Source organism: Urocitellus parryii, chromosome 1 (assembly GCF_045843805.1).
Source record: "Urocitellus parryii isolate mUroPar1 chromosome 1, mUroPar1.hap1, whole genome shotgun sequence".
Taxonomy (NCBI): Eukaryota; Metazoa; Chordata; class Mammalia; order Rodentia; family Sciuridae; genus Urocitellus; species Urocitellus parryii.
The window spans coordinates 174,518,022-174,590,110 of record NC_135531.1 but is presented as its reverse complement, the minus strand read 5'-3'; the positions used below and the strand labels follow the sequence as shown (position 1 = coordinate 174,590,110).

Sequence of the window (72,089 nt, the reverse complement as noted above, 5' to 3'; positions counted from 1 at the left end):
TGATATGGAGTCTAGTAGGAAAGCTAGAAACCTTGGAATAGATGCCATCCACTTCTGGTTGGGAAGTTGGGCAGATACCTGTGGAACACATGGGCTGGAATCAGTTTCTTGGCAAGTTTAAATATTAATCTGAAGAGATTAGATTTCAGGACAGCATCTGTGCCCTTCATCTCAGCTGCCAAGGGCTTAACCAGTAGCTAGCATATTTATTTCTAGGAAAAATCCAGAAGTATAATTAAAGTTGGAAAAGAACTATTCAAGTTTGGTGTGATAAATGCAAGATATACAGAATAGGAATTTAAATGAACGGCAAGAAAAAGAAGTAGCAAATTCATAGAGGAGACTCATTTGTTCATTGAACAAATATTTATTTAGTGCCTCTATGTGTAAGGCACGTGGTAGGCACTGAGGATAGAGAACAACACTCTTCCTAAAAAACCTGTTAGTGTTCTGAATAATTGAAGAAGAATCAATACCTTGAAGTAGATGGTTTAATTATTTAGTCCTTAAGAGTAGAATTTCAGCCAGGCGCGATGGCACATGCCTGTAATCCCAGTAGCTAGGGAGGCTGAGACAGGAGGATGGGGAGTCCAAAGCCAGCCTCAGCAACATTGAGGCACTGAGCAACTCAGTGAAACCCTGTCTCTAAATAAAACACAAAACAGGGCTGGGGATGTGGTTCAGTGGTTGAGTGCCCCTGAGTTCAATCCCCAATACCTCCCCCCCAGCAAAAAAAAAAAAAAATGTAGAGTTTCAGATGAGGCCATAGTTCAGGAGAAAAGGAGAAGATATTTTTTGTCACAGTTGGTTTTCCTATCATCATAGATAATTCCATGTGTACTAACGTGTAAAGCCAAAGCCAAAAAGTGAATGGATCCCCTTCAAACTCTGTCTCCCTCTCTCCTCTCTATCTCTCTGTCTCTGTCTCTACTCTCCTCATATTTAGGGTCTTTAAAAGACTGTAGAAGGACAAGAAAGAAGTGACAGCCAAAATTCTGGAAAGTTGAGAATATTAGCACCAACATATTAATTGTAGGCTAGCTTTGTGGAGCAGGGGTCTTCTTAAGAAATATTGTCAGATAGCATGTGTCACACATTTGATTCCTCTTTAAATGTGATTCAGGTTCCACAAACACACAACACACAACAAATGTGTGTGATGGGAAGGTAACAGCAATGATTTTAGATTGAGTAGCTTGGGGAAAACCTCTCTTAGGAAATAATGTTGACATGCATCAGTAATAGTGTGGGGAAAAGAATGGCAAATGCAAAGGACCTATGACAGGAAAGGCTAGAATGATGGAGCAAAAGCAAAAAGGTATGTGGCTAAAATGAAAAGTCAGTAGTGTGATGCCTCCAGCTTTGTTGGTTTCACTCAAGTTTGCTTTGGCTACCTGGGGGTTTCTGTAGTTTCATACAAATTTTAAAATTGTTTTTTAAATTTCTGTGAAAAATGACCTTGGCATTTTGACAGGTATTTTATTGAATCTGTATATTGTTTTAGTTATTGTGAATGTTTTAACAATATTCATTCTTCCATTCCATGAACATAGGATGTCTTTCCATTTATTTGTGTTTTTCTCATTTTTTTTTCATGGATGTTTCATTGTTTTCAGTGTACAAGTCTTTAGCCTCCTCAGCTAAATTCATTTCTAATTTTTTTTGGTAGCTATTTTAAGTAGAGTTTTTTCTTGACATCTTTTTTTGGTGTTTGCTGCTTTTGATACTTATGTTTTAGTGTATGCCAACTCTACAGATTTTTATACATTGATTTTGTACCTTGCAAATTTACTAAATTTGTTTAGTAATTATTTTTAGTGTCTATAGTATTTTTTTTTGTTTTGTTTTGGTTTTGGTACCAGGGATTGAACCTAGGGACTCTTTACCACTGAGCCATATCCCTAGCATTTTTTAATATTTTATTTTGAGACAGGGTCTTGCTAAGTTGCTTAGGGCCTTGCTAAGTTGCTGAGGCTGGCTTTGAACTTGCGGTCCTCCTGCCTCAGCCTCCTGAGCCACTGGAATTATAGGCATGCACCACCATGCCCAGCTATAGTATTCTTTATAGCATTTTTCTTCAGACCTATTGCCTTGTTTTTACTTGTCATTTTGTGACATATTTCAAGCTCCTCATCTCTTCCTATCTCTGTGCCTTTATGAGCTTCTATGTTAAGATAGAGTCTTATGTTAAGATACAGGTCTTTCATCCCTAATTTAAGTCACTAAGCATCAATTATTTAGCACGTGTTATGTGGTTAACATTATATTAAGCTAGAGGAAGACAAAAAGAAGTAGATATGAAATTTCCTACTGTATCATCTCTTAAAAAACAATATTTCCATTTATGAAATTACTAGGTTATAGCTCCAGGATAAACATAGACAAATGTGAAATCAGATGTAAATGCTCAAGGAATTGAGAGAGGGAAAGGATGGAAGGAAGGAAGGAAGGAAGAAAGGCAGGCAGACAGGCAGGTACTGTAGGGTCACAATTAGCCTCTGGCTCTGTGTTGAGCATAGAGTTACTCTTTACTAGAACTTTTGGTGTAACCTGGTCACCAAAAGTTTTTAAAATTCCCCATATAATTCTATGGTGGCCCTTAGATTGAGAATCATTGTACTAAAACCTGAGAAACATTACTGTAAGCAAAACCAGCTGCTCATTTTTATTTTCATTTTTCTGACATTGGCTAACCTGTTTCAGTTTGTAATTTTGGTATGTTTATATTGACCTCAAGCATTTAACTTTAAATGAGTTCCTAGTAAGTGAATTCCTCCAGAGAGGATTTAGTTTATTGTTCAGTAAATCTGTGAATACTGTAATTCCAGTCATGGACCAAGGTATCTCAGCCTTGGCCCTATTGATAGTGGATAATGCTTTGTTGTGGGAACTGTCTTATGTATTGTAGGATGTTTGCATCCTCCACTCCTCACTACTGCTAGATATTAGTAGCACCTTCCTTTCTTGTTATGGCAACCACATGTCTCCAGATATAGCTAAATGTCCTCTGAGAACTACCACATTAGTCTGAGCTCCTCGGAGACAAAGGTGATTTCTGATTTACTTATTGTATGTCACGCACTGTATCTGGTACACAGTAGGTACTTGATAAAGAACTAATGAAACACAACATGAAATTTCTAACTTGCTTACTATGCCTACTGTATTTTCAGTGATTTGTATCCACTAGAAATTGTCCCAGGGATTGAATGAAGATGGATTGGATTGGCCCATGTAATATTTGTAATGAAACTGCATTTCAGTTAAAGTTCAAAGACCCAGTTGACCAATTATAAAGCATAAATATATCAGTATGCCATGCAACTAGCTTTAGAGAGTTTATTCTTTCCATTTAAGGAAAAAGATAATTGACAGTTGTAAGTCTGGCAGGGAAGGTGGTGGGATGATAGCAACTGACATCCTATAAGTGAAAACTCATGTGGGTATTCAAAGGAGCTGGCCTTAGTGCCACTGGTGGAATGATTGTCTTGCTCTGTGAAGAATGTTGAGGGCTCAGTCATGCTAAACTATCAGAGACCCTGTCTGAGCTGCAACTAATTCACAATATGAAAAATAATATTTTAATTGGTTTATTTTTGTCAGACAAGGGAGTTGTGAAACTTTTTTCTCTAAAATTACAAATTTTAGGAAAAAATTAAAAATTCTATCTTGACATGGTGTGGGATGTTATCTTGTGATAGGCCCTTGTGGGAGTGGGGCAGGAGTAGCAAGGGACACATGGGAACTTTGGTCTTTCACTTGGGTTTTGTTGTGATTTAAATTTGGTATCCTCCAAAAGCTCATGTGTGAGAAAATGCAAGAAGGTTTGGAGGAGAAATAATTGGGTTATAGCTTTAGCCTAATCAGTGAGTTAATCCCTGATGGTATTAACTGAAGTGGTAGGGTGTGGCTAGAGGAAATGGGAATTGGGGCGTGGTTTGGGTATATATTTATACCTGGCAAGTGGTGTCTCTCTCTGCTTCTTGATCACCATGATGTGGGCTGCTTCCCTCTGCCACGATAATGTTCAGCCTCACCTTGAGCCCTGAGGAATGGATCCCGTCTTCTATGGAATAAGTCCTCTGAAACTGTGAGCCCTCAAATAAACTTTTCCTCCTCTATAGTTGTTCTAGCCAGATCCTTTAGTCACAACAGCGAGAAAGCTGACTAAAACATGTTTGCTATGAACCTAAAACAGCTCTAAAAATAAAATATTTGAAAAAATATTATCTTAACATTTGCTAAATATTAATGCTAAGCTTGGTGGACTCTAAATGTACTTTTCCAGTTTTTCTATTTCATATGTCCTTCTCTTATAGTTAGTGACCTCAAAAAATTATATTAATTCAGTGATAACAGCTGCTCCAAGAATATAATAATGAGGCAAATTTCTGGTAGGAGGAGAAGCTGAAGTTAAAGTCATTCTAAAATGAGGACTCTCTGAGAGATTTTTGTTGCCTGGTCTTCTGACCACTCACAGATTTCTAATTTTGAAAGTACTTATTTTATTTTATTATTATTATTTTAAATATACATGACAGTAGAGAGTATTTTGACATACTATATACAAATGGAGTATAACTTATTCTAATTAGAATCCTATTCTTGTGGTTCTACATGATACGGAGTTTCACATCACTGGTGGTATATTCATATAGGAACATAGGAAAGATATATCCAACTTATGCTGTCTGTCCTATTCCCATCCTTCTCCCATCCCTTCATTCCCCTTTGTCTAGTCTAGTGAACTTCTATTCTTCCCTCCCTCCCTTATTTTGTATTAGCATCTTCATATTAGAGAGAACATTTGACCTTTGGTTTTTGGGGATTGGCTTATTTCACGTAGCATGATAGGATCCAGAGCCATCCATTTATCAGCAAAAGTCATGAAATCATTCCTTTTTATGGCAGAGTAATATTCCATTGTGTATATATGCCACATTTTCTTTATCCATTCATCTGTTGAAGGGCACCTAGTTTTCCATAGCTTAGCTGTTATGAACTGAGCAGCTATAAACTTTGATGTGGCTACTTCACTATATTATACTGGTTTTAAGTCTTTTGGGCATATGCTGAGGAGGGGGATAACATTTGGGTCAAATGGTGTTTCCATTCCAAGTTTTCTGAGCAATCTCCATACTGCTTTCCAGAGTTGTTGCACCAATTTGCAGTCCCACTAGCAATGTATGAGTGTACCTTTCCCCCTACATCCTTGTCAATACTTATTGTTGCTTGTATTCTTGATAATTGTCATTTGGACTGGAGCAAGATGGAACATTTTTTTAAATGTATTTGTTGACCATTCTTATTTCTCCTTCTGTGAAATGCCTGTTCAGTTCTTTGCCCATTTACTGATGGGGTTATTTTGTGTGTGTGTGTGTGTGTGTGTGTGTGTGTGTTAATTTTTTTGAGATATATATATATATCCTAGAGATTAATGCTCTATCTGAGGTGCAGTTCTCACTGATTTTCTCCCATTCTGTAGGCTCTCTCTTCATGCTCTTGATTGTTTCCTTTGCTGTGAAGATACCATTGATTCTTGATTTTTATTTCTTGTGCTTTGGAAGTTGGTGCCTAAGCTGACATAATGGAAAGTTGGGCCTACAATTTCTTCTAGTAGTCACAGGGTCTTTTGTCTGATGTTTAGGTCCTTGATCCACTTTCCAAGTTGAGTTTTGTGCAGGATGAGGGATAGAGGTTCAATTTCATTCTGCTATATATGGATTTGCAGTTTTCCCAGCACCATTTGTTGAAGAGGCTATCTTTCCTCCAATGTATGTTTATGGCATCTTTGTCTAGAATGAGAGAACTGTATTTATGTGGGTTTGTCTCTGTGTCTTTTATTCTGTACCATTGGTCTTCATGTCTGTTTTGGTGCCAATACCATGCTGGTTTTGTTATTATAGCTCTGTAGTATAATTTTATATCTTAATTGAATTCAAATACCTTGAAAGCACAATAAAGAGCACTTTAGATGGAAAAGCAATACGTAGGTCTTTTAGATTTTGCAACATTTACTTTTTAAAATATAGCTTGGGCTGGAGTTGTGGCTCAGTGGTAGGGTGCCTGCCTAGCATGCGTGAAGCACTGGGTTCGATTCTCAGCACCACATATAAGCAATTAAATAAATAAAGGTCCATCAATAACTAATAAAAAATTTATAGCTTATTCATATAATAATATCCACATATACAATAGCTAACTGTTTTAAAAAGAAAAAGGAAAAGGAAACCCAGTGGTATAAAGGTATTCCTTAGGGGCCAAGTTGAAGATATTTTCAAATCTCCTACATTTTATAAGTCAAGGCAGTTTTTTGGTTGGCATATCCCATCATTATTTAGTTCTCAACTAATTTCATTTTGAGTGTGCAGCAGCCACTCTTATTCTATTATTCTACTGCCTCCTTCCTGGTATAGTTGACCACCTATTTTCTCTGTAATATTCTGTAATGGTATTAAAGTGGCATATACAGTAGAATTTGATGACACTGTTCTATACTTATTTTTTTGTTCCTATGTTTCTAGATCCTCAACAAGTTTTACTTACTCAATAAATGTGTTCACATTGCTGGTACTCTTTAAAGCAGTACAGATACAGATTGTCTGAGATGATATTTAATAGTCTCCATGTTAATTCCACATTCTGTTCATTAGTTAATACCATTTTTAAAATCTATCTCAATCTGTCCACTTCTATAACTTCCTCTCAAGTCTAAGACATTGTGAATGAACTTGATTATTACCATGTCTTTTGATGAGTTTCAGGGTCAAAATCAGTTCCTTGAACTTTCCTGAAGGAAAGTTCTCTCAACATTTTCAGATTTCTATGGTACTCTGACCACAGAAGCAAGCCCCCTTCAGCAAAATCACTTCCTAGGAAGCATTCTCACATGGTTTGAGTGAGGAAGAGAGGTGAGATGGTTTTTTTCTTGTACTTGTCAACACTCTTGAGAGTAAAACAGGCAAATAAGTGGTCAGAAGTCTACATAGAGAACTGAAAGGTCAAGTATAAAATCTACCTTTTTCCTTAGAGTTCCTAGGATTATTTTGTTCAGTCTTTTATGAAGGTACTAGTTTTACCAAAGGGGAGAGGGGCTTTTCCATGGCTCCAAACCACAAATCTGCCTCTACCTGACAATTGGTTTTCACAAATCCACTGGGACCTGGACAAATAGAATTTCTGTGACATGCACTACAAAGCAAGAACAGCTAATAGTAAGGGCAAAATTTAGGTGCCCTCCATCAGCCTGGATTTGCTCAAGCTTTCAAGTGGGTACACATTCATAGTAGTAGTTATACTTTACTTTCACTGGTTATACTCCAACTGGCATGCACACATGATATTGGATCTTGTCCCTCAAAAAATTTCCTATCCTTCTTTAATTATTTCTGGAGTCCCTAGATACTCCTCAACTGTACTCACATATAAGCTTTCTCTCTTTTTTAACAATTATTTCATTAAGTTTTGTTCTTAAGTTTAAAATCACAAAATATAAAATTAACCATTACACGATGGGCACTTTGGTGACATTTAGTACATTCATAATGTTGTGAAACTGCCACTTCCATCTAATTCCAAAACATTTTTGTCATTTCTAAAAGGAAACCTCATTCCCACTAAGCAGTTCCCACCTCATCCCCTGCCCATGCTCCCTTTCTGCATTAACTGGAAGTCACTAAATTATGTTGTTTATATGGATTTACCTATCCTGGATATTTTATGTAAATAGAATTATAGAATATGTGACTTTTTTTATGTCTGGCTTCAACTTAGCCTAATGTTTTTGAGATACACCCACATTGTAGTATACATCAGTACTTCATTCCTTTGTGTAATATTCTTGAATAATATTTCATTATATATTCGTACCTCAATTTGTTGATTTGTTCATTGATTACTGGACATTTGGGTTGCTTTCCTCCTCAATTTCTTACAGGATTTTCAAAGGAAGTACTCCTTTCTTTGTTACTAGTCTTCAGTATGAATCATTTTCCAAAAAATCTCAATCTTCATGTACTATCGGGTATCAGTTTGCCAACCATTTAGACTCAAGCTAGAATTCCATCCCTGTCGAGATGACAAAGTTCACAAGACAGTCTAACAGATTCGCAAAGCGGCACATCTTGATTTGAGATAACTGAACTATGGCTAATGCATGTGTATTTGTTTATGTATGCATACTGTTTATGGTGAAAATATGTCCATAAATTTGACATATTTCTCTACAAAAGGTGGAGCCTAATCTCCCTCCTGTTGTATGTGGACTAAGTGACTTACTTCTTACAAATTTAATATGGAGAAAGTGATGGCGTGACTTTTGAGGCTAGGTTATAAGGACACTGTGGCTTCTTCTCTGCTCTCCCTCCTATACTTTTGGTCCTGGGAGAAGGCAGAAAGCTGCCATGTCCTGAGGATACTCAAGAAGTCTGTGGAGGCCCTGATGGTGTAGCTCAGTGGTAGAACCCATCTTAGCATATGGTTGGTCTGAGCTTTTATCACTAGCACCAAAAACAAAACACAAAGAACAAAAAAGCCTCTTGTAGAAAGGCCTACATGGAGAGCTGCTAAGGCCCTGAGGCCTCTTGCCAACAATCAGCAAGGAACTAGTCCTTCTGCTGATAGCCATGTGAGCATTCTCTTTGAATTGGATCCTAAAACATCAGTCAAGTCTTCAGATGACAGCAGCCCCAGTATTCTTTGACTTCAACCTCATAAAGAGACCTTGAGCAAGAACCACTACACTAAGCCCCAAATTCCTGACCCACGAAAATTATGAAATAGTATTTTTTAAGCCATTATGTTTCAGAGCCCAATCTCTCTACTATTGTATGTGGGCTAGACTTGGTGACTTACTTTTAATAAATACAATGAGGAAAGTGATGGTGTGATTTCTGAGGCTAGGTCAAAAGAGACATTGTGATTTCCTTTTTGCTCTCCCTCTTATACTTCTTATTCTGGGAGAAGCCAGTAAGCTGCCACTGTCATGACAATACTCAAGAAGACTGTGGAGAGGCTGGGGGCGTACCTCAGCAAACACATTCTCAGGATACACTTCAGAGAAAATTTCTCATAGAAATATAGAATCAGGGTGTTTTTTTTGTTTTGTTTTGTTATGCTTGAGTGCTATACCACTGAGCTACATTCCAAGCCCTTTTAACTTATGTATTTATTTGAGACAGGGTCTCATTAAGTTGCTGAGCCTGGCTTTAAACTTGCAATCCTTCTGCCTCAGCCTGTCAAGTCTGGATTATAGGTATGCACCACCATACCTGGTTTAGTATATGTTCTTGAATGAATGGGACTTTGTAGGACACAAGCAGAAAATCATGTTTTTGTTTCCCAACTTTCCCCCTAAACACTTACTTGCCCTATTTGTTCTTTATAGTCCTGAGATGAAAGAGTAGGCCTGTTGCTTTGCTTTACTGGGTACTTTAAATATCAGAAAGTCCATTTTAGTCTTATGGTCTTACAACACTTCTTCCATTAAACTTCACCTCTCTGCCAGCTTAGGTCTTTTTCAGGCCTGAAAACCTGCAGTTGAACTTAGCTCACTTTCTTTTTTTTTTTTTTTTAAACTGGGGATTGAACCCAGGGGTGATTTGCTACTGAGCCACATCCCCAGTCATGTTTATGTTTTGAAACATACCTTCACTAAATTTCTGAGGGTCTCACTAAACTGCTGAGGCTGACCATGAATTTGAGATTTTCCTACTTCAGCCTCCTGAGTTGCTCGGATAATAAGCATACGTGGCTTGATTTCTTTATTCCTAGTCTTCTATTTCCTTTCCCCCATTCACTAGGCTACGTCTGTTACTTCCATGGGTAGGAAACAAAGTAGAGGAAGGAAGCCACGTAAGGAGGAGAAAAGTATTACTTGATGGACTGGTCTGATTGTGATCTGGCTTTCGTGCCTTCTGGGAATGGTAGTTGTATGCCAGAATCTTCCTGTACCGACTCACAAACACTGGTTGTTAAATTATCAGGAATTTTACAAGGTGGTCGTTAAATCACTAAAAATTAAATTACATGTAAACTTATAATTAGATAAATATATTAAACACAAAGGTAGTAAGTATTTATTACCTCCCAGTTATTTAACTATTGTATACTTTACCATTATCTGTATTCTTGCGCTTACTTATATTTTTTATGTATGCATGATAGAAATACTCTATTATGGTGTCCTACTGTACATCTTTTTTCCAACTCCATGTTCAGTGATGTCATATTGGTAATTTGGAGTAGGCCTTGGTGGGAGTTGGGAACCATGAAATCACACCACAGAAATCAGACATACTAAAAATTTGGGCTTTATACCTGGAGATCTGGTTGTTAAAACCTTTTTTTTCTTTAAAGCATAGAATTCTTTTTATTTTTCAGTTTTTGGCAGACACAACATCTTTGATTGTATGTGGTGTTGAGGATCCAACCCAGGCCGGACGCATGCCAGGCGAGCGCACTACCTCTTGAGCCACATCCCCAGCCCTTGTTAAAACCTTTACCAGAGGGCTGGGGATGTGGCTCAAGTGGTAGGACGCTCGCCTGGCATGCGTGCGGCCTGGGTTCGATCCTCAGCACCACATACAATCAAAGATGTTGTGTCTGCCGAAAACTAAAAAATAAATATTAAAATTCTCTCTCTCTAAAAAAAAAAAAAAAAAACATAAAAAAATTAAAAAAAACCTTTACCAGAATACTGAATAACAACCTATGTTCTAATGAATACTTCTGCTGAGAGATATGTTATATTCCAATGCAGACCTATTTCTGCTGGGAAATGTAGGTCTTGCTTCCCTGACCACTTACAAATTTTTCAAGTAGTTCTCTATTAGAAGTATTATATCTCTGTAGGCATCCCTTGAATAAAATCCATGTGAAGAAATCCAATATGGCTTCTTTCCATGGGATCCATTTCTGTCCTATAAGAAAGTCATCTTGAGGGGCTGGGGATGTGGCTCAAGCGGTAGCGCGCTCGTCTGGCATGCGTGTGGCCTGGGTTCAATCCTCAGCACCACATACCAACAAAGATGTTGTGTCCGCCGAGAACTAAAAAATAAATATTAAAAAAAAAAAGTCATCTTGATTTGTTCTGCTTGAAGTATACTGATCATTCCCATCAGTATTCCCTTTCCTTATTTTGCTGTCAAAGCAGCAAGCTTCCTATAGGCTCCCAGATCCTGTCACACTCAGACTCAGATATTAGATTTGTTTTTTGTTTATTCAGGCATGTCTATTGGTTGTAAGGATTTTAAACTATATTCAGAATTTTGAGGCTTTTCTCAATAAAAGGTGGAGCCTAATCTCTCTGCTATTGTATGTGGGCTAGACTTGGTGACTTACTTTTAATAAATACAATATGGGGAAAGTGATGGTGTGATTTCTGAGGCTAGGTCAAAAGAGACACTGTGATTTCCTTTTTGCTCTTCCTCTTATACTTCTTATTCTGGGAGAAGCCAGCAAGCTGCCATGTTGTGGCAATACTGAAGAAGACTGTGGAGGGACTGGGGATGTACCTCAGCAAACACATACTCAGCATACACTTCAGAGAATATAAGCCAATATCTTTGAATATTCTTTTGAGGTGGCTATTCAGGTCACCAGATGACTGTTTTAAAAAAAATCCTCTCTTCCATCTTTTCAAATCCCTTTATAGATTCCTAGTTTACATATACAGCCTGGACATGAATGTTGTCCTGATAACACTGGGTTGAAACACCTCCTTTATTAATCTCACCTGGATTTTATAACACCCCACCTTAGACCATGACTATCTTTGCCATCTATTGTTTTTTTCTTTGTTTTGGGGGTGGGGGAGGTCTGCTCAAATGAGGAATAGTCACATACAACAACTTGCTACATATATGGCTGGTTAGTTACTTTTGTTTAGATGTTCTTTTTTGAGAAGCAAATCTAGGCTGTACATTTGTCACATGGGGTTGGGAAGGGTTCCAGGGACTATCCAGCTCAGGCAGGGTTTTTCACTTAGCAACTAGAAGATAAGAGCTCAGGTGTTGATTGATGCAAATGAGAAAACAGAGACACGGTTGTCCTGGGCAAGCATTATCAGATATCAGGATTAGAGTACATGGGAGGTAAGTGAACAAGTTAGAAGCTGAGGAGGAATAGAACATGCTGGGAAATAGGTGTGGCTGTAAATGAGCTCCTTAGTACTATGTTCTTCTTTGCTCACATGGGCCTCTCAGCTGAAGAGAACTTAGCTGTTTTCAGGCAAAAGGTAGACATGGGGCAATTATATGTGCCTTTTACTTTCTTACCCAATTTCTTACCACTATGCCTTCAATATTAAGATATAAAAGAACGTGATTCTCCAGTGACCATTTTCAAAACACCCACCAATTTGGTGTCCTGCATGATACAGAGTGCTAAGAGGATATTATGAAAGGCATTTAGATTCAGTATCTCCTAGCTTAGCAAATACTTGGCCTAATTACATGATCTGTTTTATCTATAACACAATTTGAGGGCAGGCCCCATGGGTACTCCTACAACACTACACTAGTAGACATTGGGCAGATAACTAATAATATCTGGTTTATTTTATTTCTCTTTAGCTGGGGGTATAGGTTAGTAGTAGAGTATTTGTCCAAAAGTGTTTTTCTTATCTAAAATCCCTCAGCTTTCTGACTGCAATATGAATTAAAAGTCTGAACTCTCTTGCTTAGTTTCCATTTCTCTAAAACTCACCTAACCTGTCTTATTTCTCATTACTTCACTACATATATAACTGTTCTCTGTCAAACCAGTTTTATAACCTATCTCTGGATACACCTTTTTCTCTTGGTCACAAATTTTTTTTTTTTAACCAAGAAAAAAAAATTTCCTCTCCTGTATTTAAATCAAGGTCAGATTCCACTTCTTTTCTGAAATTTTTCCTGTCTATACCTACAGAAAGAGATTATGTCCTCAGAACTCTGGTTCATGCACTCAAAACATGACAATGAGTCAACAGGGGAATCAATGCCTATTCTATGGAAATTTTATTTAAATATCTGCTGCTATCTTGCCCTTCCAACTTGCCCTCTAAGTCTATAGAGTTTAATTGCATATTATAACACTAAACTTAACCTTAGTTATCTCAGAACCTCCCAAGTTTATGATTTGTACCATAGCATATGATTTACTCCATAAAATGAAGTTTCAAATTTAAAAGAAGTCTTTTACACATGTATTTTTTAAAATTGTGAACCTCAATCCATTTAACCATGTCTTAGAAGCAAATCAAGTCAACAAATATTTATCAAACCAACTATGTTTCCAGCATTCGGGTAGGTGTTGCAGAGAATAAGACATATGTTTTATTCTTGCAAGAGACCAAATATGCAAACAATGGATCAACCACATATAAAAATAGAACTCTGACCTACGACCTGTGCACTAACCAGTTCATTTACAACCTATTATAACCTATTATAACAGGACTTGGTACCTGAATCTTTTTCTTTAGTCCACTATAGTTTTTACATTGCTCTGCTTGCCTTTGAGTTACTCCCAAACATTACATTGCTCTGCTTGCCTTTGAGTTACTCCCAAACACAAGTGATGGTGGCTGTCTGTATTGGCAAACTGCAGATCCAAGTCATCCTTTGGTATCCCTAGAATTGGTCTGAAGAACCCCTGGATTCCAAATTTTAAGGATCCTCAAGACCCCATATATAAAATTGTGCAGTACTTGCATAAAACCTACATATGTCCTCCCATATACTTGAAATAACTGCTAGATTATTTATAATACCTAATACAAATTAAATGCTACGTAAGTAGTTATGTTTATTCAGGGAATAATTACAAGAAAAAGTCTTTATGTTATGTGTTCAGTACAGATGTGACTTTTTTCTTGATACTTTCCATCTATGGTTGGTTGAATCCATGAACATGGAACCCACAAATACAGACTGATTGTACATATTCTTTGCTTATTCTCATTTGGATGTTCATTTATTTCCATACTTAGAATTCACATAATTATTATAGTTGGTTCCAACTATTAACTTAGAGACCCCAAAGATTCAGGATGTAGTCATTTGCAATTTTACAAGGGCTTGAATTTAAATCATCGTCTTATTTAAGAGTGGTATACTAGTTAATGACTAACCTGTATACACACACATATTGATTTTTTCTATTCATTTATTGTGGCATATGTACTTTACTAGGGAAGCTACATTCTCTAGACTGCATTTCAGGTTGTTGTTTTTAATGTGTCAGATTTATAATATGATGAATTTTAAGAGACAATAGGGATTTCAAAAGGACCTGAGGAATGATTAACTTTGAAGAGTAAAAAGAAAATTAATCAAAATAAAAGATAAGGTCTTTTATGAGAACAGTAAAACTGTTACCAATCTAAAAGAAATGGAGATTTGGGAAAGGAATTAGATACAATGAAAAGGGCAAGAGACAATAGGATGTTCAAGTTCAAAAAATATTGACTGCCAATTCTATAAAAGAAAGTTATAGATGCTGTGTACATACACACATATATGTATATGTACCTATACCTATACATATATGTATGTATATGTACATACACACATATACAGTGGAGAATAAAAGTCCTTACTCTTGTAGAACCCAGTTCAATACTAGCCTGGGAAACTAGCCAGACAGTAGAGTGCTTGTCTAGCATGTTCAAGAACCTGAATTGGATCCCCAGTTCTTGGGGGGCGAGGGGTGGGGAGAGTTGACTTTATCAGATCAGACAGCAATTTCAAGAACAAAATTTGAAGTAACTGAGGACTTAGGCTTTGTGAGAGAAATGAGAAAAATGTCATGTTGGTACCACAACACAGAAACCAGACCAGAGTCTATTTTAATAGAATACTTCCATGGAACTTCCTTTAAGGAACCCAGGGAAAAAACATTAATACAAGAATTAAAATAAGTTTTGAAACTACTTGAAATCAGTCTGCCTAGAAATATTTTATCCAACATACAAATATTGGTATCACTGACCTTTAGCAGATACTTTGGAAATACATGGCAATAATGGTAACTTACACACAAAATACTATTGCTTGCATTATTTGAAGTAAGAAGCCCATATTTATAGACGGAGACACTGAGGCACAATAGAATGTTGATAATCTTCAAGATTACATAACAACCTGTGTTCATATTAAGAATTAGAACCCAGTTTTTAGGATTCTTAGATCCTGAGAGATATTCCTAACACTATTATTTTTTCAGATTATACATCATACATGTAGCATAAAAAATTCTTATGCATATTATGAGCCTGTTATCCTAAAGAATGTTAAGAAAAATAATCTAATTTTGGAATACTTTGATTAATGCCTGCAAACAAATTTTCCCAATAATTTCAAGTAGATGATTATAGTTTTTCTACTCTGCAAAATAAATTTCTGAATGATTTATTAGAGGTGCTTCATGCTTTTAATTAGAAACTGTTTAAACCAACACAAAACTTGATATTTGTCACTAGAGCATGCATATAATTATACATACCAGAGTATGCTACATACATAGAGTATGTATATAATTTCATACACGAACAATAAGATTTATTTGCTCTACATTATCTGATTAAAATGTTAAAAATGCACTTGTAGTAGACATTTTCGGTTAAATTACAGAACACTTAAGTCTAGTTTTTGTTTTCTAAATACAAATCAGGATGCTGGCCAAGCCTCCTTTCTTACTGGATATTTAAGGTATTTTAAAAAACTTTAATAAGACTAACATTTGTGAAGTCCTTACTATGCATCATGAGGTTAATCCTTTACGTTTGTAAACACGTGTGATATTGTGCACGGTCGCGCGAGCGCGCACACACACACTCTCTCGGTCTCCAGTTTTTAGACGAGGGCCAGGATAATAAGGAGCTTGCCCAAGGGCACACCTTGAAACTCCAGGAGTTAGGATCTCGTTCACATACAAAAAGCTCCAAAAATCCAAAGTAACCCCAAGCCATCTTTGCTTCTGTCTTCTCCAGAAAGGATATTTTAAGTTTCCTGCCCTCTTAAGAAAAAGAGCTGCCAGGGCGGGCTTAAACCCTCAGTCATTTCCTAAACCCTTCACACTTCCCCAGCCACCGGCCCCGGCTCCCACCTTCTACCCTCCTGTCTCCTCCCTTCACTGGCGTGCCTTCTTGCTGGGTTCCCTATTGCTGGCAGAACTCCACACCCGGCCGCCAAGTCACCGTGGAGATGCGCCCCGCCGTTGTCCGTCGTCGCGCCGACGTGACGTAACCTGTGCGCCACCGCCATCGCCGGGGGCGGGGCCGCTGGGCTGGCCAGCCGGGGGCGGGGCCGGGGCCAGGCCAAGCTCCGGGCCTCCGCAGCCATCGCTGCACAGCCTACGCTGTCCCTTAGCTTTTCTCACTCCCCGCCCGCTTGGGCCGAGTGGAGTTGAGTGGCATCAACGGCCTCGCCCTGAGGGGCACGGCTGCTTCAGAGGCTCTGCCTCCTGCGGGGCGCGATGTCTGGCGCCGAGACGACCCTCTGAGTCTGAGGCCGCGGCCGTGGCGCTAGGCGGCGGCAGGGCCGGGCCCGGTCCGCTCATGGTGCCGCCAGGACGCCATCGCGGGGCAGGAAGGCCAGGTAAGCAGGCAGGGAAAGGCCCGAAGTCACCTGGGGCCAATGCCGGAACCCAGTGCTCTCGAACTGCCCCGCCTCCGGGCCGCAGTGGCAGCGGTCTCTGGGGACCGGGAGCGCCGGAGGCTGATGGGCGTCCGAGCAGGGTCTAGACTGGCAATAGGGGAAGCTGCTGGTGATCGACGCCTCAGATTGACCAAGCTCCCTGAGGAGGCGTCACCCGCTACCCACCAACTCCGAAAGAGGAGGATTCCTTTTAACAGCTGTTTCCCCACCCTCCTCGTAAATCGCTGTGGCGATCCGAAATAACTAGATGTAGTGACAGGGTAGGTGGGGGACCATGGGGCTCCTTTTCCTTTACCATGGGCGCTGAGCGGAAAGGTTCCTGCAAGACCCACAGCAAATCACTTCCTCTTAAATAACCACATTTCGCTGGAGATCAGGGACAGAAGAAACACTTAGGTAAGGGCACGTGTCTACACACTGTCTCTGGGGTAGATTCCTCTGGAGGGAGAAGCCAGTGGGAGTTCTGTTATCTGTGAAACTCTCAGAATCTATTTTTCAGTAGTTAACTATTCTTAAATATTTCTTTCCCACTATGTCATACACTAATCTGAGTATTAATTTGAACTGTAAAATGGATTACATGAAAGTCTAGAGAAAAGTATCGTTTGTATTTTAACACATTTTTGGTATTTTTCTTTCCTTTTCTTTCAATTTGAAGGTGAGTAAAAAGGTGATGATTCTTGATTTGTCAGTGTTTTCATAAGCAATTTGTGGTTTTTAGGTGCCCTGAGTTCTTCACCTCCTTTTAGACTGAGAGCAGCCAAGTTTTCCGGATTTGCTTTTGAGAAACTAAGAGAGGCCATTAAAACCAGGTAAATTCTACACTTTTTGTATGCTGTATCACTTTCATACTGAACATTAGTTAACAAATGTTAGATATTTCTATTACATTCCTTTTCTCATTTTTTAAATATGGTTTCTTTTGGAAGTCATTTTTTCTTCTTTTTTGGAAGTCATTTCTAATTAGATGTGTATTTTCAAAAAAACAGATTGCAAATGGTGTGTGTATTTATCATGAACCGAATGAATTCCCAGAACAGTGGTTTTACTCAGCGAAGGCGAATGGCTCTTGGGATTGTTATTCTCCTGCTTGTTGATGTGATATGGGTTGCTTCCTCGGAACTTACTTCGGTATGTACCTTTTCTCCAGGAATGATGTTATAGTAAAAGTGTTAATGTTAAAAAAAAAAAAAAAAAAGTATTTCTAGGCATTACTAGTTCATGCTCATTAAAACAGTATTTTAAATATCGAATTATTATGTTTTCTTTAATACTGGATTAGTGTCATTTCAAGTTAAAACTGAAAGCGTGTTCTTTGTTGTCTTACACAGTTTTCTTGTGTAATGTAGGGAGGGTTACATAAAAGGAGAGAATATATATATTTTAATATATGCAGGTGATTTTGTTGTTTTTTTTTTTTCCCTTCCAAATTCAACTTCTTTCTCTATTAAATAACTGTTCAGGATACAAAGCAATCTTTCAGCATTTAATAGAAAGTAAGACCACTTTTAGGCTGGGGTGTAACTCAGGGGTAGAGCACTTGCTTAGCATGTTTGGGGCCCTGGATTCAATTCCTAGCATCACAATTGCATGTGCGTACATGCACGTGCGCACGCACATACACACACACACACACACAATTTTGGACAAATGAATAAAAGTGATCAGACTTTTCGTGTACAGGTCACTTATGTGCATGCCTGGGTACATTTACATTAACATATTTGCTGATACAAACATTATATGAAGGAATAGTATTCAATGATTGCCTTCAGTTAAATTTTGTGTTTATTGTTGGCCTGTTGTTGGTTGTAATGTATTGTGAGTTCACAAGCTAGTTTTTCTTTCTACTTGTAAACATAATTCTGTCTGGTTAATAATCCCTATAAAAAAGACTGCAACTTTTTATTTTTAGAGTAAACTCCATTTCAACTCACATCAAGTATAAAAGAGGAAATGAGTATTTATAAAATGAATTTAAATGTCAAAAGGGGCACATCTTCTCACATCATAACTAAAAGTGAATAGTTGACCCTGGCATTCTATCCTGTGAATAAATAATTTTTAGCCTTTCCGGAATCAGGCTTAGGAATACAACAGGCCATTTGTTTTTCACTTTAAAACTTTTCTATAATCTTCTTTTAGATTAACATTCTGTAATTTTACCTCAAAGAAATCTAATGTTGCCAGAGAATTAAACCTAGCTATTAAGTTTTATAGTTTCAAGTAAATTATTTTATTTAGGACAAAAGAGCACCAGTTTAGCAACTTGTATCTAAACAATGTTAGAAAACCCCAACCAACTTGTTTTGGTAGTAATTTCACAATGTATGCATGTATAAAAACACCATATTGTACACAGTAAATATAATTATTTTTTCATTCAACACTTCTAGCAATCAGAGAAATGCAAATCAAAACTACACTAAGATTTTAACTCACTCTAGTCAGAATGGCAATGATCAAGAATACACATAAAAATAAATGTTGGTGAGGTTGAGGGGGGGAAGTTACACTTGTACATTGTTGGTAGGACTGCAGCTAGCACAACTACTCTGGAAAGCAGCATGGAGATTCCTCAAAAAACTAGGGATGGAACCACCATATGATCCAGCTATCCTACTCCTTGCTATTTTCCCCAAAGATCTAAAATTGGCATACGATAGCCATACACCATATCAATGTTTATAGCAGCACAAGTCAAAATAGCTAAATTTTGGAATCAACCAGATGCCCGTCAGTAGATAAATGGATTAACAAATTGGAGTTCTACTTAGTCATAAAAAAGAATGAAATTATGGCATTTACCAATAAATGGGTGGAAATGGAGAATATCATGTTAAGTGGAATTAGCTGAATTCAGAAACTGAAAGATCAAATGTTTTCTCTTATATGTGGAAGCTAGAGTAAAATAAAGGAGAAGGGGAGGGAAGGATAGGATAATATGAAGAACCAAATATAAATTAATAGTCAAATATAAATTAAAAGGCAAGTGAAAGAAAGCTAGTAGAGGAAGGGGAATGGGAGTGGGGAAGGAGGATTGGAAGAAAAAGGGGTGGGAAAAGGTAGGATTATGAACTGAAATAGATTTATTTCCATTTATGTATGAGTTTGTTGGGATGAACCCAACTACTATATATAACTGGAAAGCTCTAATAAAAATATACAGATCATTACTTTTTGTCAATTATACCTCAATAAAGCCAGAACCCCCACCCTTTTTTTTTTAAAAAAAAACAAACTGTTTTAATAAGATTTTATAATTTTCTTATCCAAGAGCACATGCAATATATCTTAATTCTTCAACCAGATAAACTTATTATACTTTTCAGATAAATTGTGTATTTCAAAAAGAAAACCAGTCTTTTCATTATGGAAAAGTTCTAACTCGCAAAGTAGATAGAATGGTATAAAAAATTTCTGTGTATCTATCATTTACCTTCCGAAATTTTTCTGAGCTTATCAATCCTGCTCAAAACTTTTCCTTGAGTACTTTTTTGTTGTTGTTCTTTGTGGTATGCGGGATGGAACCCAGGAGTGCTAAGCTATACCCATAACTTTTTATTCATTTGAGAGACGATCTTGCTAAGTTGCCCAGGCTGTCCTTGAATTTACAATCCTCCTGCCTCAGCCTCCCAATTCACTGGGATTACAGGAATGTCCCAGCATACCTGGCTGCTTAGAGTATTTAAAAATAAATTCCAGCTGTATAACTTTTTTTCTGTTTCCCTCAAAAATAAAAGCAACTTTTATTTTTTTAAAAATACAATCATTTGGGGCTGGGGTTGTGGCTAAGCGATAGAGTGTTTGCCTACCACGTGCGAGGCCCTGGGTTTGATCCTCAGCACCACATATAAATAAATAAATAAAGGAATTGTGTTTAACTACAACTAGAAAATAAATTTAAAAAAACCCTACAATCACTATACCATTAACATATCTAACAGAATTAACAATGATTCCTTAGAATTACCAGATATCTAGTTTATATTCACTTTATTTTCAGCTGTGACAAGGATTTTTTTTTAGGTGTTTAGAATCTAAACAAAGACCACATGTTGCTTTTGTTCTATCATTTAAGTCACTTATTTCTCCTCTTTTTAATTTTTTTTCTTATGCCATTGGTTTGTTGGAGAAGCTGGATCAATTTTCCTATAAAATATACATCTTGATTTTGTTGATTGCCTCCTTGTGGAGGTAATTACATTTTTTCTTGTTTCCCTTTTATGACACGTAAGACGGTAGTTGTAAGGTCTTGATTTAGGTTGAGTTTTCAGGAAAGAACTGGATACTTCTTAAAACATCACAAACAAAGGCCCATAAATACTGAGTTAGGCACATAATGACTGTAGGTCTCATATTGAGTTATTTAGATTTATGTGCTATAAAATTCTTCATTAAAATTTAGGTGATCATTGAATAAACATATGACTATTGCCCTGATAAGAGTATTTCATTGGGTTGCAAAATAATGATTTTTCTAAGGACCATTTCTTCTGTATTTATTAGTTGGAATTCTTTAAGTATTATTTTTCCAAAACTACTAATTATCCTTTAGCATGGTTTATACACAAAAGATTGGGTAAATCTTGATTTTTTTCTGCCTTTGTTTATTTTAGAGTAGAATTACCTTAACGACTTCTGGTAGTAACAATTGAGAATTTTTTGGCATCGTTATAAGCTCATAGATTTTTATGTATTTTATATATTTGACATGTATTTCAAAGTATTTTAGTTAAACTTCTTTTAAAGCTAAACTGTCCTATTGACAACTGGGAACCCTTTTGGGTTGGCTCTGGGATTCTTTTACTATGACCCAGGAATGGTCCTATTTGCTTTTATTATTATTATTATTTATTTATTTTTAATTCTAATTTGTATATATGATAGCAGAATAAATTACAATTCATATTATACACACAAAGCACAATTTTTCATATCTCTGTACTCAAATTAGAGTCACTCCATTTGTGTCTTTGTACATGTACTTAGGGTAATAACGTCCATCTCATTCCACCGTTTTTTATACCCGCATGCCTTCACCCTTCCCCTTCTTCCCCTTTGCTCTATCTAGAGCTCGTCTAATCCTCCTACACTGTCCACCAATCCCTTTATCAATCATCATCAGAGAAAACATATGGCATTTGGTTTTTTGGGATGGCTAACTTCACTTAGGATTATATTCTCCAACTCCATCCATTTACCTGCAAATGCCATGATTTTATTCTCTTAATGCTGAATAGTAATCCATTGTGTATGTATACTACATTTTCTTTATCCATTCATCAACTGAAGGGAAGCAGGGTTGGTTCTACAGTTTAGCTGTTGTGAATTGTGCTGCCATAAACATTGATGTGGCTGTGTCCCTGTAGTATGCTGTTTTTAAGTCCTTTGGGTATAGACTGAGGAGTGGGATAGCTGGGTCAAACAGAGGTTCCATTACCCATTTTCCAAGGAATCTCCATACTGCTGCACCAATTTGCAGTCCCACCAGCAATGTATGAGTGTACCTTTCCCCCTACATCCTCACCAACACTTAACCTGTTTGCTTTTTGACACAAGATGCTTCAGATTCATTTCCTGCCTCATACCTGAATTTGGTCATTGCATATAGGAATCATGTTTCTTTAGTGCAAAATGGCCTAGAGTTTCTTATTCCTCCTGCTTTGTCATCTTTTTCTATGCCTTTTCAGTGCATATAACTAGGATTATTTTTCCCCTAGAAGACAAAATGGTAAGTTTATACTGATACTTCTAATTCAAAGGAAGATTATAGGTTTTTGTATAGGCACCTAAACTAAACTTCATTTACTTTTCTTCATATACTCTTCTTTGTTGATGATTTCATGTTGTTTCCTCTGGGCTGACCCTTCTTCAGTCCTTCACGCACAGCTCAGGAAGAGTCTCTCAAAAAACTTCTATAACCTTCCTATTCTTTTTCTTTTTGGTGCTTTCATGGCATCCTGAACTTCTATCATTGAACTTTGCACATTATACTGCATTTTCTTTGTATATACCCGGCTTCATGAATGAAGGTTCGAGATGTGAGAAACCACTAGGGAGTTTTGAATTAAAGAGACAAAACTCTAATTACCTTTAAACCAGCTCTAGGATGGCTCCTCCTAGCTCCAGCCTCCAGCCACCTATTGTGGTAGCGAGGCTAGCGAGAGAGAGAGAGAGAGAGAGAGAGAGAGAGAGAGAGAGAGAGAGAGAGAGAAAACACGCCAGGGAGTGGACTTTCATTGGGGAACAAAAAATTCTGGAGAAAATCCCATCCAATGAAGATTAAGGGGGGCAGGGGCGATAATTGGGTCTTAAGGGTAATGTCCAGACACGCCTCTGCACAGACAAGCCCTTGGACCTGAGAAGGGTGGGGAAAACTCTTACACCGCTGTGTCACCCAGCCAGGGAAGTAACCCAAATCACGTGGGAGGATGGCCTCCCACAATGTGTCTTCTCTATTAGATTGTAAACTCCTAAAGGGCAAGAAAGCTTTTTAAAATTTTCTTTAGCCCCTAGCATAGGTCCTTTGCCTAATAGGTTGTTAGTGGATGTTGAAAAAGCTTTTTTTGAATGCTGTTGCTACTTTGTTTAGCAATGTTATCTCTTATAGGTAAAGCAAATGCAATATTCAGAAATGAATATAAAATATTTTTATAATTCCTTTTGGCTTTTCCCATCCAAGTGAACTTCTAAAGTTCTTAGTTTTTATCATTTTCTTATCTGGGTTTATCTAAAGAGATAAAAATCATATAATGGTTTTATTTTATTGTGATGAGTAGTAGAGTTTAAGGTCATCTCATAGTTGTCTATGTAACTTTTTCTTCTGCAGTATGTTTTTACTCAGTACAACAAACCATTCTTCAGCACCTTTGCAAAAACATCTATGTTCGTTTTGTACCTTTTGGGCTTTATTATTTGGAAGCCATGGAGGCAACAGTGCACAAGAGGATTTCGAGGAAAGCATGCTGCATTTGTAAGTTTTAAATTTTATTTGTTGGAGAAGGGTGTATTTTTTCTTTAAGGTCATTCATATTTTAAGTTTGCTAAGTGGGTAATGGTAGAATAGAAGAAAAACCTAATTTTGTCAAACATAAAATTTAATGTACAAAAATCTGAATGTCTATTACTTATTTTGGAAAACCAATGCATATGCTTATAGAAATGCATATACAATGTAGTATATTCTACCATTCAAGGATAACTACTGACAGTATTTTGGCACATATATCCAATCTTTCTTTTCCATTTTATTTTTTATAAAAATGGAATTGTACAGTTTTTGGCCTATTTTGTAACTTACTGTTTCCATTAATAGTATATGATGAAAAACTATATGATTTAGTATTACTAGAACATTTTTGTTAAGTATTTATAATTGTAACAGTTATAAATGTTTATTGTTAAAGATAAATTATAGTAACAAGAATAAGAACAGTCTGTTTATAATTCCACCATCCCAAGATCGCTGTAAATATTTGATTTTATCTATAGTTATATACTTATATGTATTATATTAAAAATTCTGTATAAAAGAAATTGACTTAGTTTTTATCATTTTCTTATCTGGTTGTATTTTATTTATGAGTCATGAAGCTTTCCAGGCAAATAAGTAAAATTTATTACTTTTCCCCTTTTATTTCATTCTCAACATATTTTTCCCACTTTTGCTTTTATATAGTAAGTAGGAATATCCTATACAAATCTATAATTATTGGAATAAATTTCTGAGAGTATAATGCTGGATAAGAGTAATGCCATTTTTAAAGCTCTGATTCTTATTGTTAAATTACCATCTGCAATGTTTGCACTAATTCATATTTTCCTTAGCAATGTATGATATTTAACCCTTACTAAAATCTGAGCAATCTGATATGTTGATAATAATGTATTGTTTAATCTGCATGTTTTGGGTTACCTTTTTACATATTTGTTGGATAGTAGAATTCTTTTGTTTGTTTGTTTTCTATGTCTTGCCCATATTTCTGTTTTCACTCCATTTTAAAAAAATCGATTAAGAGCTTGGTCTCTTATTTTTGAATTGTGTTTTGTCATGTTCTAGTTAGTAGTGTGATCTTGGGCAAGTTATTTAACCTTTTGGGACTTTCAGAGATACTGAAAGGGTATCTGTTGGGGGGGTGAAATGAAATTAACACTGTGTTTTAGTTTGTTTTTTCATTGCTGTGACCAAAAGAGCTGACAAGAATAATTAGTGGAGGAAAAGTTTATTTGTAGGTTCATGGTTTCAAAGGTCTCAGTTGATAGAAGGCTGGCTCCATTCTTTGGGGCTCAAGGTGTGGCAGAACATCTTGGCAGAAGAGTATGGTGGAGGAAAGTGGCTCAGGACATTGCACCAAGAAGGAAAGAGAAAGACCAAACTCAGCTCATCAAATATATACCCCAAAGCCATGCCCCCAGTGATTCACTTCCTCCAGCCACACCTTACTTGCCTTAGTTACCAAATGCCACATTAGAACAGTGATTTTCAAAGTGTGTTCCAGTCCCTGAGATGCATTCAGTGAATCCATAAGGTCAAACGTATTCTCTAACAATACTGTGATATTACTGTCTGTTTAAAACTGACCCACTCATCCTTTCCCTTCTTGAAATAGTATAATAGTTTTGTGAAAAAGGCATAAACTTTAACATTAGGCAACTAACTTGGGTTTTAAAATTTTTTTCCTTTCCCTTTTTTTTATTGATGATATTGAAAATTGAAACCAGATCTTAGCACATGCTAGGCAAGTGCTATATCACTGAACCATGTTCCTAACCCTCTAACTTGGGTTTTAATCCTTGCCCTGATACTTAGATGAAATCTCTTAACCTCTAGTTTATCATAAAGAGAAAACAATAATACCTCCCCTGCAGGGTTGAATACTTGGCATTTGCTGCTGTTAATATTAATAAAATTATATTCTTATAGGTTTATTTTGAATTTTTGGTTCAATTTGTTTGAGCTGTGAGTTTAATTGAATTTTATGTCTTGTTATCTGTATGTAGTTTGCGGATGCTGAAGGTTACTTTGCTGCTTGCACAACAGATACTACTATGAATAGTTCTTTGGTAAGTGTGGCTTTTCTCATTTAGTGTGGCAGGAAGACTCAAACAGCTCTGATAGCACCACAGCTATATTAGGAGACATAGCTCAATATTGGGTGCCCTCTATGAGAGTTGTAATTTGGTACTTTCTTTCCAGGGAGACCTAGGGCCTACAGATAAGCTACCTCTAAAGAGAGGGGGGAAAGGGATATTAGTTAAAGAGTGAAAATAATAAAGGACGATCCTTTGTTTCTTACAAACTTTTCAACTTCGTGCTCACTGTTATCATCATTTGGGAACATATTTTTTTTTGCTTGACATTGAGACTATATAAGCAAATTGTTTATTCATTTATTCCACAATTTTTTTTTAAAGTACCTGATAGGTGTGACGCACATGTTCTAGGTTCTGAAAATATGGCTTATGTTAACTATTTATAATATAATCGAAGAGAATAATGTGTTAAAGTCCATTCTTTTCAGACCATCTCTAAAACATCTCTTTTAAATGCCTTTTTGACAGTACTCCTTTTCAAATGTGAGAAAAATTTTAAAGTCACTGTAAAATGTAATACCTATTTGTGAAGCACTCACTGTCTTGGTGACCTAATTGACAGTACAATCTTTTTGTTTTTTGGTACCATTGGTGCATGCTGAGTAGGTTATTAGATACTATTAAGAGTTTATGAAGTTTGGAGAAAATGTCATTTCTTTTCTCTGGGATCTTAAGCATTGACTGGATAGTTTAATATTATTTACTTTTTCAGTACAAAAGGTGGAGTTGAGATGGCAGCCTTGTTTTTTTAACTACTCTTACATCTTGCTATTATCTCTAAGATAAGTATGTCAAATTGCTTTAGGCCAAATGTTACAAATGAAAAGTTCAATATAACAAAGAGATTATGTCTATTTCCACACCATATTGTCTCTTCATTTACTGAATATGCTTTATTATAAGATTTCTATACCAAGAGTTAAAAGAAAAATTAAAGAAAATTTTAAAATCTACTAATGTTTAAGAAACAGCCTAGTGGGGAATTGTGTTTTAAATATAGACCATCTGAAGAACGTTTGCCAAAACAATTGAGGCATTTAGAATCACCTAAAAATATGGACATTTAGAATCACCTAAAACAATCAGGCAAATATAAATACATATGGTATATTTGATTATCTGTTCATTGTCTACCTTCCCCTTTAGAATATATGATCATTGAGGAAGAGACTTTTGTCTTTTCTCATCCTTATCTCCAGGGCTTAGAACAGTGTCTCACAAGTAGAAGCACAGTATGACAGTATTTTTTTTTTCTTCTTGGGAGACAAGGTATTGTTTATGTTGCCCAGGCTATTCCCAAACTCCTGGGTTTAAGCCAACCTCTTGCATCAGCCTCCTATGTTATTGGGACTACAAGTCTATGTCATTGTGCCCGGCATTCAATATGTATTTTTTAAAAGAATGAATGCAGAGACAGAAGATAATCTGTTAGTTGAGACAAAGGTTTCCTTTTATGTCATTTATGACATTTTATGTCTTACTGTGCCAAAGTTTACATTTCTAAACTTTAAAACTGATTCTTTCCTGTCATTGTACCTGTGTGGATTGGTTTTAAATTTTTAACTTGCATTTTGGCAAAGTCATGTCATATAAACATACTGATTGAAGCTATGTTTTGGATGGTATCTGTGTCTGTTGTACCACTCATTTGTATTTAGCCAATATATTAGCTTTTATTTATGTTTATATTTGTTTCTGTTTATTTTACTTCCCAGAGTGAACCTTTATATGTTCCTGTGAAATTTCATGATCTTCCAAGTGAAAAACCTGAGAGCACAAATATTGATCCTGAAAAGAGTGAGTAAAACTTAGAATTTTATGACTGAGAATGGGTGAAAATTTTGCTTCATTAAAGCCATCCCAGAACATAGTGATTTTGTGGATTGACTAGGCCTGTAGTCTTCTGAAAGTTTGATTGGATCATGAATCTGATACAGGATAGATTTTATATTAATTCAATTGGAAATAATTTCCAAATACCATAAATCTCTATGATTTCATCAAAGTATATAATAAAACACGAATAATTTTCTTTCCAACATGCCCCGAAAGACCCTACTAGTAAATTATAGTAGTTTTTGCCGGTTCTGTGAACTTACTAAATAAAAAATATCAGTTTTAATGAAATATACAATATTTATCCATAAATTCCTTTGCAAAGAATTAATCTATATAAAGAGAAATATTCTGCATACTTGTCTAGGAAAGTAATTCTTATAAGTTGAATATTCCTGAGAAAATTCAAATAAAGTTTTATTATAAATGCTAAAATAGTAATCATACTAAAATCCTGAACCAGGTGATTGTGTATGTATACAAATGCAGAAACTATTTTTTATATTTGATAATGACTCTATTGAAATATAATTTATGTATTATATAATTCATGCATTTAAAGTATACGGTTAAGGGATTTTTAGCATGTTCACATCACTAAATGAACAAACAACAACAGTCAATTTTAGAATTTTTTTTATCACCTGTAAAGAGAGTTTGTACCTTTTAGCCATAAACCCTAACACCTATCTCCTCAGCCATAGCCAACCACAATTTTACTTTCTGTCTCTGGATTTGTCTATTCTAGACATTTTATATAAATGGAATCATATAATATGTGGCTTTTTGTGGCTGGTTTCTTTCACTTGGCATAATATTCTTGTTCATGTTTTCATTTGTAACCAGTTAGTGCTTCATTTTTAATGGTGGAATAACATTCCATCTATATGTATATACTATAGTTTGTTTATCCATTCTTTAGTTGATGGACATTGGATTCTTTCAATCTTTTGGCTATAATGAACTGTGAGTATTTGTGTACAAGGTGGCTTTTTATTTTTTGATAGATAAGTTTTCATTTATCTTGGATATATATGATTGCCAGGTCAAATGGTAGCTCTGATTTACACTTTGATGAACTGCCGTGCTATTTTCCAGAGTGGCGGTGCCATTTACATTCCTATAAGCTTTGTATAAGTGTTTTGCTTTCTCCGCATCCTTGCCAGATGTAGTTATTTCTCTTTCTTATTCTGCGCATCCTAGTGAGTATGAGTGGTGTTTCATTGTGACCGAAATCCTTATTGGATTTCACTGGATATGTATTTCATTGGAGAAATCTGTATTCAAATACTTTGCCCATATTTTGTCTTTCTGTTATTGAGTTGTGAAAATTCTTTATCTATTCTAGACACAAGTCCTTTGTCAGATACTTGATTTGTCAGTATTTAAATGCAGAAACTTTGAATGTTGGTCTCATTTAAAATTTTTAACAACATTTTATAGATAAAATCATTTGTTCCTGTTAACTCTTGAGTAAACAAAACTACTCGAGGTAATAATATAACTGGTTTTCTTTGTCTTACTCTGATTATAAATGAACTAAATAATATGCGTTTATTATTAAAAACTAAAACTGGCTTTTGTTGGACGAAAGGATACATTTAATGATTTTGTACTATGATTTTTTTTTAAGCTCCCAAAAAGTCTCGGGTAAGGTTCAGCAATATTATGGAGATTCGACAGCTCCCATCAAGCCATGCATTAGAAGCAAAGTTGTCTCGCATGTCATATCCTACTGTGAAAGAACAAGAATCCATATTGAAAACTGTGGGGAAACTGACTGCAACTCAAGTAGCAAAAATTAGCTTTTTTTTTTGCTTTGTGGTAGGTCTTTTCTTTATTATATATTTGGCACTTCATTTTTTAGATGGTATATATACCAACAATGTAGTGTTGAAGTATAACGCTATTAGTCTGTCACTTTAAGCAGCTAACAGCATCGGGGGAGTAGAATATTAAAGTTAGTAAATGTTAGTCACACTTCAAAGAATTGGAAAGTCAATAAATCCTATAATATTATATCTATTCATATACATATACATATATATGCGTATATGAACAGTTTGGGAAGTTCCTTAGAATGTCTTTCCATTGTTTTAGGGTCAGAAATACGAATAGAATTATTTTACACTGTGATGTATATTAGGGCTGTTGAGTAAACATCCAGATAAGGGTTTATTGTATGCTTTGATTTTTTTCAGATTTCTGCAGTTTTACTTTAAATTGATGTTAAGGGCTGTCAAATATTATTTCAGCAAGTACTGGTAGTGAATATTTCTATAGAATTTTGGTAGTATCATTTATAGTGTGTTATTTTAATATAGAAACTGAAAATTGTACTTAAGATTTCATATAGAATAATGATGTAATAACTAAAGTATTATTATTTTGGGCTAAACTAGGGTTAGAGACTTGTCTGAGTGAGAACTCCAAAGTATAGAATTAAAAAAATTAATTTCAGGGCTACTTTGTATATACATATCATTGAAAGTATTTGAATCCAAGGTTGTTTAATCTTTTACGATTCAGATTTATACTGAGCGTTGTAAAGCACTAGTGTGTGCCAATGTACGTATAATTGAAATGATTGTTATTTCCTAATTTTGTGTCCTGGTTCCACTCAGTAGCCCATTTTTGTCCATTCCCTGGCCAAATAACTTCAATTTAAGTGATATCTTGATTAAAATATTCTGTTGCATAATCAAAGGAAAATCTTTGAGAATTGTAATCTGCTAATTACATATGTAATAAAAATAATTCCAAGGCTTATATTTTGGGGTTATGTTATTAGTTGTGATTTTTGTTTGCTTGTTTTAAATAACTGTAAGGCAGACTAAAATTTATTAATTATATGTTTCCCTTCCAAGGAGACCTTAGGTGACGTGTGATAAAAGCATTTATAAGATAAAAGTTAAAACAAAGGTACAAAGATAAGAGCCAGTTAAATATGTACTAGGGGTAGGAGCTGGCTGTGGAGTAGGATGTTATATTAATAACTTTAGTTTAATGCTACTTAAGGTGGGCATAGTGTAGGCAAAGTGACAGTATGGCAAAAAGGAAAATCTTTGAGTTAAACACAGCTTATTGTCTCATAAAAGAAAAGATTTACCTTCCTTGGATAAAGCAAACTTTGTCTTAACATTAAACATGGAGAGAAATGTACTGTGATGATAGGTTCCAAGACCCCTAGTGGTCTGAAGCCATGGAGAGTATAGCACTATGTGTACTGTTTTTTTTTTTTCTCTACATACATATGTTTCATAAAATAAAATAAGCACAGTAGGTAGTTAACAACAACAATAATAAAATAGGACAATTACAAAGATACACTTTAAATAAAAGTTATTTAAAACTTATGAATTGTTCATTCTACAATTCTCCATTTAATACTTTTGGACTGTGGTTCACCACTAGTAATTAAAACTGGAGAGTGAAACCATGAATAAGAAGAGACTATTGTAATATGTAAATTCTTACATATTATACTATTATGTAATATATTACCACTGTTCTTATGTATCATCACTATTCTGTACAGCAGGTTTAGAGATATGTGCAGATAATACCCTTTTTAAAGAATTTTTAAAAAAATTATAGTAAAATATAATTTTAAGCTTATCATTTTTACCATTTTTAATGTTAACTGATATTACATATATTCACATTTTTGTGTAACATCCATCTATAGAACTTTTTGTTTAATTATAAAACTGGAACTCTATTTATTAAATAATACCTCTTCATTCCTACTTCCTATCTCTGGCAATTACCATTGTGCTTTCCATTTCAATGAATCTGACTAGTCAAAATATCTGTCATGAGTGGAATCATACAGTATTTGTCAGTATTTGACTGCTTTATTTCACTTAGCATAATGTCCTTTAAGTTCATCCATATTGTACCATATGTCAGAATTTCTTTTGAAGGATGATTACTATTCCATTGTATAGCTGTACCACATTTTATTCATTCTTCTGTCAGTAGACACTTGGGATACTCCCATCTTAACTACATTAAAAAAAAAATCAACCTGAAATACATGTTGTTTTTTAGTAAAGGAATTTCTATAGGAAGTCAGAATAATATAGTCCAGGTATATAGCTTTTTGGAAACCTGACTTGATAGAATGATAAGCCTAGATAAGATCAAGAATAATGCTGTTCAGTAGAAATATAACATGAGCCTCAAATGCTGGCCACATAAATAACTTTAAATTTTTTAGGAAACAAATTTTTTTAAAAGATAAAAAAACCCCAAAAACCTAGAGGTGTTAATTTTAATGCTATATTTTAATTTCATGCACTATATATGAAATATTTCAATGTGTTATCAATATAAAAATTATCAATGAGATAGTTTATATTTTTTGTATTACTATTATTTTCTAAAACTAGTGTGTATTATACCCCAAATACGTTTCAGTTCAGACTAGCCAATTTCAGTTGCTCAATAGTCACCTGTGGCTTATGTCTAATTTATTGGACAGAACAGGTCAAAATATTGGTACATTTTCCCATTTTCTTTGAATATCTTTTGTCTTATTTGGACTTAATGGTACTATTTTTTTTTCTGTAAAATATTATTTAGGTTATATTGACTTTATCAAGACTATCTCCTATTACATATCCAAAGGAAATGAAATCTGTATCTTAAAGAGATCTATACCTCCATGTTCCTTGAGTACCTCCATATTCACATCAGCTAAGATAATGGGAAAACCTAAGTGTCCATTGAAGGATGGATAAAGAAAATGTGTATGTGTGTGTAATATATGTAGCTCTATATATCAAATATATGTGTATACATTTATTTATATACACACAAACACACACAATGTAATATTTTTCATTCACAAAAAAGGAGGGCATACCATCATTTGCAACATGGATGAACCTGGAGGACATTGCTAAGTGCAATAAGCCAGGCACAGAAAAATATACATTTGATCTCTCTTACAAGTGGACTCTAAAAAATTTGAAGTCAGAAAAGCAGAAAGTAGAATGGTGGTTGTAAGGGACTGGATAATAGGGAAATAAGGAGATATTGGTCAAGGGGTAAAAATTTTTAATTATAAGATAAATAAGTTCTGGAATTCTAATGTACAGCGTAGTGATTATAGATAATAATACTGTATTGTTTACTTGAAATTTGATAAAAACAAATTTAAGTGTCAAGATCATTTACACACATACACACATATACACACCATGCTAACGATGGGTAGTGATGCTAATTAATTGGTAATCAGTAAACAACCTGTATTTATCAAATCATCATGTATACTTTGAGTACAATTTTTGTCAAGTAGCTTTTAAAAGACAATTAAGATAATTATTATCCTTTCAGATAATTTAAAAATGAATTACTGTTGTAACTTTTTTTGTTCTATCCACAGTATCACAAGGAAAAAAAATACTATTTTCCATGTAATATGCTTATCTTTTACATTGAAATAAGTAAGATTTCAAAGGGAATAAAGGCTTGTACTTATCTTATTAAAGCAAATTTTCTTAGATAAACAAAAAACAAAAATTAATTACTATTCATGAAATAATGAATATATAAATTATTTGCTACAATTATTAGTAAGATATTTTCTTCAGTTCTGGAATAATAATATGATTATTATTGTATGGAAATTTTTTATTGGAGGATAGTGGAGATGTGTCTTTTTTTTGTGATGAGGGTGCCTTGGGCTTGAGAGGGAATAGGAAGGTCTTTCTGGAAGGAGTTTGTAGCTAGTGAAGACTTCTTAAGATCTTTGAATGCCTGCCACCATAGGGATTTGTTATTTCCCTACTTTGCATTTGTAGGAGCCAGTGAGATTGGTTGGGTAATGAGTACAATATTTAAGTATTAAGGTAATAAGAGAAGTGGGTCAGGAAAACTAATTATCATCCTATAAGCAGATGTTCTTGCAGAAAATCTCCAAAAGATAATTAAGGGCAGACTCTGCCTCTTTTCTAGCATTTTCAATTATAGGCAGATTGTAGCTCCTATTTTCATGTATGTTTGATATTTCACATCTTACCAGTTGGTAATCATTTTCTTATTTAGATAATCGAGTGAAATTATCCAAGAAGCCAGGATTACAAATTAGAACCACTTTTGCACAGTTTCACTTTGGCTTTAGCCTTCAGCACAGTGTAGATCAAATGCAGACTACTGCACTCTCAATCATTTGTACCTTTTGGTGCCTAAAATTATGTATCTCTGGTGCTTTGAAGTGAAAATACTAATAATTTTACTACTTATTTCACTGCAAGTCCTGAGATAATTCAAAAGATGTCTCTCCCTAAATAGAGGCAAGTTCTTTGGTGGACTAATTCTTCCAGTCAGTCTATGTAAGTAACTTACTGGAAACAGACTAGCAGTTACTTTGCTTTAATTAGTTGATTGGGCAATCAACATCTTAGAATGTACTTTTGTCACACTCACACACATTGGTACAAAATGGTAGGTCCTAAGAATATTCATAATAGCATTGTTTAAAATAGTTTAAAAAAAGTGTCCACTCACCCCCACACCTCCGCAAAAAAAAAAAAAAAAATATCAGTGAAAGTAGATGAACTTTGGACGTATACACACCCTAGGGTTCAGCAAAAGGAGGTGTTATTTCTCATTCCTTAACTCAGAGCAGACAGATGTTTGGGAATGTAAGGGTATCCTAAACACAGATGTGCAAAGGAAAGAAAAATGAAAAGTCCTCATAGTTAGAAAACTTCCTTCACTGTATACAAAGTTACAAGAGCTTTTTGGGTTCTGTCTCTAAATGGAGAACCAGAGAAACAGTCACAATTAGCCAATGACAGTTTTCATAGTATATTTTTAATTTTCCAAAGTAAATATAATATAGCCTCTTATGTATCAGTTTAGCTGTCTAGCTGTTTACATCCATCTCCATGGGCATCATCAAATTTATTAGAGTTTTCATTATGTTTTTCATCTGTATATACTTTAATGTTTGAGAATTTTCCCAAATTCACATTTGATTTAGATAAACTTAGATTGCTGACTGTACTTGAATAAAACAAGTTTTTAAAGTTGATGATACTCAGTTTTATCCTCATATTAAAAGCTGAATACTAATTTTTTTCTAACTTTTGTTAATTTGTAAGGGAAATTGGATAGGGAGTGATTGGGTTTTTGTATCTTTCTTTTTTTTTTTTGAACCTGGGGATTGAGCTCAGGGCTTTCAGGCAAGCATTTTACCACTGAGCTACATCCAAGTTCCCCTACTTATTATACATTTTTGTCCCTTTTTGGGGGTCTGTGATTTTTCATCATTATACAAAGTGGCTTCTGAAAACCTCTTATAGTAACAGTTTTGAGGAGGAGGAGAAAAAAAGGGGACTGTAAATTGTAACGACAGATGTAAGCATGTCTCTCATTAGAGTTCACTTTTTCTTTTTCTTTAGTGGTTTTTGGCAAATTTGTCATACCAAGAAGCACTTTCAGACACACAAGTTGCTATAGTTAATATTTTATCTTCAACTTCTGGTAAGAAATTTGTATTATAAATTGAATATATATTGAATATATATATGATATATATGTGTGTATATATTTCTATTTGTTATTTCATTAGTTCTAATGTACATTAGTATATTATAACTCCTTCTTAATATTTGTAGTTTTCTTCCTTAGTTTTGGGCTATTTATATTTCTTCAAATACTTTGCTTTTTTTATGCAGAAGTATATTAAAAGTTTTATAGGCTGGTTCTTTGTATTGTAGGTGTTTTATCCTGTACATTTCCTTTCAAGGATCTTTTTCTGGAATCTTTGGCTAAATGTAATTGCTTATTTCAGAACTGTAATTTGCACTATGGTAGGTGTTTTATTTTTAAAATTGAACCACCTTCCAAATCTAGGAGATAAAAGAAGTATTTTTGAAGCTGTAAAAATAACTTCAGTACACAGGCTCAATTATGATGAGGTTCACAATATGTGGCTTTGAATGTTCAATTTAACTCTTTTATTAGCATAAAAATGGCCAGGCACATGGATCATGTCTGTAATTCTAGCTACTTGGGAGGCTGAGGCAGGAGAATCACAAGTTTACTTAGAAAGACCCTGTCTCAAAATAAAAAACAAAAGGGCTAGGGATGTAGTTCAGTGATAAAGCACCCCTGGATTTAATCCCTAGTACAGGGGTAGAGGGGATGAAAGAAAAAGGAAAAAGAAATAGGACTATTCTTGGTTTCTGTTGTTGAAATAAACACTGTTTTGTTTAGAGGCTATTTTATTGTCTTGAAACATTTTTAGCCTAGGTAACTGCAGATCTCATTCTTAGTTATTTAAATATCACACACACACAAAATCTGGTTTACTTATTTAAACAATGTACTTGCTGTTAAGTAATGTTGACAGTATTTAAGTTCATTTACTTTTTTTTGGTCCTTTTCTCCTCATAGGACTTTTTACCTTAATCCTTGCTGCAGTGTTTCCAAGTAACAGTGGAGATAGATTTACTCTCTCTAAACTATTAGCTGTCATTTTAAGGTAAGAATATAGTGTAAGTTAGTTTACTCTGTTTAAAAATGTGATGTTGAAAATATTTTTGGTTGTGATACAGGATAGTTTATTTTACACAGCAACACAGGCAAAGAGAGAGGAGGATAAAGAAGGTTTAAATGGACTTTATGCTACCCCATATCACATGCTAGAGCAGTTTTCCAAATCTTCCTGGGTAGAGTAACCAGAGGGAAGCATCCCCAAACAGTATTGGTTTCCATTCATAAAATTGTAGACTTACTAAGTATTATGCTGAGATTCACATTTAACTTAAGGTGCCAATGTAGTCATTATATCTTCCCAAGTATCTGTTTCATTTTCCTAAGGCAAGTGCCCTTTTTTGTTTTGGCTTAGATTTCTCCTCCTGCTTCTGGAAATCTAACATTTTGTCTTTTCTAATTGTTTCAACCTCCAGTGATTTCTTACTTACTTTCTATATAATTCATTTGGAAATTCTTTATTACTTGCACTGCAGGAGTATTGTCAGTAACTATACTTAAATCTTTATTTAATTCTTTGTATGTTTCTTTTGTCTTCCCTTCTGAATTGTAAACCTTTGAAGGCTGAAGTCTTGTTTTATACTTCTTTGTGTCACCAAAGCCCTAACACTGAGCTTTGCCCATAGACTTTACTTAAAAAAGATTTGTTGATTTGATAAAGTTATTATTTTTGTGAGAGAAAATTAGAAAGCAAAGAAGGGAGCAGAATGATTTAATGGCAAAAGTAGTGCCATTACTTCAAATCTGTCAGAGCTGGGATTGAATCAGAGCTCTGTCATTTGCCCTTGAGCAGTTCTCTTAAACTTTGAGAGGGTTTCCTAGTTGAGAAAATCATGAAAACATTACCTGCTTTTCAACCTTGTTTTAAAGTTTGGCAATGTAAAGAAAGTGACTGTCCTAGAGACTGATAGTTGGCAATCACATAAGACTGGTAGTTCTTGCTATATGTTTTTCTTTTTAAATATCTTCCTAGTTGTAGGTGGACACAATACCTTTTATTTATTTATTTGTATGTGGTGCTGAGGATCTAACCCAGTTCCTCACATGTACTAGGCAAGTGCTTTGCCTTTGAGCTACAACCCTAACCCCATGTTTTTCTTTTAAATATAAAGGAAAGTTGACTGTGATAGTTTCTTTTTTTTTTTTAAATATTTATTTATTTTAGTTTTCGGCGGACACAACATCTTTGTTTGTATGTGGTGCTGAGGATCGAAACCCGGGCTGCACGCATGCAAGGCGAGCACGCTACCGATTGAGCCACATCCCAGCCCAGACTGTGATAGTTTTATTGAGTAGTCTGGTTGACTCAACTAGCTTGCCATTTAGACTTTATAGTCATCAGGAATTTATTCTTTTGCATGGTTGGCAAGTGTTTAAACAAGCGTGTTTTTATTTTGGGCAAATACAATGTATTTGTATTGGGGAAGTAAATGAGGTTTTATTAAATTTTATTTCAACTATGTGCTAATTTCTAAATTTTCTTAGCACTACTTAATAAAGAAAGGTTCAATAATGGAAGGGATGGATATGAAATGTTGAACTTGAAAGTATTTTTACAGTCTGTTACTCCTTTTCAATAAAATAAGTCTAGAAATGGGGTTGGGGTTGTGGCTCCGTGGTACAGCGCTTGCCTAGCATGTGTGAGGCCCTGGGTTCGATCCTCAGCACCACATAAAGATAAATAAGTAAAGGAATTGTGTCCATCTACAACTAAAAAAAATATTTTAAAAAAATATAGGTCTAGAATAGAGACTGGCAAACTAAGGTAGACTATCTGCCATTTATAGTTTTTGCTTTTGTGGTGCCGAGGACCTAACCCAGGGATTTGCATGCACATGCTAGGCAAGAAGTTTACTACTGAGCTTCATCCCCAGCCCTGCCATTATTTGCTAATAAATGAAGTTGTATTGGAACACAGCCGTTCTCATTTATTTGCTTACCGTCTATGACTGATTTAGGGCCACAGCAGCCAAGATGAATTCTAACAGAAAGCATATGGCTCACAAGTCTAAAATATATATTTTCCGTCCCTAAAGAGAGTTTGCTTGACATGTTGTCTAGATAAGTTGATACTTAGAAATATTTTGTATATTATATGTTCTTACAAACACTGTATTAAACATTGTTTAACACTTTGTTTTTGAACTGGCTTTAATGAGATTGACTTTCTGAGGTTATGAGAGTAATTTGACAGAGCAATAGACTTGAAGGATATCTTCTGATGAGCCAAGAAATCTCATTTCACCACTTATAATCCAATAAGTTCCATCTTCATCACTAATTTTGAGATCTTGGGCAAGTTTTTTTTTTTTTTTAACCTCTTTGCCTATTTCTTCATCATTAAATTGGGGATGATGGTAATAGAATTTGTCTCATAGTATTATGAGGATTAAATGAATTAAAACTTCTAGATAATGCTAAGTGAAGTTAGCCAATCCCAAAAAACCAAATGCCGAATGTTTTCTTTGATATAAGGAGGCTGATTCATAATGGGATAGGGAGCAGGAGCATAGGAGGAATAGACTAACACTAGATAGGGTAGAGGGTTGGAGGGGAAGGGAGGGGGCATGAGGTTATTAATGATGGTGGAATGTGATGATCATTATTATCCAGAGTACAGTATGAAGACACAAATTGGTGTGAATATACTATATATACAACCAGAGATATGAAAAATTGTGCTGTATGTGTGTAATAAAAATTGTAATGCATTCCACTGTCATATATAAATTAAAAATAATATAGTCTTATTTTTATCTATTAAAATCACATATATGAATATACCACAGTAAATCTCCACATCATATATAACCATGAGACTGGAATCCTGATTAATATTTGTATAAATATGTCAAAATATATTCTACTGTCACGTATAACTAAAAAGAACAAATCTCTGCAACATGTACACTCAGAAAAATGAGAAATTATATTCCATCTATGTATGAATATCAAAGTACATAAATGCATTCTACTGTCATGTATAACTAATTAAAACAAAAATTTAAAAAAAATCATGGGATTAATGGAACTATTTACAAATGAAAGGATAGCTTACTGTTAATTTAGGTTTTACTAGTAAACAATAATAGTGCCATTACTGTATTTATTTGGGTTTAATTTATTTATACCTTCAAAAACAAAGATGAGCAGGGGGATAACAATTTAGTTTATTTTTCTGTAATTGAAAGATAGTCACACCGGGTTGCCTGTGTTTCATTCTCAGCTATGTGATATTGGTCGAGTTATTTCATCTCTTTTTTTTTTTCTCATGTAAAATGGGAATGGCAATAGTAATATCTTCCTTATAGGGCAATAGTAGGCATTTTATAGTACAATTTTTGTACTATCCTATTCTGATAGTATTGTTAGCTTTTAATCACTAAATTCTTTGACACTTTTATCCAAAGTTGAGATTAGTCATGATCACTTATAAATCATTTGTATCTTTATGGTTAGTCTCTTAAGGAGTATATTATTTTGTTCATCGCTTATGTCTCTTATTCTCATAGCATTGGCGGTGTTGTTCTGGTAAACCTGTCAGGGTCTGAAAAATCTGCTGGAAGAGATACAATAGGTAAGTTCCTGACTTGATTCTCTGTTATAGTAAAAAAGTAAATTTTGTGTTTATTGTCATGCATGCACACACATGCATCCTCCTTTTTAATATTTTCCTTTGGAAATAGCAAAATGCAAAATAGTTCACATAATTCTTATATAACCTTCACCCAAATTCTCCAGATATTAACAACTTATATAAATATACCACAGTTACAAAAGTTCATTGATTATAATACTTTTATCTACTCTGTAGATCCATTTTAAATTTACTCATTTTTTCCATTAATATTCTTTTGATCCAGGATCATTTGTTGCATTTACTTGTGATAGCTCCTTAGTTTCCTTTAATCTGAAACTGTACTACAACCTTTTTATCTTTCATGACCTTGACACTTTTGAAGGGTACTGTTCAGTTGTTTTGAACTGTGTCCTTCAGTATGTGTTTGTTTGGTAGTTCCTTGTGGTTGAATTGAGTTTGTGTGATTTTTGGTAAGACTATCATGACCATAATATTGTTACCTGATCTGATCAGTGTATTTTGTGTGATGACACATGATGTTGATTTTGCCCATTATTAGTATACTAATTTTAAGGTGGTGTCTGATAGGGTGCTCCAATGTATAGTTATTAATTGTTCCCTTTTTAGGGAATAAGCATCTTGTGAGGAGATACTGTGAGTCCATGCTATCATACTTTCACCCACTAATTTATTCACTGTTGGTCCTTCCCTAAAAGTTACTCCCTGGTGAACACTTTGTTTTTTTGATCCTTTGCCTAGATTTAACAAAAACAAAGGTATATCAGAACCCAGCTTAATGGTTTCCTTCAATATTTGAAATTTATTGAATAGAGCAATGTTTTCCAAACTGTTCCTGGTTATTACTCTGTGAACTGTGTGCCTTGTACTGCTTCACCTCTCTCTCTCTGAAGCTTCTTTAGTACCTGAGGCAATACATGTGTTTGTGTGTCCCAAGATTTTGTTGACAGGTCTTTTTCCCATTGCTTAAAAAAAGGTTTGAAACTAATTTTGAAATAGATTTAATAATACATTGGCCTTTTGAATAATTGATTAAAGTACTGAGTGGTCAGTTGACAGAAGCACATCATTTACTTGTTTTTAAAAGCTTAATTTTTCAAGAGTTAAAGAAAAGACCCACTATTTATTATGCACATACTGTGTGCTCCACATTAAATTAGGTATTTTGGAACATTTATAAATTGTGTGTTTATAGTGTTTGAGCTGTTCTTGATTTGAAATAGAATATAAGATTATGAAAATAAAATTACTAGATAAAAAATATTTAATTGTTAAATTAATTGTTAAATATTTAATTGTTAAATTCTCTAAAACAGAAGACAAACAGGTTGGAAATTCAGCAGAGTAGTGGGAGGATGCCTTGTGGAATAGGTGGGACTTTAACAGAACCTTGAAAATGGGCATGGTAGTGGAATATATATTAGAAATGATACATGGGTTGAGAAAAACTATATTAAGCTATAGCTTAGGGTAGAAGCATTTGTTAAGTTGGTCAGTAAAGTGTCCAAATTGTTTATGTAGGGAAACAAAGTATGCATTTCAAAATTAAAATGAAATGTTACTAATATGAAATTTATTGTTAACACATAAGTGGTTATTTCATTGAAGTGAATGCTTTTGCATTATTTGCTTACTTGATACCTTCATGTTCTACTGGAGGACATGGATGGGATGAGTTATACCATATATTTTAATTTTTGTATTCCCACATTATTCAATTTTAAATAAGTGTATATGGAATTAGTTAATGGAATGAATGGGTATTTTAAATAATTATATTGTTTTTTTTTATAGGTTCCATTTGGTCTCTTATTGGAGCCATGCTTTATGCTGTTTATATTGTTATGATTAAGAGAAAAGTAGACAGAGAAGATAAGCTGGATATTCCAATGTTCTTTGGTAAGAATATAGTCAACTATGAGACTGTTTACTTTAAATGTTTATTTAAGATTTTACTTTCGTGTTTTGGAAGGAAAAGGGAAGTTTTTTCTTTATAATCTTAATGTTCACATGTACATTGTTTTATATAAATGTAATTTCTATAATAATAATAGCTAAGTTTATTAAGTGCCTACTATATGGCAAGCAAGCATTTTGCTTTATCTTCTCAGCAATATATTATTATTTCATATTTATAGACTGGAAAACAAAGGCTTCAGAAAGGGTTCTCCTCATCTTGCATAGGATTTACATTACTAGCAAATGCCAGAGTGGGGTGGTCAAACTATGGAGCACAAACTTTTAACGGTTACATAGCATAACTTTTTCTGCTAAGTGGTCAGTCTGTACTTATTTCCCTTGTTGAATAGCTATTTGCCATATATGTGTTATCTCACCAACTAGTGGGAAGGCAGGAACAAATAATTTTTTGTTCTTCAGAACTTTCCACCATTATTCCTAGTATAGCACAGGTGCTTAAAAAGTAAGTGCAACTTAAATCAGAGAGCAAACCATCTGATTCCTTATGATCAATTTAAGTTGAATAAACACACACACACACACACACACACACACACACACACACACACACACACACACATATCCCTACCAGTTAATTCTTTTAAGTTCTAGGATGCTATATTATTAAGGTTAACAACCCTTTGTTTTTAATTGTCTTAGTGATTTATTCCATAGTAGTTGCTCCCTTACAATGTGAATCATTGAACTTCACAGGTGGTGGTCACCAGTTGTTTGAATAGCTTAATCTAGTATTGCTCATTCACAAAATTGACTTAAAAACAATCCAATAAGATGGGCATGGTGGTGTATACCTGTAATTACAGTGACTTGGGAGGCTGAGGCAGAAGGATTGCAAGTTCAAGGCTTACTTCAGCAATTTAGTGAGACCATCTCAAAATAAAAAATGAGAAGGATTGTAAAGCCCCTGGGTTTGATCCCCAGTACCAAAAATGAAAAAAGGAAGGAAGGAAGGGAGGGAGGGAGGGAAGGAGGGAGGGAGGGAGAACAGCTAACAGAGTTGTAGTTACAGAAACCTATTGGAATCCTTTGTACAAATTCTAATCTTTTTAAATTTTAGAGTATAGAGTTTGGAAAATTGATACAAATCACAATTTTAACTTTTGTCTTTTTTTTTTTTTTTAACATACTTAGGTTTTGTAGGTCTGTTTAATTTGCTACTCCTGTGGCCAGGTTTCTTTTTACTTCATTATACTGGATTTGAGGACTTTGAGTTTCCAAATAAAGTAGTATTAATGTGCATTATTATTAATGGCCTTATTGGAACAGTTCTTTCTGAGTTCCTGTGGTTGTGGTATGTATTATTTATTCTCCTATGTTAGTTATTTTTATTGACTTTTAGATAGTTTAAGTATTTATTTTTCTTCTGTCTTTCTGTAGTCCCTCCTGTGCACCTTTCTCCCACACACACTTATTTTTTTTTTTATTGGTTGTTCAAAACATTACAAAGCTCTTGACATATCATATTTCATACTTTAGATTCAAGTGGGTTATGAACTCCCATTTTTACCCCGTATACAGATTGCAGAATCACATCGCTTACACATCCACATTTTTACATAATGCCATATTACCATACACACTTATAATTAATTGAATGTATTAGCTCCGTTATATCATGGACTTTAATTTTTAACTTCTTGGTGCCCACTGCAAAGAGTAGTGTCTTACACATAAAAGGAGCTTAAAAATACTTGCAGAATAATGAATGTTTAGATATGTAAATGAATGAATAGGAATGTTCTAAATTTGTAAAAGTATTTAGAATGTTATGCAAATGAAAGTAGTCATTATTTAGTGGGCATCCAAACTTAGGAGATGTGTGTACCGAGTATGAATTTATGAATTATGAGAATATAGAGGATGTTGCTTTACTTAAGAGACTTTGAAGTATCTGTTTTGTTCTTAAGCTTTTTTGTTTTATTTATTCATTCTTAAGATCTTTTATATGAGTAAGTTCGATAGGCATACCATAATTGAATTGAGATGTTGACATTTTAATATATTTGAATATTTTACGTTAGTTAATATGTTGATATGTGATAACTGGCTTACAGTAACTTTGAACACAGTATTATAGAGTTTGTGAGACCTTTCAAATACAGTTTTATACTTTGTCCTGTTTCTGTCCAATAGGAATTTTAAAAGAAATATAAATTATATTTAAACTCCAAAATTACTTTCATTACATACAAGTGAAACTGCTGGCTAGTTTTCCCTTGCGGAAGACTACAACAAAAGTAACCTTTTCCATGAAGTCTTCTTTAGCACTCTGCCTATACTCTACTTCCACCTCTGCCCAGTTAAGGAAATGGCTGTTTTGTTGATAATATTCCATACTCACTCCTTTTTGTGTAGTACTTAAACATTTAGTTTGTTGTCTAGTAATTATGTACTTTTTTCTGGTCTAAAACTCTTTGATAGCAGAATTCATTTACTAGTTCATTGTTCTTTCATTACATGCATTTTAAATGCTGTTTTTTAAATCTGAAATATTAATAGATGACAAAAGGATTCAAACATTAGCTAAATAAAGAAAAGCTAGATTAAGTTAAATAAGTTTTTTAATGAAGTCATTTTAAAAAATAATTCTTTGCATGGTAAATATCAAAAAGTATGTGCTAATTTTAAGAAATGATAATTACTCATCTGACCATGAACCCTCTTTTTACAGAGCAGCTCGTGAGTAGTATGAACACTAGTGGAAACATTAGTATTTGTGTTCCCTCTCATAAGTAGGAACTAATTGTCCAGCTTATACTGATATTTGTAATAATACTTTCTCAAAGTGATAGCCTTGTACATATAAGGTTGAATATTATCTGTAAGCAAATCTTGAAAATAGCTTAAAGTGCTTTTAATTTTTTATACTTATCTTTAATTTATAAGTATATATATGTAAGAATAATTTTATGCTTATATTTATTTTCTACTTATTATTTATTTATATTTGAAGGTAAACTTTGGATTCATCTTAAAAACTTCATTATTTTTTGTGTTTCAGTCCATCCTAATCTTTTATTTTTGGTCCTGATCTCTCAAGCCTATATTATAGGATAGAAAAATCTTTCTTTAGTGTTTTTCTTTTATAGTTTTCATATAGAAATGTATGTCTTCTTTCTTTTTAGGGGCTGCTTTCTTACCTCATCATTGATAGGCACACTTGCGCTAAGTCTTACAATACCTCTATCCATAATAGCTGACATGTGTATGCAAAAGGTAAGACAAACTATGAGATGTTTTAGGTATGTTATTGAAACAAACCTAATAAGAGTTAAAGGATGTCTCTAAATTAGGATGCAAACATAAAATAATACTTGACACTTTCTTTCCCCAGGTGCTTTACTAAATGAAAATATAAAATGTACTAAAGAAATAGTACATTTCTATTTTCAACTTTTTAATTATTTTCTAAATTTCTAAGTCAAGGGTAATATCTTTATGTGTAATTTTCTAGTTTTTTAATTGATTATGTTCCAGAGAAGTGTAAGTTAGTGGTATATGGGATAGAGTATACATTTCATCACATAAATAGTAGTATTTTGGTTTCCGGACATTCCTCAACACTATGATAATACTACCATAAAAAGAGCAGCACATGAGTAATGTGGTTTCTCAGTGAATGGTCATCTCAACAAGTCGAGTGTCCCTTTCCTTTTCTATGAAATCCTGGTCTGGAGTAGGAATTCTGGTGATAAATACTGGCAATGATAACTTCTCAGTAAAAAGAATTTAGGGTGTCTCTACCAGCAGTCTAGAAGGGAGAGGTTTTGCTAGTGTTCCCAGTGACAAGAGGAAGAAAGTGGTGTGCCTTTGCCTAATGTTGGAAGATGGAGTGGAACCACTTAGCTGCAGTCCAGTGTTTGTAAGCTTTTTACTCCCAAATACTAAGAAATAAAAGTATATGTCTATGAGTTTTCATTATTTTTCTTGAGGTATTTGTACAGTATGGGGGATAAAGGCAGAATATTTTCCGTGAAGTATACCTTCTATTTAAAAAACAATTCTGTGCTGATATTTCTTGATTATTAAATATTGTGGTAAATGTTACAAGAAAATGTTATAATTTAGCTAGAATTTGGTAACAAAATGAAGACATTTTAATTTCTCTTAATGACTACTCTTTCTTGGGTGGTGTTTGGCTGACTTGACCCCTATGAGTTGGTATCATACATATAGGGTATTTGTATTAAAAAATTTCCAAGTGATTATTCTTGCTTTATGCATTGTTGAGTATTTCACAAAAAATTCTCACAAAACCCCTTCGTGTCTGACTAATGTTGCCATTAAATGGAATAGTGTATGTTTTCTACCAGAGGGAGTCTTGCCTTTGATTGTAACCTTTTTTTATTTTATTTTTTAACTCTCAAAAAGGGCAAACAGTTTTTCTTCCCTATTTTAAAGATAGGAGTTACTATTTTCATCATTATTTTTAAAACAAAGGACCAGTGTGCTGTTCCTAAGTCTCAGTAGTTAATCAATATAGGCTTCTTTGAAAATCATTTTTGATACCTTGTTAGTCTAGATGGTAAAGGTAAATTAGTGAAAAGGAATAATGAGTTTTTTCTTTCCTTTTGGTAAATTTGTGGCATCTCATAATTTTTAGTTTTCTTGACAATACTGATGAATGATGGATTAGAAGATCACACTTGGTGACATCAGAGAGTTCTTCACTTCTGAGGCTTCTCTTGATGCTTGTCTTTTCTGGCTAACATTCTTAGTCAAAATATTCCTATATATTGTCTTTCTTTGGTCGTTATTTTATTTTTGAACTTTTTTCATTTGCAAGAACTTATTGAAAATTGTTAATAAAGGTTTTTAAAATTTGTGTTTAGGGTTTTATTTGGTTTTAGTAGTTTTAAGAGCTGTCATGTAACACAATGGCAAAAAATATAACATTTTTCAAAATTGTGAGTTTATGATGATGACTTCAGAAACTGAGGGGAGGAATCTACTTGAGAATGGATAATAATCAGTAATAAAGAAATGAGCAATGTAGTATGCAAGACATAAGTTTTACTTATAAATAGTATGACTCTTGATATACTGTGTCTAATAAATCATTAGTATGCCTTCTTGATTTTTCTTTGGCACATTTTCCAAGCAAGAAGTATTGGTTTTGGTAATTTAGGCAAATGGAATCATAAATTTTTATATTTAAGAAAATATATTTAATAATATATTTTATATTTAATAAAAAGTCCTAAATTTTTATATTTAATAATGATATACTTAATGTATTTTCAAGGCTTAGTGTTATCTTTGAAGTATTTTAACTTTTTTCCTGCTAGTATTTACATATGGAAAACATGTTAAAGGGAGAAATTGCTTTAATGAAAATTGAGTTTTGGGGCTGGAGTTGTGGCTTAGTGGAGAGCACTTGACTAGCATGTGTGAGGCACTGGGTTCGTTTCTCAGCACCACATATAAATAAATAATAAATGAAAAAACATAGAAAAGAAAATTGAGGTTTTTTTTTTTAACTTTTTTCTCCTCTATCTTCTTATTTTTAGGTGCAGTTTTCTTGGTTATTTTTTGCAGGCGCTATCCCTGTGTTTTTTTCATTTTTTATTGCAACTCTTCTATGTCATTATAATAACTGGGATCCTGTAATGGTAGGAATCAGAAGAATTTTTGCCTTTATATGCAGAAAACATCGAATTCAGAGGTAGGTTTAGTTCCTGTATAACTTTAAAAATAATGTTTGCTAAGTAAATTAAGAATCATATCATGCTGACCTGCCCTTTAGAGATTTTGCAAGGAATATTTGAAAGATTATGTTATTCGTGTGTTATGTCAAAAAAAAACCAATGAAATATTGGGCTGAGGTTGTGGCTTAGTGGCAGAGTACTTGCCTTGTTCATTTAAGGCACTGGGTTTGATCCTCAGCACCACATAAAAGTAAATAAACAAAGATATTGTGTCCACGTATAACTAAGAAAAATTTTTTAAAAAATGCTTTAAAAAATAAAATATTTATTCAGATCCTTTAGGTGATAAGATAGTTTCTTCATTGCTATTTTTGGAAAACAAAGTTCTGAATCACAGGTAAAACCAAAATGCTCATTGTTCTTCTGTGATGAATTTAAATATAGAAAACTTTTGTTGATTTGAACATAATTCATAATAGAATATGTTAGTGTTGCTTCAAATTTTTTCTTTTTTAAAAATATTTATTTCTGTTAGTTGTACACAATGCCTTTATTTATTTATTTTTATGTGGTTTTGAGAATCGAACCCAGGGCCTCGTACACACCAGGCGAGTGCTCTACCACTGAGCCATAACCTCAGCCCTCAAATTTTCTTTCTTTTTAAAGAGAGGACACTTTACATTTTGTTATAAAAACATGGGGTAAATTGTTGAAGAATCTTACCTTAGTCTTGCTTCTGCCACTGACTTGCATTCTGACTTCACAGTCTTAGTTGGTGGAATAGATAATTTTTAAGGTTTCTGTTCATCTCTGAAGCTTTCCATAACTGTTGCTTTCTTTTATTAAGAGTTCCAGAAGACAGTGAACAGTGCGAGAGTCTCATTCCTATGCATGGTGTCTCTCAGGAGGATGGAGCTAGTTAGCTGTTGTTGTCTGTAGTCCAGGTTTGTATGTGAGTGAATATTGGTGTTGAATAAGGTTCTTATTCTTGTAGTATACACAGAATTGATTTTCTGTAATTAGTGTTTGAGAGGCAATACAACATATAAAGGCAGTATATCCTGGAGTTGAATGCCTGGGTTATAATACCAGCTTTACCATGTTCCTGACTGTGTGACCCTGTGCAAAGTTCTTGGTCCCTTTGTGCCTCAGTTATTTTATTTGGAAGTGGTGTTACAATAGAATTACCTTCATAACATTTTCCCTAAATACTTGGTAAATTCTAAGTTTGTACAGTAGTGCCCAACTCAGATTAGTGACTACTAAATTTTAATTCTTATTTATATTTATGTTACAGGTTATTGTATTTAATGATATGCTTTAGAAAACATTTTTTTCTGATTATAAAAGTAAGAAAATATGTAATACTTGAGTAAATATTCAGTCTTTTCTGTATGCTTGTGTGTGTGTTTTTTTTTAACTGGCACAATATGAATCCTGATGCTCTGTGCGTGCCTTTTCACTTTGCAATGTTTTAGAGACATCATTTTCAAAATTTTAAAAGATTTAAAAATTTTTAAGAAATATTATCTTACATTTTTTAGAGAGCAGAAAGAGTAGATGATATTTAGTGATTTGCCAATTCAACATTTTTTTTGGCAGATTAAAAAAGTGTTTAGAATAAGAGAAGATGGTAAATTACTAGAATTCTGGAGATTCAGGTTCTTCTGAGATATCATTAGGCAATTTTTATTGAAATGTTTCCTGATTGCAACTGGGTTTTCCCTCCCAGTTTTCCTAGAACATGGTACAACTTCTGTCAATTTCTAGCATTCTCTTTGGCCCTACAGCTTAAATTTCATTATCTTCAGGGTAAATTTGCATGTAATCTAAATCTAATCTTGGTTTTATGTTTCTCTTTGGTGGGTTGTTTTTTAACCTAGTTTTTATTGCTGTGATGGTTATACATGTATATAATTTGAGTAAAAATTTTATAAGACTATAAAACAAAAGCCCTGTCTTGCCCTCCTGCTTTGATTCTTTTCCCACTCTGAGGAAATCACTTTAAACTTAGCTGATTCTTTTGGTATTTGCCTCTCTGCATGTCTACTTATCATTTTTATACTTCTGTTTGAGTTTTCAGTTTTAGGCATCTTCATTTGACTTTTTCACTAAAGTGGATGTCAATCTCTGCTCCACATGCCTACATCCCAATCATATATCTTTCCTACCTTCCCATCATCTCTGTATAGTTGTTAAATAATTTCAGATAGATCTATATTTAATGTTTATATATTTTTTTGACTAAATAAATGTTAATTATAACTGAGCCATGTATGTAGGATTTCCAGAGTCCCTTTCTTACTACCCTTTAGAGAATAAACCGTGAGTCTTCTCTTGGGATAGAGAAGAGGTTTTAGACCAGCTCTAAACATTAGGGGCAGGGCACCTGAGTGCTTAACTGTTTTGTTTTTTGTTTTTTTCTGACATTGTTCCAATATTCCTGTTTTTAGTTGCTTCTTCACCCCTCCTTACAGAAATACCTGTTTGTATTTCTTCATTGCTAGCTAAGAGTGGCTGCTATTTTGTTGTCTCTCAGTTCTTTATTTTTCCAGGTGGGTTATTCCTTTAAAAAAAAAAAAATCTGTTGTTGTCTATTTAATGAGGTTCTAGGGGAAAAAATGGGACTAAATATTACGTTTATTTGCCATCTTCAAATTAAAAATTGCCACCAGAAACACAATTATTTTTAAAAGTTTGTTTTGGTTTTGGTTTTGGTTTTGGTACTGGGGATTCAACCCAGGGGTGCTTTACTCCTGAGCTACATCTCCAGCCATTTTTATTTTTCATTTTGAGATAGGGTCTCACTATGTCTGGCCTTGAACTTGCACTCCTCCTGCTTCATCCTCTCAGGTTGCTGGGATAACAGGCATGTACCATCATGTCCAGCTTCTTTAAAGCTTTTTAATGCCATAATTAATGCATTAGCCTTCTCTGCTATGTTGTATATTACTCCCATGCTCACATTCAAACCCATCTCCACCCAGGCAATATTTCAGTAGTTTTGGGAATGAGAGCTGGATAAAAGGGAGAGAGTAAAATCTAAAGATAGAATGCATTTGAATTGATCAGTTTGGCAGGAGTCTGTCTCTATAGGGGTAATGGAATATACTAGCAATAAAACTGCTCATACACAATCTTTAGATAATATTGACTCTCAGTCTTTGACATTGCTATTTAACTTTTTTTTCCTTAGTTCTTAATTTGGTTTAAGTATTCAGTATATATCCATATGAAATGTATTTCAATGTTAAGATAATTATTATGCTTTAAAAATCTAAACTATAGAATATGAAAACTGTGAAAATTAGTAATCTAATCACCTCTGCTTTTTTTTTGTTTTGCTTTATTTTTAGCTTGATGATGGAAAATTATGCAGCGAAGAGACAATCTCTGGCAAGTTTTTGTAGAAAAATGTTTCAGTGCCTAGTCTGAAAAATAACAGTTTCAGTTCTTTGAAACTCTAAAATATATTTTCCTTATGTCTGTTTTCTTCATTTTCATAATGAAGTACTTTACTATGTAGCTGTGTACATATCACTACAATTATAGGAAGTTCCAGTCCATAGTCCATCTAAAGGACCCACCTGCCTTACATATCTCAAGGAATTCAGTTGATGAAATCATTTGAACTAATCAAGGAATAAAATCCTAATGTTCTCAAGACTTGGTTTTCACATATTTGTTCAGTGCTAGACTATATTATGAAAACGTTTCCAAGAAATCACGTATGTATGTAGAGCAATGCTTTTGACAGATAAAATGCTAAATTAAGCTGCCTGTAATAGGTACGGATTGTAATTTTCAGTTTTGTAGAATATTGCAAATTAACTACACAGAAAAAAATGTTTAATTTATGTATCAACCATGTTCATGCAAATTTGGTGGAACTTTAAAGAGAATAAATGTTTGAGAAAAGATCTGGTACACTTACACTACATATACTGTATTATTCTTTCATAGCATTAGGTGCCTTGTATTTTAAAAATGTGACAAACCATGACAAATTTTTAAAGGAGAAGTATTGTAAAATGAAGAATTATGTATTTCTAAAGGCTGTATTGCTGTAAATTTCATCGATAAAGCTCTGTTTAGAGTTTTAAAGAAATATTCTCTTCAATTAAGAAATTTTCATAATGGAATGATTTAAATTGAAGTGATAAAAAGTATTATTAAAATAAAATGTTTATATATATTTGTGTATTACAGATGTATCAAGTGATTTCATATTTTTTCACATTATAAATGGATCAAACTACTATAGTACTAAATAATTGTTTTCCTAATTTTTTTTTTGGGGGGGGGAGTACAAGGGAGTGAACCCTTGAGGTGTTTAACCACTGAGCCATATCCTCAGCCCCCTAAATTTTTAATGGTTAAAGTATCAATAAAGGAAGGCAAGATGGGATTGCACTTTAAAAAATTACATTTGAATTTTTTCTGTTCTAAGATAAAATTAAGATATTCCTAATAGCAAATCTTAAACTTAGGTGTTACATGTGCTTCTTGTATATCTGCTCCTCGACTCTTATTTGCTATCAGTAAAGATATGTCCCGGGATTCGTAGATTTTTAAATTATGATTCATTCCCTTTTCAAGTTTTGTGAGAATAGTTTAAATTAGTTGTCTCCTGAATTTCTTAATGAATCTGATTTTTAAAAATTCCTTTTGCAGGATTCAGCTTCAGTTTATCCTATTCACATTCTTAAATTGCTTTGGTGTTATAATGAATCTAAAGTGAGGTTTTAGATTCTGCTTAGTCCTGAGAACTTTTATATTAATGTAGAAGATTGCTCTTGTATTAAATTTAAAAGCAGCTGTCTTCTCACTTGGTGCCTACAAATAATTCTTTAGGTAAAAATAATGTCGATTTTATTATACTTTTGACCTATTTAGCTTGATAGCTAGCATATTTACGAATGTCCATAAAAGAAATGTGGACTTCTAAGGAATTTTCTTTTAAAAATAACTTGCTGAAATAATTCAATTAGCAAAGACTAATTTTGGTTGAAATTTTTATTTAGATAATAATATAATTTATATATTATTTAGGTAGTATCTAGTTTTCTGTTTTTGGTGTTTGTTCACAAAGATTGAGCAATTTATAAGGTAAAATAGTAGAGACAGTGGAGAACATACTGAAAATTTAAAATATTCTCTAACTGGTACGAAAAGAGGTTGAATTTAGTATTTTTTGCTATTCATTTCATCCATATAATGTGTTATTACTTGGAATGGAACTGGTTAGTGAGCCTTAGTTAACATGCTGAGTGGACAAATTTTCAGCAGGGTTTCTTCCACTAGGCTGCTTGTTTTTTATGGAAGACCTTCTTTAGAAGGAAGCACAATTATATTGGTTAGCTGACATGAATTACTTCTGCGTTACTCACCCACCTATTACCTTTTCTCTCAAGTTTTATCTATCTGGATGATTGTTGATTTTGAATACTGTAGCCATGGGAAGTAAGCAGTTGAGGACTTTCTCTTTGCACCTTTATATTTACCATTTCTCTTTTCAAGAAGTCAAATGCTGGAAGTCTGGTGCTATGGTGCATGCCTGGTAGTTTAGCTATTGCACAGACTGAATGAAGCCGGAGGATCATTGGGGCCTAGGAGTTTGGGGCCATTCTGGGGAGCATAACTAGATCCTCTCTTAAAAAAAGAAGGAAAAACATCCTTTCTGTGGATTATTAGAAACTAGGCAGTAATTACAGTGCCTGCTTTACATGCTCAAAAACATGGTTGGGAGAAGTCCCTTTCAAGAAACTGCTAATGACCTTCCTCTTCAAAGACTTTCTATTAGATGAACATCAGCATCTCGAGTAGAACAAAACTGAAGAATGAGGCAACTTTAAACGTATTTAGATGAATGTTTTTAAAGCTTAGAAAGGACATTAGGTGTGTGTAATGCACCTATATTTATTCCTTTAAATAAACTTTGATTTTTTTAATTGAGATGTTGGCTTCTGTCAGCCTGACTAAATTAATTCCTTACATTAAACTGATTTTCCCCCTGGCAGCTGATTGCATTGTTTCTGTAGGTGAAGCTCTGTAAAAGTGAGCTCACAAGGTTAAATGTGAATGTTCTCAAAGGTATACAGCTCGTTTCAAGAAGAATGTTAATGCCTGCTTTAAAATCAATCATGCAAAGCCAATTTGGGGTTGCAAGGTATGACCCTTTGGGAAACCAGGTTTTCTTGTAAGGCACTAATCCTTAGTGTGCTGGTTGAAGAAATAAAATGTTTTTAAAGAAGGATAAAGGTGCAATCAATTAGAAAATACTATTTTCCCACAATCTATTAGCAAATGTTATTTCATTTTAAGCAATACTAGTTGTTATAATCCTGCTTTATTTCTCCCTATTCTCCTTTTGGAATATTATAAGGGTATTTCAGGAATAATTTGCAAAAGTATGAGATGACTATTATCTGACATTTGCAGACTTATATCACTAACATATTGTCTGCTGTTTTTTTAAAATGGTGATATACCATTTATGAGATATTCAGTTTACAGAATTTGAAATTAGACTTCTATTTTAATGTCTTTCATGTTCTTAGAATTCCATTTAGATAAACTGTGGTACTTTTTTTTTTTTTACATAGACTGGGAATTTTTAGACAATATCTGTCATTTTTTATAATATCAGCCTTATTTGCTTGGATAATAATTAATAATACCATGTTCCATGGGTGTGCTATTTGTATTTTGTGCACAGCAAATTTTCCTTTAGATCTCCAGAGACTTTAATAAATAGAACAGAGAGGTTCATTATAAATTAGAAACAAATGACTTTTGAAAGTGTGCATTTTAATATGGAGCTTTTTCTGTTTTGCTATCAGGAGTAAAGATTGTCTAATGATTTGAGCATTTATTTTACCTTTAACTCATATTTGATTACTGCATTTTCATTCATTTTTGGGTACCTAAAACTTTGTGGTTTATGTATCTTAAAAACTACCATTTTAATGTCACTACATTTTGAAAATAATACCTTCCTATACTCAATATGTATTAATAACCCTTAGATGCCAAATAATGAAATTAGTGACCTATCTTTAGGGAAAAGTTACATATGAAAAGTTATTAATACTCTGGTTAGGCATATTTGCTGAAATATTAATGTGCATGGCAACATCTCCAGTGAGACCATTTTTAATTTATAATGACAAAAATGGGCTTTTTATTTTTGAGTTAGGGGTTTGGGGCAGGGAAGCACTTTGAAGACAACATTTTCTTCATGCATTTTTTAGAAAAGTAAAACTTCCAAACTGGAACTTTTAAACAAGTCATTTCATGAAATTTTTAGTTTTTAATTTAGTATGTGTTTTCTTTCTTAAGAGCTACTTTTATTAACTTTCATTAGATCCTTGCGTGCTAAGCATTCAGTATTTTTCTACTTGGTTTTCCTGTGCCTAGTTTTAATTATGGTAAGTAATAATAAAGTCAGTCATGTGAAAGTATCTATTAATTTCAGTGGATCCTTGCAAGGCAGGCAGAAAATTTCTGTTCCAAGACTCTTATTTTTGGACCCCAGGTGAAAATAATGCTTTAGATTTTTACTACCAGTATTTGCTTACTTGGAATAGCTTTTATATTAATTTTTCTTATGAAAAAATCCAATGTCAATTAGTTATACCATGTAGGGTCCAAAGCAAAACTGTATTGAATGTTATGATTGTCTTAATTATTTGGGAATAAAGCATAACCCATTAAATTCTTTTGACCTTTGTAGTAGTGTTATGATATACAGGCACTCCTTGACTTATGATGGTGTTATTTCCAATAAGCCTGTCATAATTTGATACTAAGTTGAAAATGTATTTAATACGTCTAACCTGTTAAACTTCATAGCTTAGCAGCGTGTTACATTGCAGATCATCAGTTTACCCTGCATCGCTGACTGGGAACTGTGGTTTTGCTGCTGCTGCCCAGGATCAAGATAGTTATACTGCAGATAGCTAGCCTGAGAAAATATCAGAATGTAAAATTGGAAATACTGAATGTGTATTGCTTTCCCACTGTCATAAAATCTAAAAGTTGTTAAGTCCAGTCACATTAAGTTGGGGATTGTATTTATTTTAATAAGCATGTTCCAAATAAAACTTCAGGGAGACAGCAAACTCCCAAATTTAAGCTTGTATCAGCACATCACTTGGCAATCTTGATAAACAGATTCCTAGGGCCACCCTAGAGTTGATGGTTTAGTTTTACTGAGGTTGTGCCTGGGAATTTGCATTGCTGATAAGTGTCCAGGTGATGCCTCATTCCCAAGGTCACATTCTTGTGAGTTGTTACTCTGCAGGAGAGTATTAGTTGGATTCCTTCTCTTCCCTATTAGCAAACTTATTTGGGGGAAATTATTTAAAACAGTAGAACATTTCTTAACTGTGAGATTCATGTTAATGTTACCTGCCTAGAATTGTAAAAAGTGAAAAAATGCTCAACCCAGCATAGCTGGGTACTTGAAAAATGCTGACTACTTTGGTCAGTCTTCCCTTACTATCCTCCACTGTAAAGTGAGGAGCTAAAGTCAATATCGTACAAGGTTTCTCTTAGCTGTAACATTCTGTGATTCCAAACCTATGTGTGTTTAGTGCTTTATACAGAGTGGTAATAATAGAGACCATTGTTTTTTTTTTCTTTTATTAGAACATCTAGACGATAAAAAGTTTTTAGTCTGATTTATAAGGCAGTATATTTAAGAAATATTTGAGTACAGTTTGAATCCACCACAGTTTTATGGAAGCTTAGTGTATCAGATACATAGGCAAACTTAGAGTTATTGGCTTTATTAGACTCTTTGGTGTGTGGTATCCTAGTGACCTAATGTATGTTCACAATATGTGGTTTTCTTCACTGCTTGATTTTAGCATAAAATCAAGGGTCAGATCATCAGTTTACCCTGCATCGCTGACTGGGAACTGTGGTTTTGCTGCTGCTGCCCAGGATCAAGATAGTTATACTTCAGATCACTGGCCTGAGAAAATATCAGAATGCAAAACTGGAAATATTGAATGTGAAGCAAATCCAAGCTAATGATTTAATATAGCATCATTTTCCAGTGTTTTATTTAAAAATCACCATTAAGGTATTCACTATTTTTAATTTATAATCTTAAAAATCATGGGTACTAAGACTACCAGGCTTAAATATTACTAGATTTTCTCATCTTCTAATTCTATTTCTTTACAAAATGAAAATAATCACCATCAGGCTCCTTTTGCCTTTCCCCAGATCTGCTCTACTGTAAATATGGTAAAGAGCGTACACAGTGAAAAGCATATGTAAGATTGAGGTCTGAAGACATGGAACTTCAGTATTTATATGCATCCAGAATGGTCTCCTTGAAGTACAGATAGCTGGGTGTTTGCAGAAAGAGTACCAGTGATTTGAATGGAAGGATTCCCCCACACATTGGACCCTGCAATTACATTTGGAATATGTTTTTTTTTAATCTAAGAAAACAGAGTCTACAATGAATGTAGACAGACATTAAAAATGCTTATTCTCTTTATTAGTATAATGTGAAATATCTAATAATGCCAAAAAATTTAGAAATTCCAGAATTCAATGTAGGGCAAAAGTTTTAATCTGAGATGAGTCTTAAAATTAGTAATAGAAGTTAGATAACAATACTTGTGTGGGACCTAGTGTGCATTTATTTGTAGTCATAAATCTTTTGAATACTTTCATGTAGGAAACATCTTGGATTTTTTAGTACATCTTTAATCCTCTTTGATGAATAAATTAAAGCTGAATTTGTCAAATGTTAGCATACTGTGGCTCATATAAGACAAGAGTGCATCATTCTGGTCAAGTTGCCACATAAATTTTACCTGATAGGTCTGTATTGAGTAATCAATGGCTATATGTGAATACTCCCAGGAACAGTGATGGTTAGTACAGAATTCAAGTCAGCTCAATTACCAGACCCAAAAGGCCAGAGGTAATGAAAGAGTACTTTAGAAAGATGAAATGTTTATGATAAAACAGTGTTTGAGATATTTATTGCCTTGGTGTGAGTAATTTAATGCAGGTTTTTAGCCTCAATTTTGTGATAAAACAATTTTATTCCTCATCTACTTAATAAGATGAATGTTTTCAGATTCTGGGGATTTAAAATTTAAATAATTTTTAAAAATTAATTGTAATTGCTACTTAATTTTACTAGTTAGCTTCTGATTTAGGGCCAAAACTGTCCTGGTTTGGGATGCAATATGAAGTATTGCTTATTTTTTTATGTATAGTATGGGAAACATTATTTTACAGATTATGAATAGCCAAATGTGAAATATAAGTTATTTTAATACATTATTTGTACAAACTCATTTGTATATTTTATCCTATTTTCTATCAGTAAAAGTATGCAAAAACTTCAGACTTGTGCAAACAGGTAATTTGACTTTGAAAGTTTCCTTGTATTAAAACATTTCAATTTAATCTTTTTTTAAATTATTTATTCTAATTAGGTATATATGACAGGAAAATGCATTTTGGTTAATTGTACACGATTGCAGTACAACTTTTCATTTCTCTGGTTTGTACACGATATAGCATCGCACCATATGTGCAGTCATACATGTACCTAGGGTAATGATGTCCATCTCGTTCCACCATCTTTCCTGCCCCCCATCCCCTCCTTCTCTCCGCCCTTTACCCAATCACAATTCTTCCATTTTTCCCGCTCCCCACCCTACCTCATTATGGATCAATATCCACTTATCAGAGAGAACATTCAGCTTTTTTTGGGGGGGGATTGGCTTACTTCGTTTAACAGGATAGTCTTCAACTCCATTTACCTTCAAATGCCATAATTTTATTCTCTTTTAATGCTGAGAAATATTTCATTGTGTATATATCACGATTTTTTTTATCCATTCATCTATTGAAGGGCATCTAGGTTGGTTACACAGTTTAGCTATTGTGAATTGAGCTGCTATAAACATTGATGTGGCTGTGTCACTATAATATGCTGATTTTAAGTCCTTTGGGTATAGACTGAGGAGTGGGATAGCTAGGTCAAATGATGCTTTCTTTCCAACTTTTCTGAGGAGTCTCCATACTGCTTTCCAGAGTGGTTGCACCACCAGCAATGTATGATTGTGCCTTTTCCCCCACATCCTTGCTAACACTTATTGTTGTTTGTATTATTGATAACTGCCATTTTGACTGGGGTGAGATGAAATCTTAGTGTAGTTTTGATTTACATTTCTCTAATTGCTAGAGATGTTGAACATTTTTTCATGTATTTGTTGATCGACTATATATCTTCTACTGAGAAGTTTCTGTTTAGCTCCTTAGCCCATTTATTGACTGGGTTGTTTGTTTTTCCGTGTTAAGTTTTTTGAGTTTTTTATATATCCCGGAGAGTAGTGTTCTGTCTGATGTGCGTGTGGCCAAAATTTGCTGTCAAAATGTAGGTTGTCTCTTCACCTCATTGATTGTTTCTTTTGCTGAGAAGAAACTTTTTAGTTTGAACCCATGCCATTTATTGACTCTTAATTTTATTTCTTACACTTTAGGTGTCTTGTTAAGGAAGTGGGGGCCTAATCTGACATGATGAAGATTTGGGCCTACTTTTTCCTCTATTAGATGTAAGGGTCTCTGGTCTAATTCCTAGGTCCTTGATCTACTTTGAGTTGAGTTTTGTGCATGGTGAGAGATACAGGTTTATTTTCATTTTGCTGCATGTGGATTTCCAATTTTCTTAGCACCATTTGTTGAAGAGGCTGTCCTTTCTCCAATGTATGTTTTGGTACCTTTGTCTAGTATGAAATAACTGTATTTATGTAGATTGGTCTCTGTGTCTTCTGTTCTGTACCATGGGTCTACATGTCTACTTTGGTGCCAATACCATGCTGTTTCTGTTACTATAGTTTTTTAGTATAGTTTAAGGTCTGGTATTGTGATGCCTTCTGCTTCACTTTTCTTATTAAGGATTGCTTTGACTATTCTGGGTCTCTTATTTTTCCAAATGAATTTCATGATTGCTTTTTGTATTTCTATAAGAAATGATGTTGGGATTTCAATTGGAATCTCATTGAATCTGTATAGCACTTTGGGTAGTATGACCATTTTGACAATATTAATTTTCCTATCCAAGAGCATGGGAGATCTTTCCATATTCTAAGGTATTCAATTTCCTTCTTTAGTGTTCTGTAGTTTTTATTGTGGAGGTCTTTCACCTCTTTAGTTAAATTGATCCCCAAGTTGTTTTTTTTTTAATTTTTTGGGGGCTATTGTGAATGGGATAGTTTTCCTAATCTCTCTTTTAGAGGATTGATCACTGATACATAGAAATGCATTGATTTATGGGTATTTATTTTATATCTTGCTACTTTGCTGAATTCATTTATTAATGCCTTTAAGATGTCTCTCAGGTTTTTGATAAAGTAGATCTTCTGAGGAGTGCATCTTCAGCTTTGATAAACCAAATGTTAAATGCAGTTAGTTGCATTTTATGCATGTTAAGATCCAAAGCTAACATAAAAGGTGAAGCTTTTGAATAATTAAATTACTCTTGGAAATGTTCCATGTAGGAGATGTACATTCCATCTCATGATGAGGCCCTTTCAGTGAGTTTTTCCTCCAGAGTTGGTATAACTCACCATTTTATTGATTATTATAGCAGTTAGGTTTCCACAAAGGGGGAAAAAAACAACTTGTGTTTTAAGCCTAGGGAATTCAAAACAAAATTGAAAGAGATATTAGGACAAGCAAAGGACTAACAGTACTCAAATAAATATTAGCAGAAAGCCAGTGCTGTTGGGCTGGTGGAGCAAGGGGAAGAAGAGTTCAGAAAGCCCAAGACCAGTGTTGCCCGCAAGTAGGGGCTCCACAGCAGTGAGAGCTGGAACCTTTGGGGAAAGACAGCCAAGGCAAAAAAGGAGAGGAAGACTATTCTGTTTTTTTTTTTTTTTAAGTTTTTTTTTTTTTTTTTTAAATTTCCTGGTTCCCATTTGCAGGATCTGCCTGGAAGCCAGCTGGCACAGGAGCCTTGTAGTATCAACTTCCCTGAGGTAGAGTGGACCAGGAGATGATCGCAGGTGAAGCAAGTCCAGAACTGGCCCAGGCTATGTCTAGCTTGCACTGGGGAACCATATTGTAAAGACAACCATTAAATAAAAGAATCACAGCTTGTAAAGATGTCACAGTGCAAGGAATATTCTAGAACTAAGATTGATTTTTGTCCATTTCAAATGCACACCAGAAAGTAGAATTAAGGGAAATTTCCCAATCTGGACATCTATTTTTTATTCCTGTTCCTCCTCCTCTTCTATTTATTCCCCACCTCCCTCCTTTTTATTTTCCTTCTCCCCACAAACTGGGCTAGGGAATTATGAAGGATGGTATCACCTCTTTAAAACCAAAAATCTATGGAATAGAAAAATATTTTTTAGAACTGAAAAGGAGGAAAAGCATTTGAGATAATGTATGCAAGAAAGTGTTGGGAATGAGGAAATAAGAATGATTTCTTAATTCCTTAAAAGAGTCATGAAAGAAAGAAAATAAAAATCTTAAGGAAATAGTGGTCTTAAATCCTTATTTTTATTACTTGAAATTTCTTTATCCACTAATTATTTTTAAAATGCATCTTAAAGGTGAGATCTAACAACCTCAAATATATTTAATATCAAGGGTTTGCCTTTTTGCTAAACATCTATCTAGTCATTTTTCAACCCTAATGTGTAGGGTTTAAAGATAAAAATTTAAAGCTAGTTCTCTGATCATAGCATTATTCTTTAACCACTAGAAGCAGCTCTGGAGAATATCTTGTGGCAAAACTAGGGTAATGCCATGAGCCAGTTTGCTAAGAACAGTCTCAGTTTACATTTTTTTTCTGCCCTTGTCCTGGTGTAATCATTAAAAGAGATTAGGGCAAGCAAAAATGCCCCCCTTCACTTTTAGAAGTGTCACAGTTTAGACGATAAATTATATGATTATATGAGTATCATATGTACAGTTTCTTGACAATTAGGCCACTACCAAAATTTGTTTTCTCACTCAATCTAGGGTCTTGATACTATATTTGTGTACTTCCATAAAGGAAGCAACTGGCCAGCAACTCTAGGTGTTTTGATCAATGTTATGAGCCCTCTTTTCTCCTGGAGCTGACTTTATACAATCAGTAGGTTACTGCGGATGGAAATGAAGATGAGGTGGCTCCTGCCTGCTCTTGGCCCAAATTCTTCTTCCAAAGGCTTTACATCAGTTATTGTCAGGTAACAAAAATCAAGCAATGGGGAAGGGAAATACAATCAATTCTCTTATAACAAAGGGCAGCAAGTACCTTGAACAATGCACCAAAACCCTGAAAACCAGCACAAGTCCTTTGCACTTAGTTCTTTAGATTGTTACAAGCCATGGCAAGTTTTTAGTTTTCAATTGGCATTAAGGACATCTAGAATCAAATCTAGCCAAATAGACCCAAATCATCCCAAAAGCTGAGGACATCTAAAATATGTAATGATTACTGCTTTCACAAAGATTCAGAAAAATAAATGCCACAGTTTTTAATCCATTCATCTATTGAAGGGCATCTAGGTTGATTCCAAAGTCTAGCTATTGTGAATTGTGCTGCTATGATCATTGATGTGGCAGTATCCCTATAGTATGCTCTTTTAAGGTCCTCAGGGAATAGACTGAGAAGGGCGATAGCTGGGTCAAATGGTGGTTCCATTCCCAGCTTTCCTAGGAATCTCCATACTGCTTTCCATATTGGCCGCACCAATTTGCAGTCCCACCAGCAATGTACAAGTGTACCCTTTTCCCCACATCCTCGACAGCACTTATTGTTACTTGACTTCTCCTTAAAAAACAAATGCCAAATGTCTTCTTTGATATAAAGAGAGCAACTAAGATCAGAACAGGGAAGAAGAGCATAAGGAAAAGACTAACATTAAACAGAGACTAGTGGGGTGGGAGAAAGGGAGAGAGAAGGGAAACTGTATGGAAATGGAAGGAGACCCTCATTGTTACACAAAATTACATATAAGAGTTTGTGAGGGGAAAGGGGAAAAAAAAAACAAGGGAGAGAATTAAACAACAGCAGATGGGGTAGAGAGGGAAAATGAGAGGGAAGGGGAGGGGGGATAGTAGGGGATAGGAAAGGTAGCAGAATACAACAGTCATTAATATGGTATTATGTAAAAATGTGGATGTGTAACCGATGTGATTCTGCAACTTGTATTTGGGGTAAAAAAGGGAGTTCATAACCCACTTGAATCAAATGTATGGAAGATGATATGTCATGAGCTTTGTAATGTTTTGAACAACCAATAATAAAAAAAAAGATTCAGAAAAATTTTTAACAGGCAAATTGTACCTTCAAACAAAAATGCAGCAGGTCACCATGCTTTTGTTAAAACAAATAGCCAATTATACCATCTCTGAGTATCTAATATCCCAGAATGAAGATGATGAGTCCTTAAAGAAATAGTATGTGATTGGTCATTGTTTAATATTTACAAACCAAACACTCAAGTCTTGAGTGTACTTGTGTGTGTGTGTGTGTGTGTGTGTGTGTATTTTCGAGAGAGAATTTTTTAATATTTATTTTTTAGTTTTCGGTGGACACAACATCTTTATTTTATTTTTTATGTGGTGCTGAGGATCGAACCCAGTTCCCCATGCATGCCAGGCGAGCACGCTACCACTTGATCCATATCCCCAGCCCGTACTTGTATATCTTATAACCTGAGTTTTGATCTCAGATCATTTTGGGAGGGTACTGGAGATTGAACTCAGGGGCACTTAATCACTGAGCCACATCCCTGTTATTTAGAGACAGGGTCTCAGTTGCTTAGCACCTCGCTTTTGCTGAAGCTGGCTTTGAATTTGTGATCCTTCTGTCCTCCCAAACCACTGGGATTATAGGTATGTGCCACTGTACTGGCATTTTTTTTTCTTTACACTCATTTTAATGGACAATCTGTGCTTAGCCTACATGAAGTTATTTATCATTTCAAGTTCTGCTCAATGCTAGTGTCCCAGGAGATTAAATTAATGGGTATTACAAAAGAAAGCAAAAGCTGATTCTGTGGTTGAATAAGTTGAAGATGTATTTACATGTTCCCGTTTCACTTTAGCTTTGCATATTAAACATTATTTTGTGTATGTAAAGGTGATTTTTAAGAAGATGAGGAAATTTTAAAGAAGGTGAGATCTAACAACCTCAAATATATTTAATATCAAGGGTTTGTCTTTTTGCTAAACATCTGTCTATAGATATTGCCATTTCACAGAATATGGTTTAGAAAATACTGAGGAAAGATCGGGAATCTTTATGTTAATTTTTGTGTCATTTTGAGTTTTTGGTAGAAGAAATGTTTCTTCTGAGATAAAGAAGAGGCTGAATAGATAATGTGTTTCCTTGACACAGATGGCAGATTAGAAGTGGTCTGGCAAGTAATTTTATGTCCTTAATATATAGGAAGTATCTTCACCTTTAGCTTGTAGAAAAATATCACACAGCACAATATCGACAAGCAGTTCAAAAACAATGTCTCCTATCCTTTTTAAGTTAGATTCAGAAAAACCTGGAATAGCTTTGCTATTAGTGCTAAAATGTCTCTGAGGGTGCTGGGTTAATAGAAGTGGGAGAAGAGAAGACGTAGCTGCTTGTCCCAGAGAATAAGGACTCCACTTGTTACAAGGATTTGTAGGGGCAGCACTTTGCTGTTGGGAGTTACTAAGTCTTTTGAAATTGAAATTATATTTTGTTGAATTTTAATTATAAATGGGGAAGTACATTTTCCTAGATATAAGAATGTACCTTAGCTAGTTTGGACCATAATTAGAAAAATCATTGCTCTTAGCATATGAACTGTCACAATAGAAGCAGTAACTTAGGATAAATGTGACATAGTTTTTCCTTGGTGAAAGTTGGCCTTCAAACCTTTTGGACTAAGGGAAAGAAAGAGCTGAAGATCAAGAGGTGCTTATTTTTTGCAGATGACTGGGAATATATGCATGGGGAAGAAGGAAAAGGGAGGGGGGAGAGATTGATTTAATTCTGAGCTATGTTTCATTCAGTAGGAATCTTTGCTATTAGAAATAATTCTCCCAGCATCTTAATTTTTCTTCCTCAATGAGTATGTTAAATGTTCTTTAAAATCTACCTTAAAAGCATCATAAATATATTAAACAGCAGTTCTCTCATTGAGAATGCTAATTTAATTTAACAAATATTTTTCATGGATACCATTTGCAAAGCTTCAGGGAATACATTGATGAATAAGATAGTTCATCTCAAAGAGTTCATGAACTTTGGATGCAGGGAGTATGGGATATGAAAGATACATAAAAACAGTGAAAATAAATGGGTTATAGTAGTTGCCATTATAGAGGGTTAATAAGAGAGGATGCTCCTCCCCATCAAAGGAATGAGGAAAGGCTTTATGCAGAAAGTGACATTGAGATGGACTTTGAAGGTTGAGGTCAAATTTTGAGAGGTGATGTTGGTAGGCAGGAGAAAATAATAAACAAGTGCTTAGAGTCACAGGAATTTTAGTGGAAACAAGCAAGCAGTCCATTCTGGAGTTGGAACCAGCAATGGTTAACATTAGAAAAGCAAATTATGAAGTACTTTGTGTCACCCTACACAAGGTCAGGTTGTCCAAATCCCAACAATACCACAAACTTATTTCTCCCATACATTGCATTTCCCTTTTGTTCAGCCTGTAACTCTGCTCCACAACATCTTTGTTCTGAGCCCAGGCTGAAGAAGCAACCCCTACCTGGGATGTGATCAGTTTTGACTGAGGGACAAAAAAATATGTCAAAACTATGTAAGCGTTCTTACAGTGTCCTCTGGAAAGTGATAGCTCTTGTTCTATTGGCCAGAGCCCGTCACTTGGCCAAGTCTACCATTAATGGGGAAGGGAAATACAATCAATTCTCTTATAGGAAAGGGCAGCAAATACCTTGAACAATGTACCAAAAACCTTGAAAACCAGCCTGAGTTCTTTTCACTGTTTTTTAGATGGTTACAAGCTATGGCAAATTTCTAAACATTATGAAACAAATCAAGTGATTTTATATCCTCCGTGTGTGTGTGTGTGTGTGTGTGTGTGTGTGTGTGTACGCGCACTTATACAGGAATTCTCTGTGACTTGTTAGAAATGTAGGTTTCAGAATTCTAGAAGGTCTTGTTCAGGGGATCAACACATCTGTATTTTTCAGTAAGCAGTCAGGTAGATAGTATGCAGATGATCCACAGATGTTGCTTTAAGAAACCCTGGGTTAAGGAATAAGGGGGCAGGTCAGATTGGGGTTGTGGGTGAAGGAGCAGAAGGTTGTATGTATATGCAAAGATAGGTGCAGTTTAAGCACCTAATAAGTGGCCAGTGTGGAAGCAAATGGATACACGGAAGAGTAGAACAGAGAGAACTGAAGTTACTGAAGTAGGGAGGATGTGACACCAACAGCCAAACAACAAGGTATTGAAGAGCAAATTATCAGAGTTGAAATTAAGATTATCAGATTTTGATCTTTCCTGAAAGGTAGGAGGCAAACCTATTCGATGAGAGAAAGAGTTGAGAGTTTAAGGAGAGGAGAGGCACTAAGCAGGAAATGCAAATACAAGTAGGAGAAAATGCAATGGTTTTAGAGTAGCTATCCAGTCACTAAAAATTTCTATTTTTTTTACCTTTGGCCAGCAGGGGGCGCTAAGGTAGCACACATTCCTGACGGGCTCCCAGATGGAATAGGAACATGATTATTATTAACCCGACCTACAGTGCAGTATTTTGGGTGCTTCATTTATTATTTTTATGGCTGTGAACCTTCATAGAATGAACTTTTAAGGTTTCTCTTTAATTATTAAGGCGTCTAGGTTTTTTTTTGAACTGCCAATTCCTGTAGTCAAAAAGAAATTAATTTCACAGAGTTTAAGGGAATTATTACCCATTTATTGACTTCACTTGAGGCATAGAGTAGAGAATAGGATGCAGGGAGAAAAGACCCAGAAGAGAGAAAAATGCATTTCTAACATTACTCCTGGAAGGGGAGTTGCTGCATCCAAGGTATGGAGATTGTTAGATGTTGCCCAACTGATTTCTAGAGAGACTATACTGTATTACTTTTGTACCAATAATGCCTGAGAGTCTTCTTATCACCTGTGAAAACCCACAAATATAAGTAAGCTTTTTTTTTTTTTTTGTATTGGGGATTGAACCCAGGGTGCTCTATCTCTGAGCCACACCCCTAGCCCTTTTATTTTTAATTTTGAGACAGGGTCTAGCTAAATTGCCCAGGCAGGCCTTAAACTTTCAATCCTCTTTACTCAGCCTCCCATAGCTGGTATACAGGCATGTACCACTATGTTTTTTAATTGTGTCATTCTGACAGGGAAAACATGGATGTTTTGGGATATTTTAACTTGTATCTTTCTTGTAGGAGAATGGATACTTTTTCATATTTAAATCTATTTTTACATTTTTTTCTTCCATGAACTGTATGTGCATGTCTTTTGCCAATGAGTTTTTATGTATTGATTTGTTCTCTTTTTATGAGGTCAATCAAAAGACTCAGTTAACAACAGAGTAAGTGAATTGTGCTTTTCAATGATTTTTGGATGATGAATGACCTTTGAGCATTGCCCTCCCTCCTGTACCTGCATGCTTGATCCACTAATCATGTAACTTGTTGATGCATTCCTAGAACTACTTTAAATTACCTTTGGGTAATCTGCTATGTAGAATTCTTTGTCTCAAGAGTACCACATTTCTTTCATTATAGAGTTCATTTCAGTATGGGGAAAAGCCAGGTAATGAATCAGGTGAATATAGTGGCTGGAGCATTTTTACTGGTCTAAAATTAACAAATGGCTAATGATGTGCTCCGATTCACAGTGTTTAACATGGAACATTTTTAGAGAATGCCCTGGACATGGTGAACTGTGATAATTGCTCATCGTTCGGTAGGCTCTTGAGTTGTTCCACCATTGATTCCCTGGCACCCGAGGCTTGCATTCCTTAGTAATGAGATTATATTTGTTTTGCAGCAACTTCATTGAGATATAGTTCATTCCCTGTACAGTTCACCCATTTAAAGTGTATAATCCTATTGTGTTTAGTATATCCATGGAGTTGGGCGACCATCACCAAAGTCAATTTTAGAACTTTTTCAGTCATCCCTAAAGAAGCCCTGTATCCTTTCATTGTTAACCTTTGCAATCCTCTCATTGTGCCCAGCCTAAGCAGCTACAAATCTACTTTCAACCTCTATCTGCTAGCCCATTATAAACATTTCCTGTAATTGGAACCATATAATATGCGTTTCTTTGGCTTCTTAGTATAAAGTTTTCAAGGTTCTGCTATGTTGTAATGTACATTCCTTTTTGTGGCTGAATAATATTCTATTGTATGATCTATCACATTTATTTATCTATTTGTCAGTGAATAGACATTTGGGTTGTTTCCCCCTTTTAGATATTTTGAATAGTGCTGCTGTGAATATTTGTATACACATTTTTGAATAGATATATGTTGTCATTTCTCTTGGAGATACACAGGAAGCGTGTGTGCACATGCACACACACACACACACACACGTGCGCACACACACACACGTGCGCACGCACACACACCCCTCAGAGTAGAATTGCTAAGTCAGTTTGTAATTCTGTTTAATATTTTGAGGAACTGCTTTGCTGCTTCCTACAGCAGCTGCACCATTTTAAATCTCCACCAGCATTGTTCCAGTGTTCCAGTTCCTCCACATCTCACCAACAGTTGTTATATTGTTTTTTTTCCTCTCCATGTGTGTATGTATTTGTGCTTATTATTCATTGTAGCATCCTCGTAGGTTAAAATGGTATTTCATTGTGATTTTTTTATGTTTATGATCTGTGCTTGTAATGGTTAATTTTATGCATCCACTTGACTAGGTCATTGGATACATAGAAAGTTGATTAAATGCTATTTCTGGTATGTCTGTGAGGGTGTTTCCAGAAGAGATTAGCATTTGAATTGGTGAAGCAGATGGCCCTCCCCATTGTGGGTGGGTATCATCAATCTGTTGAAGGCTCAAATAGGACAAAAAGGCAGGGGATGGTTGAACTAACTCTCTGACTACTTGAGCTGAGACATGAATCTTCTGCCCTCAGCACTCTTAGGCTTTAGACATATACTGGAATCTACACCATCAGTTCTTTGGCTCTCAAGCCTTTGAACTTCACCAGCTCCTGGATCTCCAGTTTGCAAATTGACTCATTAGATGACTTAGCCTCCATAATCATATGAACCAATCAAGACCTCATAATAAATAAACAAGCAAAGATATCGTATTGGTTCAGTCTCTCTGGAGAACCAGACTAATACAATGCTTTTTAACCGCCCCCCCCCCCCCCCGGGGTAAAATATGCATCACATAAATTTACTCTTTAAACCATTTTTAAGTGTAAGGTTAGTCTAACTACATTCACATAGTTTTGCTTCCTTGTGGTTTGGGTTTGCATTTCCCTGCTGATTAATGATGCCAAGCATCTTTGTACTATGCAGTTGGGCATTTGTATGTCTTCCTTGGGGAAATGTCTGTTCAAGTTCTTTGGTCATTCCTAAAATGAGTTGTCATTTTGTTGTTGAGTTGTAATTCTTTATATATTCTAGATACTTGTTTCCTTTGTACCTGTGGGATTTTAATTTATAGAGGTGACTAAGTGACATAAAGAGGCCAATGCCATAGAAAGAAGGAGGAGGGAACACACCATAACACACAGGGCCAGAGGGGGAACAGCAGGATGGTCAAGAGACACACCACTGGAAGGGCAGGCATAAGCCAAAGCCTTTAGTGGGGCTTCTGCAGGAAGGGAAAAATCAGAACAAAGGAAGTACATAGTACAGGCTAGTTTGAATAATTCTACTCGGCTTGGGTTATAGTGGTGGTCTCTAGTTGTCTGACATCTGACCTTGGCATGATTTAGGGCAGGGTCAGTATTGGCTTAGTGTATGAGAGTTAAATAAGAAGGTGGTGGCACAGACATAGTTGGATTGGCCAGTCTGCATATGAAAGAATTCCAGGCAAGCTGAATTGCAGGAGAGGTGCATTTTGGCTGCTAATTTAGCCCTGTGATTAACAGATGCCAGATATACATAATCAAAGAAAAAATACAAAATAATACTAGACCCTGAGTAGATATAGCGGCAAGTACATTCTCCTGTCCTTGGTTTTTTCTTCACTTTCTTTTGCTAATGCTCTTTGAATAAAAGTTTTAAAATTTGATGAAGTTCGTTTGATTATTTCTTTCCTCTTGTTGCTTGTGCTTTTGGTTTTATATCTAGAAATCCAAATGTAAGATCGTGAAGATTTACTCCTGTATATGCTTCTAAGAGTTTTACGGTTTGGCTCTTTTAGGTCATTGTTCTGTTTTGAATTAATTTTTTATATGGTGTGGGATAAGAATACATCTTTTTTAAACTTTCATGATATAAAGTATAAAGAAATAAGACAAACTCTATGGAAGTCAGTTTGTTAATATCTAGTACAAATTCATTATCTTTCCCATTTCCACTGCTAGGAATGTATCCTACAGATACATGCAAAGGATATATATATATATAACAATTTATTCATTGTAACTTTCTTTTTTACATCTCTTCTTTAAATAGTGCATTAAATAGTGAGATTTATTATGTCATACTTTTCCATGAACATAATTTTATCAATCTCATCATGGCATTCTTTTAAAAATATATAATAATAAAGAATTACAAACAATCCAAATGTCCCTCAATTTATGTTAAGTAAATTATAGAATAAATGGAATACTTATAAGGCTGTGAAAATAGAATGAAGTTCTCTGTGTTGATTTGGAAATCCCTATGTGTCACCTTTTTATTACTAGAGTAGAATGTGCAAAATATTTAATTTATAAAAAGAAAGGTTTTGGACTGCGGTTGTGGCTCAGTGGTAGAGTGATTGCCTAGCACATGCGAGGCCCTGAGTTTGATCCTCAGCACCACATAAAAATAAATACATAAAATAAAAGGTATTGACAACTACAACTAAAAAAAAAAAGAAAAGTTTATGTTTGGCTTACAGTTTTAGAGGTTCCAGATCATGGAGTAGACCCCATGTCATTGGGCCTCTAGTAGAGATGCTAAGTGCTGAGCACCCTCAGTGACCTAAGGATCTCCCACTAGGTGCCACTTCTTAAAGGTTCCATTACCTGCCAATAGCACCACCCTGGGACTTATGGCAGATATTCAAGAGCTAAATTATGATACTCTCAAATTTTAAAAAGTTGTTCAATGAAATAAATCAAGGTTTAGAACAGAATTATGTGAAACATTTGGAATAATAAAAATCTGTATGCTTATTTCTTAAAGTTCATTTTAAATCATTAATAACTATATATATTTATAGGGTACAATGTAATGTTTTGATAACTTACACATTGTGGAATGATCAAAATCAGGTCAATTAGGAGATTCATCACCTTAAATATTTAGCATTTCTTTGTGGTAAGAACATTTTTAAGCTATTTTATTAACTTAGTCACTGTGTTGTGCAGTATAACATGGGACTTATTTCTTCTATCTCACTGAAACTTTGTTCCCTTTTCCCTTTTTAGCCTTCCCCCAGCTTCTGATAGTTATCATTCTACTCTATTTTAATGAATCTGACTTACTTAGATTCCATGTATAAACAAGGTTATATGGTATTTGTCTCTGTATGTGCCCATTTCTTATATACATGTGTCTTAGTCCTTGGGGTGGGAGCAAGATATCTCCCCCCACCCCTTTTTTTTATTGGTGCATTTTAGTTGTACATAATGATGGGATTTTTTGTTACATATTCATACGTGCACACGATTATAACAGTATAATTTGGCTACTATCACACTCCGGTACCCCCGGCAACCCCTGTTTCCTCTCCTCTACTGATCTTTGTCCTTTTTCTGTTGCTATAATAGAGTGCCTGAAACGAGGATATTGATGAAGAAAAGAGACTTTTTCAGCTTACAGTTCTGGAGGCTGGAAAGTTCAAGGGTTTGGTGCCAGCACTTCCTTGCCCTCTACTAAGGGTGTTGTGCTCCTCCATACATGACAGAAAAGCAGAAGAACAAGATTGTGTGGGCAGAAGAGATGAAACACAAAGGGGCAACTTTCTTTATGATGTCACCTGCTCTCAGTAATTAATCTAGTCTCCTATGAGAATAGCATCAATCCATTCATGAGAACTCTGCCCCATGATCTAAATGCCTCCAAACTTGCCCTGCAACCCAACTTGTCAAACTGAGGAAATAAGCCTCAGCATGGGTCAAATCATATTCAAACCACAGCAGATATGTAAAGAAGCTCTGCAAGAATTTGTAGGTTGCCATAAGGAGAGCAAGGCACTGGATGCATGAGGCAAGTAAGGAAGAATTGTTCCAGCTCACATTTGATTTACTGTTTTTTAAACAGAAATGTATCACCAAACAGTTGCATAGATATGCATTAAAATTTAAAAAGAACCTTTTGCAGAAAAATAAAGGAAGAAGAGGATAAGATAGCTTTACCTGGTTATCTCATGACTACTAACACGCTATATTACCTGGCTTTTTGTGGCTACTAATACATCAAATATATTCAGCAGTGATGGTGGAGGTTAGAGGTGTGATCTGTGGCCTTGGAGCAGAGCAGCAGACGGTGCACAGGGCTCTGAACTAATGGCCCTGGTCTCATTCACACAGTAATGAGCAAACATCACACAGGAAAGTTTCCACATCCTATAGTCTAAAGGAGAGGCTGTTCTGGAAGCCTTCTCCTTTGAAGGACACAAGCCTGA

At 34.6% G+C, this 72,089-nt stretch overlaps 1 protein-coding gene across 1 annotated transcript; it reads left to right on the top strand.

Annotated features, from left to right (window-relative positions):
• Positions 1-15,877: 15,877 nt before the first annotated feature.
• On the top strand, positions 15,878-51,285 carry Slc35f5 (solute carrier family 35 member F5). The gene is made up of 16 exons (XM_026397101.2): positions 15,878-16,580; positions 17,362-17,452; positions 17,630-17,771; positions 23,473-23,616; positions 25,644-25,706; positions 27,452-27,533; positions 29,206-29,396; positions 34,991-35,072; positions 35,988-36,075; positions 39,599-39,663; positions 41,479-41,583; positions 42,796-42,955; positions 44,790-44,880; positions 47,175-47,329; positions 48,160-48,256; positions 50,669-51,285. Exons 1-15 carry the CDS (start codon positions 16,541-16,543, stop codon positions 48,233-48,235), a joined length of 1,575 nt encoding a protein of 524 aa, XP_026252886.2. The 5' UTR covers positions 15,878-16,540; the 3' UTR covers positions 48,236-48,256; positions 50,669-51,285.
• Positions 51,286-72,089: the final 20,804 nt, after the last annotated feature.

Coding starts and splice junctions, on each gene's coding strand:
- Slc35f5 (XM_026397101.2), top strand. CDS start 16,541: ATGGTGCCGCCAGGACGCCATCGCGGGGCAGGAAGGCCAG. Junction 17,772..23,472: donor CTTCCTCGGAACTTACTTCG/GTATGTACCTTT, acceptor TTTCTTCTGCAG/TATGTTTTTACTCAGTACAA. Junction 39,664..41,478: donor TGCTGGAAGAGATACAATAG/GTAAGTTCCTGA, acceptor TTTTTTTTATAG/GTTCCATTTGGTCTCTTATT.